The sequence below is a fragment of the Capricornis sumatraensis genome, chromosome 3 (genome assembly GCF_032405125.1).
Source record: "Capricornis sumatraensis isolate serow.1 chromosome 3, serow.2, whole genome shotgun sequence".
Classification (NCBI taxonomy): domain Eukaryota; kingdom Metazoa; phylum Chordata; class Mammalia; order Artiodactyla; family Bovidae; genus Capricornis; species Capricornis sumatraensis.
Genome location: NC_091071.1, coordinates 39,259,866 through 39,329,352, shown reverse-complemented (window position 1 = coordinate 39,329,352; position 69,487 = coordinate 39,259,866). Strand labels below are relative to the sequence as shown.

Sequence of the window (69,487 nt, the reverse complement as noted above, 5' to 3'; positions counted from 1 at the left end):
TGTCTTAGGTAGGAACAAAGACAGCTTGGTAAAAGCGCTCACGGGGATCAGGAGCCCTTGCATCACAAGAGGCCAGGCGGAGGCCAGAAAGGAGCGACCGGACCTTGGACCAAGAGAAGGGACCTGGTCTCATCTGGGCCATGGTTGTAGGGAGTGTGGATGCCATCTTGGGGGGGTGGGTGGGGTGGTGGTAGTGCATTCTTTCAGTCGCCACAGGGACCTCGGGGCAGATAAGAGAGGGGAGAGAATAGTTCTGCTGCTGCTGCTAAGTCGCTTCAGTCGTGTCCGACTCTGTGCGACCCCATAGACGGCAGCCCACCAGGCTCCCCCGTCCCTGGGATTCTCCAGGCAAGAACACTGGAGTGGGTTGCCATTTCCTTCTCCAATGCATGAAAGTGAAAAGTGAAAGTGAAGTCGCTCAGTTGTGTCCGACCCTCAGCGACCCCATGGACTGCAGCCTTCCAGGCTCCTCCATCCATGCGATTTTCCAGGCAAGAGTACTGGAGTGTGTTGCCATTGCCTTCTCCGGAGAACAGTCCTTGGAGGGGCCAATTCGGCTGTCGAACTCCTCCACGCACCCCCTTCGCTTCCCTGAATCCTTTAAGACCTTAGGCGATAACTCCTCTTCCGGGCTCAGCTTCGGAAAGGCAGACTCCCGGCCTGGTCGGGCCCCACCTAGGGCTCCGAGACCAAAAATCTCAGAAAGCCTGCAAAAGCAACAAAAAGCAACGCGCAGCTGAAACTGGAGACCGGGAGCCGAGGCACAACTAAGCTCCCGCGCTCCCTTACGCTAGACCTGCCGAGAATTCCGCGAGACGCGGTCTATCCTCGTGCCTTTCCGCAGCTCTGCCCTTTGATTGGCTAGCGTGATCTCAGAGGGGCTAGTCCCTTTTGAATATCGACCAATCGGACGCCTTAACAGAAGATCTGAGGCTCACCGGGCATTCTGGGAGATATAGTTTTCCCTCGGTTTTCCCAAGCATTTCCGGTTCCGCTACCTGGGTCTCCTCTGTGAGCTCCCTACCCGCCGACCTGAGGAAGTGGAATGTTAGCTTGACCACGGAGGGAGGGGCGTAATGTTTCAAGGAAGAAGGAGAGCAAACAGATGAGGAGAATCAGCTCTGAAATGTGGGTTCGGCAGGCATTGTCCCATGGGTCCTAAACTTCGGTCGAGCCGGGGTGAGGTCTCCGAGTGGCCAGGAGTACGGGTTCTAGTCTTGACGTGTGTCTTGGGTGGACTGCGAGGCGGTGGAATGAAAATAGGGTATCATCTGCGTGGGCAGAGTTCAGGTCGGCATAGGCGGGATTGCTGATATCTCCAAAGTATTCTAGGGGCATTGTGCCCGGGGAATGCAGCCCAACCGTCCCAGATTGAGCTCAGAGCCACAACGGGCCTCAAGCGGCAGTAGAGCCATCCGATTGCTTCAGTGGACATTGTAGGCCACCTAATAATTTCATAGTCGATATGCCCCATTACCGCATATATCCTCTTTACTGGCACTGGGTGCCGTAGTGTAGGGGTGTGGTATTAGAAATTTGAGCTCCTTCCGCAGCTCTGCACTAATTGCTTGTGACCTTTTGGCCTGTATATCAATACAGCTTTGCCTTCCCCAGGTGAAAAAATATCAGAATATCTCAGAATATCTCTCTTCAGAGGGCAGTTTCAAAGAAGTTTTCAGTTTACAAATGTGTTTGCAAAAACACGGGTGATATTATCTTCATAGAAAATTTTGAGTACGTCTCAATATATTTTCTTGGGAGGATGCACCTACCTCTTCTGTTCACATTCCAGTCTCTAGATCTTAGTCAAGAGGCCACATAACCACACCTAGCTCAAAGGAGGCAAGTAAGCTGGTAGTACACAGAGCAGCCCACACCCAGCTAAAAAGCACAAGTGCTATTACAGTGACAGAGAGGGAGGAAGCAGATATTGGAGACAGCTGGCAGTAAGTGCCATGGAGATATGTTGAAAATGGAAAAAGATGAATGGAAATGGATGGGAAGACATGAAGAATTACAGTAGAGAAAAATTGGAAATGACCTAATTTCTAAGTATTTTTCCTCTTTTGCAGGAGGAAACATTGCAGCCAATTAAGATGCTATATAGAAGTTTTTGATAACATGGGGAAATGTTTCCAATGTAAGTTTAAAAATGTGATACCAAGTTGTACATAAAATGCCAACATAATTAAAAATGTATTGAGGGACTTCCCTGGTGGTCCAGTGGTTAAGACTCCACACTCCCAAAGCCAGGGCCCCAGGTTAAATTTTTTTTTTTTAAAAGACTGTTTCCCTTCCTCTTATAACCTGCTTACCAAGTTTCTGGTTATCGATTTAGTTTCCCAGGAACACTAAGAGAAGAGGTGTCTGGAGCAGGAATAGGAGCAGTCCAGTGACTCTTAACTATCAGAAAGTAAGCCAGAATTTGGTTTAAACCTCACTCTTCTGTGATTCTGGTGGGTAAGCCCAGTCTCAGGGTACACTGACAGAAAAATGGAGAATCAGATCCTCCCAATATACTGTCCTGACCCTCTTAGTCCAGGCTAAGTGACTCTGTCTCAATTTTAATTGCAGAAATCAGTATCATCCTTTGTCATCCAACTATACACTTGCATCATTTTTCAGCCAAAGGAATTTTTTTTTGGAAGCAACTTACTTGATTCCTGGTTGAACTATCTTTGATCCATGCAAATTTTCCCCTTTCACTTATTTTCCAATACAAATGTGATAAAGTCTTTGCTTCTTTAGACTTACGTGTATCCAGAGAGTTGTGGGGGCTTCTTTGTTGCTTTTTTGTTGTGGTGGTGATAGTTGTTTTTTGGCCATGCCACCCAGCTTGTGGAATCCTAGTTCCCAGACCAAGGATTGAACCCAGAGAAATCACCAAGTCCCAGTCACTAGATCACCAGAAATTCCCTAGAGAGATTGTTTGCCCATGTAGATCTATTTTATGGATTTTTCTCTTTTCATTGTGGTTTATTACAGAATATTGAATATATTTCCCAGTGGTATACAGTAGGACCTTATTGTTTATTTATTTTATATATAGTAGTTTGTATTTGCTAATCCCAGACTCTTAAATTATTCCTCCATCACTCCCTTTTATCCTTTGGTAATATATGCCCAAGACTAGGATTGCTGGATCATATGACAACTCTATTTTTAGTTTTCTAAGGAGCCTCCATATTGTTCTCCATAGTGGCTGCATAATTTACATTCCTATCAACATTGTAGGAGGTTCTGCTTTTCTACACACCCTCTCCAATTTGTTATTTGGCTGCTTGAGGTGAACAGCCGGCTCACTTGAGAAGACCCTGATGCTTGGAAAGATTGAAGGCAAAAGGAGAAGGGGGAAGCAGAGGATGATGTGGTTAGATAGCATCACTGACTCAGTGGACATGAATCTGAGCAAATTCCGGGGTGAAGGACAGGGAAGCCTGGTGTGCTGCAGTCCAAAGAGTTGGACATGAATTAGCGACTGAACAATGACAATTAACAAGACTTCAAATTGTGTAGTTCATTTACAATGTTGTGTTAATTTCAGGTATACATCACAGTGATTGAGTTATACATACATTGAATCTTTTTCAGGTTCTTTACCCATATAGGTTATTACAAAATACTGAGTAGAGTTTCCTGTGCTATACAGTAGGTCCTTGCTGGTCTGTCGATGGACATTTAGGTTGCTTCCATGTCTTGGCTATTGTAAACAGTGCTGCAGTGAACATTGAGCTGCATGTATCTTTTCTTTTTAAATTATTATTAGAGTATGGTTGCTTTACAATGTTGTTAGTTTCTACTGCACAGCAAAGTGAATCAGCTTTACATATATACATATATCCCCTCTTTTTTTGGCTTTCTTTTCCATTTAGGTCACCCACAGAGCACTGAGTAGAATTCCCTGAGCTATACAGTGTTCTCATTAGTTACTTATTTTATACACAGTATCAATAGTGTATATATGGGCAATCCCAATCTCCCAATTCATCCCACCTCCCATCCCCCTTGGTGTCCATACATTTATTTTCTACATCTATGCCTCTATTTCTGCTTTGCAAATAAGATCATCAGTACCATTTTTCTAGATTATATATATATGCATTAATATATGCTATTTGTTTGTCTCTTTCTGACTTACTTCACTCTGTATGACAATCTCTAGGTCCAGTCACATCTCTACAGATGACCCAATTTCATTCCTTTTTATGGCTGGATAATATTCCAATGTATATATGGTACACATCTTCTTTATCCATTCCTCTGGTTTTTAAATTTTTTAATTTTTATTTACTTTTGGTTGTGCTGGGTCTTCATTGCCCATGCACAGGCTTTCTCTGGTTGCAGTGATCAGGGTCTCCTCTTTGTCACAGAGCATGGGATTCTCATTGCAGTGGCTTCTCTTGTTGCAGAGCACAGCCTCCAGTTGCGTGGGCTTCAGTAGTTGGAGCACACAGGCACACGAGTTGCAGCTCACAGGCTCAGTTGTGGCACATGGGCTTAGTTGCTCCATGGAATGTGGGATCTTCCCGGACCAGGGATCAAACCCATGTCCCCTGCATTGGCAGGCCAGTTCTTAACCAGTGGACAACTAGGGAAGTTCTATCCATTCCTTTGTTGATGAACATTTAGGTTGCTTTCATGTCCTGGCAATTGTAAATAGTGCTGCAATGAACATTTGGGGGCATGTATCTTGTCGAAGTATGGTTTTCTCTAGATATATGCCTGGAAGTGCAATTGCTGGCTTTTTATTTGTAGATTTTTTAATGAGGGTCATTCTGACCTGTGTGAGATTGTACCTCGTAGGTTTGATTTGCATTTCTCTAATAATTAGCAGAGCTGAGCATATTTTCATGTGCCTATTGGCCATCTGTATGTCTTCTTTGGAGAAATGTCTGTTTAGATCTCCTCCCCATTTGATTGGGTTGTTTTTGTTTTGAGTTGTATGAGCTGTTTGTATATTAAAAAAAAATTATTTAGGCTGTGCTGGGACTTAGTTGTGGCTTGAGTTGTATGAGCTGTTTGTATGTTTAAATTTTTTTTTTTTTAATTTAGGCTGTGCTTGGACTTAGTTGTGGCCTGTGGGGTCTTCAGTTGTGGCATGCCAGATCTAGTTCCCTGACCAGGGATGGAACCTGTGCCCCCTGCATTGGGAACATGGAGTCTTGGTCACTGGACCACCAGGGAAGTCCCTGTTTGTAAATTTTTTGAAATTAAGCCCTTGTCAGTCACATAGTTTAAAAATATTTTCTCCTAGTTGTCTTTTCATTTTGTTTATGGTTTCCTTTGCTGTGCAAAAACATGTAAGCTTGAGTAGGTCCCATTTGTTTTTTATTTTTGCTTCTATTTCTATTGCCTTGGGAGACTGACCTAAAAAAATATTGCTACCATGTATGTCAGGGAATGTTTTGCCTATGATCTCGTCTAGGAGTTTTGTGTCTTATATTTAAGTCTTTAAGCCATTTTGAGTTTATCTTTGTGTATAGTGTAAAGTTGTGTTCTAAATTCATTGATATACATGCCGCTGGTCCAACTTTCCCAACACCACTTGCTAAAGAGACTGTTTTTTCTCCGTTGTATATTCTTGCCCCTGTGTTGAAGATTAATTGACCATAGTTATGTAGTTTATTTCTGAGCTTTCTGTTCTGTTCCATTGATCCATATGTCTGTTTTTGTGCAAATACTACACTGTTTTGATTACTGTTGCTGGGAGGATTATGCCTCCAGCTTTGTTCTTTTCCCCCAGGGTTGCTTTGGTAATTTGGGGTATTTTATGATTTCATATAAATTTTAGGATTACTTTTTCTAATTTTGTGAAAGATAGCACAGTTAATTAAATAACAGGGATTGCATTAAATCCATAGATTGCTTTGAGTAGCCCAAGCATTTTAACATTAATTCTTCTAATCCAAGAGCATGGGATCTCTTTCCATTTATTTGAATAGTCTTCAATTTCCTTTATCATTATTTTATAGTTCTCAACATCTAAGCCTTTTACCTCCTTAGTCAGATTTATTCCTAAATATTTTTGGGGGGGCAGTTTCAAAAGGGATTTTTTTATTTTGCTCTCCCTTTCATTGTTAGTGTGAAGAAATGCAGTGGATTTCTGTTTGATCCATGCAAATGTTAATAAACCCATCAGAACCATGAGTCAGAACAATCCACCTCAAGCCAGTCTCCTGGAGCCTTTCTCCTCTCCTGGGAGTGCTCCAAGGATAGTCCTGTGTCCTCTCAGGCAAAGCAGATGCTGGTCAACAAGCTGTGTGTAGAACTTGCCATGAAGTGGCTTCTTCATGCTCTGTTTCTGGGATCCTGAAAAAATGTTTTTGAGGTCTACCTGGAAAGTCTGGTTTTGGAAACCCAGTTGTTTTCCTGGGTGTCAGGAAGGTTGTGATCCAAGAGAATGCATCATAGTTTAATTTGTTTATTCATTTATTTATTTTGGCTTGCTCATGGGCATTGAGCAGGGACTTCTCTAGTTGGGGTGCGAAGGAGCTTCTCTTGCTGTGGAGCTTGGGCTCTAGAGTGTGTGGACTCAGTAGTTGCAGCTCTCGCGCTTAGTTACCCCACAGCATGTGGCATCTTAGTTCCCCAATCAGGGATTGAAGCCTCATCCCCTGCATTGGAAGGCAGATTCTTCTCTTTTTTTTTGCCTTTATTTTCAAAGGCAGAGTCTTAACCACTGGACCACTAGGGAAGTCCCAGTGCATCATGGCTTTAAATGAATCTGGAACTGAAAAGCACGTTTTGTTTTTAAATTTACATTCAGTAACTAAATTGAAGGAGAGAATGATCATCTTAAAGGCAGTGATCTCTTAGATCACTTGGAAGAAATATCTCAAAACACACCAGTAACAGAGAAAAAGAAACCAGGAAGGCAGAGACTTAAGAGGACCAATCCATATTGAGCTCAGTGCCAATCAGATTTCCCTGAGCCAGTTCCTGTGGTCAGGAGATGCCCCTTCCTGCCTGTGGTCTCTAAGGTCTGAGCCTGCATTTTAAGTACACCCAGGTGATGCTAATACTGCTGGACCACAAGACAGCACTTTGAGCAGCAAGAACCTTGGCATGGTTTGCCTCCTGTGTAACTGAAAGGGCTTACCACTGTCTCCACATTCTGTTGATACGAACTGATGGAAGGCAAGAGAAAGGATGAGGAAAATAAGCAACTTTCCTTTTTTTAAAAAAATATTTATTTATAGCTGTGCTGTGTCTTCGTTGCTGCACACAGGCTTTCTCCAGTTGTGGTGAGTGGGGCTTCTCTCGTGGGGAGGACAGGCTCGAGGGTGCTCAGGCTTCAGCAGTTGCAGCACGTGGCCTTAGTTACCCTGCGGTATGTGGGATCTTCCCTGAGCAGGGATCAAACTCATGTCCCCTGCATTGGCAGGCAGATTCTTAACCACTGGACCACCAAGAAAGCCCTAAACGAGCAATTTTCCTTTTTTAAAATCTCATCTTTTTAATTTAAAAATTTCAAACCTCTGAATATTTGAAAGAATAATGCAGTAAACACCTATGTACTTTTCACCTAGCATCACCAGTTATTAATATTTAAACAATTTTCTCTTAAGGACATGCTTGAGAACCTAAGTTGCTCACATCACTTCCACTGTTGTTCACTGGTAAAAACTTTGGCATATGGTTTCATCTTGGTGCAAAGGAGGCTAAGAAGTACAAGCTTAACTTGTTAGCTCTTTGCCTGCTAAAGGGGGTACTGTTCTACTACTACATGAGGATGTGATTAATCAGTTGTTTTTAAAAAAGAAAGGAGGGGACGGACTTCCCTGGCAATGCAGTAGTTAAACTTTGCCTTCCAAGGCAGAAGGTAAGGGTTTAGCCCCTGGTTGAGGAGCTAAGATCCCATAGGCTTCCCAGCCAAAAACCCAAATCATAAAATAAAATAAAAAGCAATATTGTAACAAGTTCAATAAAGACTTTAAAAAAATGGTCTACATTAGGGGAAAAAAAAAAGAGGAGGAGGAAGACAGTGGATACTAGGGGAGAATTACTCTGACACACTGACTTGCTGGATCTTGTAACCAGTTCTCACTTCAAAGTGAATTTTGGAAAGACTGCAGCTATATTTGCAGCCCATCTCTAGAAAATGTATAGGACTTCAAGTATGCATTTTATACCCTCCTCACTCTTGATTGTTCTATCCTAAAAGATTTTTTTTTACAAGTTTGATTATATTCGTTTATAGTTATTTTAAACTTATTAAAGTTTTTTTAACAAGTTTGATTATAAGTTAATAACGACACACTAAATATATAGAATGCTTGAAATGCCCTGAATGGACCAAAACACATTAACCACAGCATTTTTGCTTACAACAGCATGTTTGCTGTACTTAAAACTGTAACTCTACAGAGTTGTAAATTGTATTATATTTTGTCCATAATTTTTCAGCTTTTAAAATAGGAACTTAGAGAAACTGTTACTAAAAGAAAATATAAATATTATATAAGCTGCTTTACACAAATCAAGGTTCCACCAGCCACTAACATCTTATTGTGTAGACAACAGACTTTCTGGGTTGTTACATATCCCCTTGTTACACTACTCTTGATCTGTTTACTTACCTTTCAGACTTCTAATCTCTTTAGGTACCTTTTCATTGTCAAAATGTTAAAGAATATGCATTTAACGTTTATAAGATAGTGTGATTTTAGACTGTTTTAATCTGTCATAATGTCTGTTTGGGTGTGAATTAGGTCCTTTGAGGGTTGATCATTTTAGCCTGCTTACTCCATCCTTTGGCCATATTACCAGTGAAAGGTATTTGAAGGCAAAGGATAAATATATCCTTTAAAGTTAACATCAGATTTTGCTCAACACAAGTCCCTTAGTAACAAAGTTTGAGTTAGTTTTTGTGATGTAGACCAGGGGTCACCAGTCCGCAGGATCTAATGCTGGATGATGTGAGGTAGAGCTGATGTAATAATAATAGCAATAAAGTGTATAATAAATATGCTTGAATCACCCCAAAACCATCCCATCCCTGGTGCGTGGAACAACTGTCTAACATAAAAACCGGTTCCTGGTGCCAAATGGGGTGGGGACCGCTGAGTAGAGCCTCCTCCAACTTGAGGGCAACTGACACTCCTCCCCCTGCCCCCCTCTCCCACTTTACACGGGAGAAACTGGACTCTGGCTGCCGCGGACGTCCCGCGCTGAGCCGGGTGGTGCTGCCCTCCAGCCGCCGTTGGCCACCGGATCACGCTTCCCTAGCTGGAAGCCCCGTCAGACGCTGCGGATGGAAAAGCTCCAGCCCCAAACCAAACGAGAGGACCGCTGGCCAGGAAGTGGACGGCTGCGAGCCTCAGCGCTCAGCCCAAGAACCCGAGCCCGCCGGCTACCAACCGGACCGCGCCTCCGGCGTCCCCGCCCGCCGGGTTCGGGCCGCGAGGGTCGGCCCGATCTGTCCAGCCCCTCAGCCGGCTCTCAGAGCCTCGCGAGCCTCTAGCAGACGCGCCCCCTAGAGGTGCCTCCGCTGCTCCACCGCTGACGTCCCAGCTTCTCCAGTGTCCACTCTCTCCGATGCCCGGCTTCGCGCCAGGCCCGCCCGCTCTTAAGATGGCGGCGTCGGCGTCGCGAGTTGCCGCCCCACGTGGACGCCGCTGGCCAATGGGCTTCCGCTTGTGCCGCCGGCCCGGCGCGGGAGGCGGAAGTGCCTCGGGCCGCGGCTTCCGTCCCGGCTGCGGCCCCTGCCGGTTACATAACTGGTTGCGGGCGCCGCGAGGCCCCACTTCCTGGCTCCCTGCGAACCAAGGATGCACTGAGCCCTAGAACGCCGTCCGCTGCCGCCGGCTCCCGCCCAAGGTGAGGCATCCCGGGGCTCGGGCCTGCGGCGGAGCGCCTGGGCCGGCCAAGGGCGGGCGTCAAGGGAGGCAGGGGAGCAGTTCCGGCCCGGGGCGGCAGCGCCGTCTCGGGCTCCTACCGGGGTGCAGGGGGCCAGAGGCGGCCCTGGCGGGGCGTGGGACATCCCGTCGGTTCGAGGGAGGGTGGGGAGCGGCCCCCTCCAGCCAGCGCCCAGACATCTCCGCGGAGTTTCAGGGCGATCACAGAGCTCGCGTTTCCCGGGGCGAGGAGGGGGCCGAGGCCCCAGTCTCGGGGCGCCTCAGGGGCGCGATCCCGATCCTTTTGCTTGGGCTGCCTCCGTGCCAGGCCTCGGGACGAGCTGGCGGGGAGATTTGGAAGCAGAGGGCAGCCTACCCCTTGCTGCCCGCCGGGCCTCGCGGGAGGTGCCGGGCCCGTCCTTTTCACAGTCCAGCGATTTGCCGCCTCGCCGGGTCCCACCGCTGCTTTGGTACTTGTTGCATGGGTTGTAGTTACTTGGCGACTTTTTTGCCCTCCCGTGAACTCTGGAAACTCTGGAACTCTTTCTCAGTCGTCTCCGCTTGTTACTCCTTAAGCTGTATATGTTGGTTAAGACAGCTCAATTCCTTACATTTTGGGGTAAAGGTTGGCCGTGCAGACCCTTGCACCACCGCTGACCTCTGCCCCGTTGATTGGGCGCTTCCCATGTAACAGAGGGAATCTGTAGTCTCTGGTTTGTTCCCCTGAGAAGATTTTCAGGGAGGCTGAGCGCTTTCCCTGGACCACTAACAGCATTTATCTGTGTGTTCAGGAAATGATGGACCTCGGGGTCTGGGGATGAGAGGAGGAGTCACTCTGCCATAAACGTGGCTATTGGCTGCTTTCTTGGTCAGTTTTCACTCTGCCCAGTCCTTAAGCCATACCATTTTGTTAGTTTCTCTTGAAGGAAAGGGATAACAGCCCTACAGCCCTTTGGTACCTGGACTGGTTGTAATCAGAGAGTCAGAACTGAAGAGAACTTTGCTGGGTGCAGATATTTTACTGGAGCACAGAAGGCAGAAAATTTAATGTTAGCGCTTAACTGCCTGAACCGGGAAAGTCAGTATGACTGCAGGTCAGTGGTAGAAATACCACATTCTGTGAAGCACTTTGTATGTACAGATAAGTGTTAGAAGTCCTTTGGCCAACAGTACTGGCTTGTGAGGCAGGGAGAAAGGGTAGTCTTGGACAGCACTGAATTAAAAGCAGCTGGAGCAAAACAAATCCTCTCTTCTTGCAAAAATCCCTGAATTGCTTTAAGCTCAGTTTGAGAAGAAAGGATTCAAGGCCAGAAGAAACTCAAGGGTGGCTGAAATAGAAGTCCCTGTCATTTAACAAGTGGTCATGGCTGAGCATGACATAGGTCTTCATCTCCCCTGTTGCACACTTTGGCCCTTTGGATTTCCCTGGTGGCTTAGACGGTAAAGTATCTGTCCCTGGGTTCGATCCCTGGGTCGGGAAGTTCCCTGGAGAAAGAAATGGCAACCCACTCCAGTACTCTTGCCTAGAAAATCCCACGGACGGAGGAGCCTGGTGTCCATGGGGTCACAAAGAGTCGGACACGACTGAGTGACTTCACTTTCACTTCACTTGGCCCTTTGAGAAGCAGTGTGCCTGGGCTCCTCCTTTGGGCCACAGTTTGCTGAAGTTCCATCTCAGTGTATTTCCAGAAGAGCTGGATTTCTATGAAGATGGTTAAAACCTGTAAGTAACAGAGTCAGTGCATGGTGTGATGTTCACAGGCCAAAATAAAAAATACACACACTCTTTTAAAAGGTCTGTGTGTGTGTCTTACCTTTAGCCTCTTCCCACTGTCACTTACAGTGACTTTATCACCATGTTTATTTTAACCGCACCCACTCTCAGACTTCAGATGTGACCTGTTGATGTTGTTTGGCAACTTGGCCTCTGCCTGTGTTGGAAGAAAATTCCTGGATGTTAGGAGATTTGAGAAATGAAGACACTAGAACTAAGAAGGGTGGGGCCATCATTGCTCACCTGGTGCTCTGCCCCGCAGACTGTCCCAGCCTCAGTGGACTGGCTCGTAGCAGTTTGTCTTCTAGCAGCTGAGATATGTTTAGACCAGGTGGACCCAGAATCCTTACCTGGCATCAGCCACAGGTATTGAGTTCTGAGTATGAGGCAGTGCAGATCTCTGCCAAAATGCCTCGAGTTCTCTGCTCGCTGCTGATGGCTCTCCTACCTGAACAGAAAGCTGGCTGCTTGTCAGCTGCCAGGCCTTCTCTTAAATGGAGGTTCCTCCCTCTCCACAGCTTCGCCTCCACCACCTCCTCCCCTGACTTCTTTTTCTGGAAGAAACCCATGGAGTCCTCCTAGCTCTCCCACCTCAGTTCCTCGTTTGCTGAAATGAAGATTAGGATCTAGATCTTGCATCCTGCTTCCGTCCACATGCAGTGCTTTCGAGTAAAACACTGATCTGCAAAGTGATGCTGGAACTCCTGGGTCTCTTTCTGGCCAAGTTGTAAGGTTGAATTTCATTCAACAAATGTTTCTAAGTGTCTTTGATAATTCTGGGATCAGACCTCCTTCCCGAAATATGATGATTTTAGCGTGACTTCTGATCAAGGCTGGCTGGCAGGCCAGGTCAGGGTTCCCTGAAGCCTGGTGCTGATTAAAGAGAGGCTAAAGAGAGACCTGTGTGTTTAAAAACCCTTGACACTGCTCTGAACCTGAAATGTTTGCTCAGTGCCTCTGGAGTGATGGGAGGACATCTGAACAGGGAGCCAGGGCTTTCTGCACGTAGTGGTTTGGGGTCTGTGTCAGCAGTTGAACCAGTGGTCCATTGAGTGCCGCTCTGCAGAGGCTGGCCAACATGTGACGGTCACCTCGAGGCGCCCACAGCAGAGTCTGGATGGTCAGGGTGTCACCTCACATGAGGGCCCATCAGTCCCTAGTCCTGTCCTGAGGGCCTCTCATACTCCCCATCTCCTCACCTGAGGCTGACTTCCAGCTCAGGCAGGGCCAACACTTGGAATACTGATGATGAGAGGCACCTATGAGTGTGACCACATAGAGATCTTAAAATGCCTCTTCCAGTGAATAGACTCTCTTAGTGTCAACGTTTAAGGTCTATACCTGTGAAATAACCCAGCTCTTGCACACTGATGCCAGACATAAACATTCTAATAATATTCACAGGTCCAGGGGTTAAGATTCCAAGCTTCCAATGCAGGAGGCGTGGGTTCGATCCCTGGTCAGGGAACTAAGATCCCATATGCCACATAGCCAAATTAAAAAAGATTTGCATTTGTAAAGAAGTAAAGAGGAACTGATTGGGGAAAAGGACTCAGAACAAATGTTTGTCCGCTTGCTTCCACAGGAAGACCAAAGAAAACAGACCACATTGAAAAAAGAAATTCTTCCAGTTCTATTTCTTGTTGTTATTAAACAGTAAATTGTGTTCCTCTATTTCCTGCATTCTTGAAATAGGACAGCAAACTATTTGGGCAGAAAAGTAGTGAAATTTGAGCCCATCTTAAAAATAACTGAAAAGAAAGCAATTTCTTTTTCTAAAATAGTCTCTGGGTAGTTGTCCCTTAGCTGCTGAAAGGATTTTTATCTGGACAGTGTTACTACAACAGTGTTTCCAGAGTTCCGGTAGCACTGAGTTGTTTGCTCCTTTCTAACAACTTGTTTCTTTTTACATGCTTCCTTGTGATTCTAGTTGTAAACTATTGAGAAGGTCTTGCTGGCCAGATATTTGCTGCTCTTTCTACTCTTAGCTTCAAATTACAGTATTGTTTCTCTTCTGGCCTCCTGTGTTTAACTTCTTTGTGGAAATATTCAGAAACATACAGAAAAGTACTCTGCTTGACATTTGGTCCTGCTGTTATGTACCAGTGAAACCTCCACCTCAGAAGCCCCCTCGGGCCCCGTACCCACTAAGCCCTCTCCTATTTAAAAAGTTTGCTTTTAAAGAATCTGTTAACCTTCATTTTACTGAGGATGAAGTGAGGAGGGGGCTTTTGAGTTTTTGCTTCATGTTGTGTGTTGATTCTTATTTTACCATGAACAAAGTTTTAAACAGCATTTAACAAATGGGGGATGTTCCTTTTTAAACCTTTTTCGGTTTTTTTTAGATGGTTGTCCTGAAGCCTTTAAATATTTTTTAAATTGATTTTTATATGGCCACTGAATTTTCTTTGTAATAATTGCACAGGAACTCTTTAAAATATTTTTCTTACCAACAACTGCCTCCTCTTTGCTTCATTACAAGTATGGGTCTGTGTTTATAATGTTTATTTCTGGCATCAGTGCATAAATGCCGTGCTATTCCAAGGGTATGGGGCTTAAACATTGGCACTGAGAGTCTATTTTGGGGCAAAATGGATAACCATTCTACTTATAATTTGAAGAGACATTATAAAATCCCAAGTTGTTACAATTAAAAACAGATTATTGTAATGTAAAAAATGTGTTCTGAATTTTCACATATCACCTGGAAGTCTTTATTTTTTTCTGATAATAAAAACAAGCTCATTGTTTAGGGAAAAAAAAACTCAAATGAGGCAGAAGTGAGTGATGTAAAACAGACGTCTGCCTTAATTTCACAGGCAAATGCTGAGAGGAGGTTGAATTTCTTTTTAAAAATAATTTTTGTTATGAAAGTTAACCACATGGTCTAGTATTAATTTATACCTAATTTGACCCACTTTCACATTTAATATCTGTTGGATTTTGAAGGATCTTAAATACAAACCCAGGGACGCAGAGATTAAAAAGTCAAATGTAAAAACAACAAAGCCCAGCAGAGTGAGGTGGAAAAAGCACAAGTGCTGGAAAGGGCTGGGGTGGGGGCTGATTTGCTGAAGGGGCAGCGGTGAGAGACAGGCAGGGTTTCTGAACCCGAGACTGCCATGGCTGTGCTTTTCCCTTTCAAACTGAACTGCCAGCAGCATCCATTTCAGCCCCAGACCCGGGCAGTGCTGAGGGGGCCCGTCTCTGTAAGAAGTCATTCTCCTTCTCATCCTCGAGAATCTGGTGACGGCCCGAGTTTCAAGTGCAGATCCCGCACGTTCACTAGTCCCTGGAAGAGAATTTGGCACTTGGCAGTCACGGCCACCGTTTGCAGAGGGCTTACTTCTACCCGCCTGGCAGGCGCTCTGCACGTGTCCTGTGAGGACTTCGGTCCCCGCTTCACAGCCCTGCCAGGACCCAGGGCCTGCATGTGGCAGGGGGAGCCAGACAGTGCGTGTGCACCGGACGTGTGTGGCCTTGAAGCCTTGCCTTTCCCTTGGACTCCGCTGCTGTAAGAAATACTGTGAGCCACTGATCCCTCTTGGTTTTGGCAGGGAGGGCATGAGCTGACGCACGTGGGATGGTTCGGGACTCTGTTTCTCCTCCTGGAACTCCTGATTCAAGGAGGCGGATCAAATAGTCAAGGAAAACACCTTGAGTGATGCTTGGGGATCTCCTGCCTTCTCCTGAGGCCTTGGGAGGGGAGCATCCCCTCCGACAGGTGTGTTAACCCCTCCCTGCTCAGCCTGCTGGATGGCATTCTTTGTGTTCACTGATGTGCTGTTTGCCTCGGAATTCCTCAAGCAAAGGAAGCGTTTCTGAGAGTATTTAGGTAAAAGAGCAAGAAAACACACACCTTCCCCACCCGCTCCAGCCCCGCCAGTGATCAGAGATGTCCATCTTTGCTCTTTACTACAACCACAGTGTCTAGTGCGGGGCCTGGGTTTTCAGTACAACTTTGATAAAAAAATGAATGGATTCTCTTTGCGATGGGGGCGGTGGTCATAAAACCTCTGGCCCAGAGGGAAGCACGGGCTGACCCTGGGACTGCTCCGGACCACTGGTTGTTGTCTTGTTTTTAAGTCGAGAGATGGTTCACGTGCTGCCCAGACGGCAGATCTGAAGTGTGCAGGTGAACGTGGTTGACGACCCCGATGGACATGGGAACATTGTCACCGGTCCCGCGAGTCAACCTATGCCCCCCCATCGAGGTCCTCTGTCCCCCACCGCATTCTCATTGCTCTTACCGTCAGTTTCTTTAGCCAGTTTTAGAATATCACACAAATGGCATCCCCCACTGTTAACAGTTCGCGGGTGAAGTGATGTGTCTTAAATTGTGTGTGAGGGGCCTGTGGGCTCCCCTTGGGGCATCATGTGGCGGGCTGTAAGAGGGAGGTGCTTTGAACCCACAGTGCTGGGTGTTTGTGTCTTGTCTCCTGTAAATTATTCATATTTCTCCTCCTACTCTCAGGCTTTGAAAGGCTCCCAGGCTGCTGCAGAGACAGCTCCCACCACCCCCGCCCCCAGATGGCTGCTCACTTGAACAAATGAGCTGAGCTGAGCGTTCACGGTTTCCCTCACTCCCTGCTCTGAGCCCTTCAGCCCATTTTACTGATGAGCAGGGTGGTGCCATGTGTCCATCACTGGCTTATTTTTGCTTTTTTGCGCCATCCATCCTGAAGGCAAGAGCTTGGAATCTGTTGGGTTTGTCGAGCCAATAAGCCTGGTGCCTGCAGAATTGCACATTGGAGGGCCCTGGTGGTCTTTAACTCTGTACCGTGGACGAGTATGCACTGATCTTTCCCGTGCTTTGTTTGAGAAGGGGCCCAGAGTGCAGGGACAGGCCAGGGTGGTGCTCTGCCCCATGGGCGTTGTGATGGTGCCAGGAAACCCCTCCCAAAACTAGAGCAGTCCCATCCCGAGTCCCCAGGTCCTGAATCCCCAGCACTTGGCAGCTGGGGGGTGGGGTGGAAGATACGCCTGAGATGTTGGAGTTCACTCTGTCTTCTGGTTGGGCACGTGCAGTCCCTTGGGAAGTGGGGTCTGGGAGCGCACGCCCAGGTGATCAGGCATCATCCCCAGCCACCGCATGGCGTCAACACAGGGACCCGAGAGGTCATTTCAGCTCAGAAGGAAGATGACTCTTGCAGACAGCCCATGGGGACGAGGTTTAGGGAAGGAGAAAGGACAGATGGAGAGGTGAGAGGGCTGGTCCTTCATCATCTTGGAGAATCCAATTTCTGTCCCTTCTAGAAATGTTCCTCTCGCCCACCCCCGAAGGCCAAGGGCAGGAGGCAGACCTAGCAAGCCCGGGAGAACTCTTGCTGCAGGCCTGAACTGTGTCTTCTGCGCAGTGTGTCCCTGCTATCGTAGGATTTGTGTGTCTGTGTCTTCGTAGGGAAATGCATGGAAAGGTGGCCTGTGTGCCTGTGCCTCCAGCCCCCTGGGGCTCGGGACAAAGGGCTGACTCAGGGGCTTTGCTCCGGTTCACCTGCCGCCTCTGTCCTCCAGTGAGTCTTCTGAGTCCTTGTCCCTTAAGCCCATAGGGCAGCACATAGCAACAGGAGGTCAGTACTTGGCTGAAGGTTCCAGGTGGACAAGCGGGGTCCCCACAGGTGTCAGACGTCAGTCTCCCGGCCTCTCCTCCAGTGGTGGACCAGCACTGCCCACCGTACCCCTTCCATCTTGACCACCCCCCACCCCCCGAACATCCCTTTCTCTCTGGCACGTGGGTGCCGGATTCTCCCTCCTCCACTCCAGTCGGTTGGGGTCGGGCAGATCAGGCACAATAATATACTACATTTCCCCTTAGTTAGATGTGACATGTCTCTATTTTTAAATCAAGGCATCTAAAGAATGGCCTTTGAAAACATCCAAGTACTTTTAATAGGGATGTGAGAATCCACAAATAGCTGTGTGTCTTTGAGGCCAGTGTTCTTCGTGAACGCTGAGCAGGGGAATCCTGCCCCTTTGGTCAAGAGCATTGTCACAAGGACACTAGGGTGAAAATGTGTAAATCCCAGGACTGGCAAGTTGCTCACTTATTATCAGTCTCTCCCTTTGCCGTCACTCCTCAACCTTTAAAATGTTTTAAAACCAACTCTATTGATGTTTAATATACATACAACAATATACCCAATGAGTTCAATATATGAATATATACGTTTGTGTACGTAACCACTGCCGTCAAGATGCAAAACATTTCCGTCCCCTCAGGAAGCGCCCACCCCAGCCTCTTTGTAGTCAGCCCCCTGGTGCAGGTACCACAGGTCAAAGCCTTGCTTCCTGGTGCTCCTTGTGGCACCAGCTCCCCAGGTACCCAGCATCTGCCTGCGGCCGCGCTCTGCAACTGAGATTGTTGGTCGCTGGCACTTGTCCTGCCAACTCTGGGGAGAGACTGCGGAGGGTGAGCCGGCACCTCCGGTCCTGCAGCTCCTCCTGCGGAGCTCAGAGGACCCCAGCTCTTGGTCGAGAGCCTGGTGGGCACAGCCAGTGAGACACCTGGAGCTCTGTCAAGGGTGATGCGGGCAGGCAGTCTTGTCACCCCGTTTCTCAGGCTGGCCTGTGCTCGTCAAACCCCAGACCAGCCTCCTGGAGCTGGTCTTCCAGGGAAGAGGAGGGTGTGGCACTTCCGGCAGCAGGAGGGCTCTGGCCTTGGGCACCCTTTGGCCTCTGGCATTGCCTGGGCCCTCATGGTGTCCCCTGCACAGAACTGTCATTTCCCCCGCCCCAACTGCAACTTTTGTTAAGGAAAATTTCAAATGCATAGAAAAATGGAATGTGTAAACAGTCAGTTCTTGTTTTATATAAACCTGCCACTTTAGATGCAACCGCTAACAGCATTCTGTCACATTTGCTTCCTAAGCAGTTGAAAAGATTTTGAGTTATTTAGTTTTAAACCCGATGATGCCTCACTCTGAAGTATTTCAGCAGAGCATCTCGAAGACCATCTACAGGAGCACTCCACCTTCCACATCTGAGACAGTAACAGGTTCATAATCATTTCATAATAAATTCATCTTCTGGCGTCTAGCCCATATTTAAGTTTCTCCCAAATGTTGTTTGACTTTTTGTGTTTTCCAGAAGGAGTTTGCACATCATGTTTGGTTGTAGGTCTCCCTGTCTCTTTCATTCTACTTCTGTTTTTTTTTAATGACATTGAGTGTTTGAAGAGAGCAGGCAGCTGTCATGTAGAATGCCACCCATTCGGTGTGTGTCAGATGTCATGGTGCCCATGTACCGGGTGGCCTGGAGGCTTGATCTGCTTCAGACCCAGCACTTTAGGCAGGGGCCCTAAGGGCTTTGTGTATTTTACTAGAGGCACTGGCAAGCTGGCCTCCATCCCTGGGGGTCCTGTGGCTGTAGGACCTCAGGGGGCGCAGGGTTCGGCTTTTCCTTGGCAATTGCTTGGTCCTGGGTGTGTAGGTGCTTCGTCGGAGCCCATGCTTGACCCTCCTGTCTGGGTTGAGCGTAGCTTCCTGATTTAGTCGTTGCAACTCGTAGCCCCTGATTTGAACCTCCGGCATCTCTCGAAGTCTTTCTCTGTACATGAATCTTAAATCTCCTGGATGAGGGAGGAGAAACAGCCCACCCCGTAAGTGCCACTCTAAATCAAGCAGGTCCCTGGGGCCCCCCAGCCCAGGCCTGGGGCCGTTGAGCTCTGGGTCATAGGATGCCACTGACCCAGGCAGAGAGGCGGGGCCGTGTGCCCTCCCAGTGGGGGAACAGCGGGTGAGGGGAAGCGGGGTGGGTGTGGGCACTCAGTGTGCAGCTCAGTGGGGCTGAAGCAGGAGAGAAGAGAGGCCAGCTGCCCTCCACGGGGCTCAGGAGCGTCCCCGGTGAGCAGGGAGGGGCCCTTGGGTATCCCCATCCTCCCAGGCCTTCTCTGCAGGGTGGGCTGTCTGTGATGCCTGGTGCGGGAACACTCATGAAGGGAGAGGCCTCCACCCGTGGGGCCGCTGTGAGCCTTCCCATCCCGCCAGCCTTGCAGATTGCCTCAGGAGGAGGTTCCGAGGGGTGTGCTGCCCTCCTGACGCCCCTCCCCCACAGGTGTGAATGACAGAGGCGGTGCCGTCAAGCGCGCTCAGCGAGGTCAGCCTGCGCCTCCTCTGCCACGATGACATAGACACCGTGAAGCACCTGTGTGGCGACTGGTTCCCCATCGAGTAAGTCCAGCGGGTCTGCAGGTGGGGATTGGAGTGGGGATTGGGGTGGGGGTGGCCGGGGTCCTGTGCACAGAGTGCTGAAGCTGGGGGGCTCGCTATGTTGGTGCCTTGGTGACCGAGAGCCCCCTCACCCGTCGGGGCCCCAGGCCCTGCTCCCTGGCGCCCCTGGTCTCTCTGCCCCTCACCGTGTTCTTATGTCAGTTACGAGACAGCTTCATGCAGTGCTGCTTATGACATTCAGAAAACCAAGAAGCAACCTAAGTGTCCCAACAGAAAGGAATTGGTTCCCTACATCAGGGGATGTACACGCAGAAGTACAGTATTATCCAGCCAGGGGCAAAGAAATCTGTCTTCGAGGTTTATATGTTTGTGTGTATGTGTGAGATAGTAGGTGAAAAAAGAAGACCAGAAGCCAGAATATACCACAATCCCTCTTTTATTTGAAAGCATGTATAAGATAAAAGCTTAGGAGGAGATGTGCCATGTAGCAAATGTTTTTGGTAATTCTTTGGCTGGATGATTAGCAACTATAAGTTTTGTCTGGTTTTGCTTGTCTCTGTTTCCTGCATTTTCCTATAATAGGCTCGTAGAGCATTTATAGTGAGGAAAAATAGTACAAACTCTTAAAAACTGAAAATAAACACAATCCTGCCAGCATCACATCTCCATGAGTCTCAGCCTCAAACCTGTTGAAGCCGGCTGCCCACCCCTTACTTCCCTGATGGGAGTGTGCTGTGGGCTAGCAGTGGCTTCATAGAAAGTGACCATCAGCCCAGCAGTCCCACCGCTGGACAGGAATCCAGCAAGTCTGTGGAGTAGATCCTGCTGAGGGTAACCTGGGGCAGATGGAGCCTCACCGGCCGGAGTCTCTGGGCTTCTGAGGAGCCCGGCCTTCCTGCCTCCTTGGAGATGGCTGGGCTGGAGGCCTCAGGTTCTAAAGACGGTGGACAGAACTGTAGTCCCCTCGGGTCGTGTGATGGCTCACTCCTGGCCGCTGTGCCAGCTTGACACTGCTGGTCAGAAGGTGGGACTCACAGGGACCAGGAGAGGAGGCAGGGTGATGCTCAGCTTCTGTGGAACTTTCTGGCGGGGGCAGGGGGCAGTGGCCTCTACAGAGCAGACCCGAGCAGAGCACCTCCCTGGGTCTCCAGGGGTGGTCCGAGACCCTCCTCTGCTCTTGGTCCCAAGAAAGGAATCCCAGGCTAACCTAGCCCGTCAGGAAACCACCCCTCACTCCCACCTGTCCGAGTCTCCTGGCTTGCAGCTGACTCTGCCTTTTCAGCACTGCCTCGCTGCTCTGTTCCCTGCTGCCCTCGGGGCTCTTGCTGAGCAGCCCCAGCAGCTCTGGACACACCTTACCCTCGTGTGCCCCAAACTCAAAGGCCACTCAGCAGTGAACGGTCCCATCTGGACAGATAACGGCTATCAGAAGTTGCAACTCTGAGGGTGATGCACTTTGGTGGAGACTGGGTGGTGGGCAGACCCTGAGTGGTGGACGGAGCAGCCAAGGGTCCCCCGTGGTTCTACTCTCTGAAGCACAGCGGTGGTTGGACCTGACCTTCGGCCTGTCCACCTGCGTTTGTCTCCTCCTCAGGTACCCAGACTCATGGTATCGTGATATCACCTCCAACAAGAAGTTCTTTTCCCTCGCTGCAACCTACAGGGGTGACATCGTGGGGATGATTGTAGCTGAAATTAAGAATCGGACCAAGATACACAAGGAGGTGAGTGTCTGCAGTGATGGCTTAGGGGCTGACACCTCTGGACGCTACCTGTTCTGGGCCCCATCCTCGGGAGCCTAGATAGCGTGTGAGAGTCCTAAGTGGTTGGTTTCATTCTGTGTGTTTGTGACACAGTCATACATGCATTAAGTTGCACGACCTGACCGTGGGCTTCACAGTGACCACTGTGAAATAGGGAGGAGGGTGATCGGTACACTGGCTTCCTGTGGCTTCGAGTCACAAGAGCTGGAAGGAGGCTTCCTCCCTGAGGCCGGAGGTGTGTCCGCCTGGATCCAGGTTAACTGTGGGGCGGAGGCTGGGGTGAGAACGGGCCTGGCCGCCCCTGATCCAGCACCTGGAGCCACTTAGCGAGCACGGGATGGAACACAGGCCGAGTCAGAAGTGTCCTTTCCAGTGAGGGAGTGAAAACCACACACACAGCAGAGCCTTCCGGTTCTTTGTGAGGCAGAAGAACATGAGAACCTGGTCTGGGTCAGCGGCGTGACTCTCAGTCCGGTGGTCCATCTTTGGAACCAAGAGGCCACGTGGGCTGTCATGTCTCTCGGCCGCCCCCACCTGCCTCCCCCTGTACTCCAGGACCCCGTGGGACTGTGTGGGGTCCTTCAGTTACAGCGCCCGCGCCCCGTGGGGCCGCCTCGTCTCCTGGCACGAGGACTGACACGGACCGAGGGCCCCCTGAGCGGCGCTTCTTCCCGCCGTGACGGCTCTGGTCCAGCTTTGCTAACCCTCCCACGTGGTCTGCCACCCGCCCCAAGAGAAGCAGCTTTGCACGTGTTCTGTTCGCAGCGGTTTCTCACGGAAGGGCCCACAGCCTCTCGCCTCCATGGGGGTGGGGTGGCTCTCCATTGTCCCCTGTCCTGGGGTCTCCTGCCCTGGTGTCCCCCCAGGTGTGTGTCCCGGAAGTCGGCCTGGGAGCTGTGCGTGTCCTGCAGTGGGACCAGGGCCTCCACTGCTGACCCGACCGTCTCTGACTTTCTCTCTAGGACGGAGATATTCTGGCCTCCAGCTTCTCCGTGGACACACAGGTCGCGTACATCCTCAGCCTGGGAGTGGTGAAGGAGTTCAGGAAGCACGGGATAGGTAAGGGGTGGCCTGTAAGTAGGCCCAGCTCACCCTTGCTCCCTGCCGACTCTCTCATAAGACCTTTTCGGTCTCTTGCTCTATACCTTGGCCTTCTGTCAGGGCCAGACTCGTACCCTTCCTTCATTCCCTGCCCCTGACAAGTCTGCCGGCCCCACCCTCTCTCAGCCTTCAGCCTGTCTTCTTTTCACGTTTCACCGGGTCTTTCTGCTGTGGCCTCCTTCCCAGATCTGGTGAGATCAGATGAATAACCCCTCCCAGGCATCCTCATTAGAGAATGGGCCCCTCTTACCGTGCCTCTCACCACACCCCCAGCTCACGTCCGGCCCCAGGGTTTTCTTGACTAAGAGTAGAAGTGTAATTGAAGGAACAGTCCCAACCGTGGTTTATCGGATGCCTGCCACCCTTGAGGGCCCTGCCGCCAGCACAGCTCCAAACTCCTGTCCCACGCTGCCAGTGAGCGTCAGGGTCTTCCCTCGTAACCCAGGCCCATCCATTCCATGCTTTCCTGGGCTAAGAGGGCAGTGAGTTGGGAGGGACCATGGCCGGCTCACATCCTTGTCCGGGACATTCGAGTCTCACCTGACAAGCCCCATCAGGGGGTCGGATGTTAGGGACTCCGGCGATGGGTGGTTCTGGAAGGTCAGCCTTTGCCTCATGCTCCCTTCCCCTGACCACCCCTTTCCTCTCACCCCTCAGGGTCCCTGTTACTTGAGAGTCTAAAGGATCACATATCAACCACTGCCCAGGACCACTGCAAAGCCATCTACCTGCACGTCCTCACCACCAACAGCACAGCCATAAGCTTCTACGAGAACAGAGACTTCAAGCAGCATCACTATCTCCCTTACTACTACTCCATCCGCGGGGTCCTCAAAGATGGCTTTACCTATGTCCTCTACATCAACGGCGGCCACCCGCCCTGGACCATCCTATATCCTTTCTCTCGTGGGGGTGAGGGGTGGTGGCTTCCTAGTGGGGTTTGTGCACCAACTGAAGCCATGGTTGCCTTCACGTGGCATCCCTGAGGCCAAGTTCATGGGACCCAAGTGTTGTGGGCAACTCTGACCAGCACCTCTTGACAGGATATAATGGTCTGGGTGTGGATGCTGGGAAAGTAGGTGCTTCCTGGATGTCAGCCTGGCCCAAGATCCATCCGTCAAGTATCTCCTGAGAGCCTCCTATTTGAGGTCGAGGGGGATACAGCAGTGACTAAGGCCGACAGAAACCCCCGCTCTAGTGCTGACAGGGAAGAAAACAAGCACGGGAGGCGAAAAGAGTTGTTTGTTGATTTTGAACTCTGGATTCAAACCTTCCTTATCAGGTGCGTGACCCAGCTGGGTTTCCCTGCCCTCCACCCTCCTCTTCAACCTTCCTCTTCAAGGGCCAGTTCTCTCTGGCCCTTGACAGATTTGATGGAGGCCAGGAGACTTCCTAACAGTCACAGGGAGCGGCCCCCAAAATAATGTGTGTGTGTGAGAGACAGAAGTTAAATGAATGAGTCCAGGCTTTATCCATCTCATAGGGAAATAAACGGGAAAGACGGGTGACCCAAAAGCTTGCAGGCCTGGCTCACGTGAAGCGGGGAGCTCTCTGTAGGCATCCACAGGGTCAGGACTGCAGACCCCTCCTCGTCACAGGGACAGGGCCCTGCTTAGGGGCAGCAGGAGCTCTTGCTCCACCAGACCCCACCCACGGCACCCAGTCACGTCCAGCCTCAGTCGGGTCTGGGTGTGTGGGGCTGCACTCAGAAGGTGCTATGTTTGCACAGCAGAGCCCCCTCCATCTGGTGGGGCTCCCAGCCCTGCAGAGGCCGCGCAGGCTCGTGGCCGCCCACAGGAGCGGTGTGTTGTGTGCAGGCAGGCCCTGCAGGTCACCGTGCTGACCGAGTGGTCCAGGGCGTTGTGGCAGGTGAGGTGGAATCTTCCTTAACGGAGCCGCACGGACTACATCCAGCACCTGGGCTCCGCGCTAGCGAACCTGAGCCCCTGCTCCATCCCACACAGGATCTACCGCCAGGCCCAGAGCCTGCTCTGCAGCTTCCTGCCATGGTCGAGCATCTCCGCCAAGGGTGGCATCGAGTACAGCCGGACCATGTGACGCCAACCAGGCAGCCTCCGCCGGGCCCCACCCCCCGGCATCTGGCGGACGCCGCCTTCCTGGCCATCTGACTGCGGCTGTCCTCTGCAGAGGAACTGGTGGCCACCTGCCGGGCCCGTCGGCCCGCTCCAGCTGCAGGCCGGTGCTACGTGGGTTCGGGAGCAGAGCAACGTGGGGCATGCCCTGTCTCCCCAGGTACCCCAAGCAGGGGGTGCGGGAAGCGGAGCAAAACCTAGGGGGTGATGGTCAGGGAAATGGTGGGGGGGGGCACGCCGTCAGCAGTGAGGACAGGCAGCCCCAGGTGGGCATCTGCCACACAGGTCATGGGTGACAGAGCCCAGGGCCAGGGGGGGTCCCTGACCGCTTCTCGGAAACTTGTGGAGGAAAAGCAGAGTCCTTAAGCCCTGGCCAGAGCGTTGTCTTTTCACGTCCTAAACTCCTTTTTTAAAAAAACATACTTACACGGTTCAAAAGTTGAAAAGTTACCGAAAGATCAAGTTTCTTTCCCCTGGGCCCCGGGTGCTCAGCTTCTTCCCAGGGCCGTGGTGCCACCGTGTCCCCGGCCGTGCTTCCCTGGGTGTACACGTGACCTTGACAGCGCCGGTGGCACCCGCTCACTCTCTGAGCTCTGGCTGAGTGCTCAGCCCGGACACAGCCACTTCTGAGAGCCATGGGAACACCAGGGTGCACTCGTGCGTGGACACGACCTGGAGCAGGTTGTGATGGGGGCCGAGCCCACAGAGCAGGGCTCCGTGGCCTCCTGGGCTGGCACCCCTGTTGGTGCCATGGTTTGTGCTGGGGCCGAGGGGAGCTGGTGGTCCCTGGAAGGGACTCTGGGCCTGGAGGAGTGCCAGTGCCTGGCTTGGAGCTCCTAGGCCAGTTCCCCGGGGTAGGGGCAGAGCATTCCCGCCCCGGCCTTCACCCTGCTCCCTTCTTGTCTACCCCACAGGCTCTCCCAGGCCTCCTACCCGCTCTGAAAACCTTCAGTTCCGCTGAGCCCCGGCCCGGCCCTGCGTGTGCACACCGGCCTCACGGGCGGCTCTGGTGGCAGCATTCACTGGGGTCTGTTTTTTCCGCTGCCCCGGGGCGCAAGGCCTTGGGAAGGGGCTTCTTCTCTGTGCCCCTCACCGGCCTCCCCCACTACTCAGCCCGTTCCTTCCAGCTCCTTCCTCCAAAGCCAGAACTAACTTCTCGGAGGGAGGAACCCAAGTGTTACAGACACACTTGACCCTAAAGACACAGGAGCCTGAGAACAACAAGGGGTCGAATAGCAGGAACGCCAGCCCCTCGTCCAGAACCAGCCCCCAGAGGCCCGGGGGCTGGGAGCAGTCTGATCCCTCCACCTGGGGCTGGGGCTCCTGGGGGACAGCCAGGGAGGCCCCTCACCCACAGCCTGAGCTCCGACTCTCAGGCTCTGCTCCCCACATGGGCCTCAGGATAACAGGCTGGATGCTCACACCCCTGCCTGGAGGATGAGTCCTCCCACGGGCTGGCTCCATTCTGTCCCGGGTGACCGGAGCTGCCCGGCCGACGGTGGACGTGCCATTCACCTGAGCTGCCGTGGGGAGCCAGGCTGAGGATGTGTGCTGACAAGGATCCCCAGGGTCCTTGCCCCCCCCAGGTCCCCAGCCCTGTGAGCTGCAGCTCCAAGACCTGGCTGGATACAAAAGGGACGGGACGACGCTGCACACCGCGTTGACCAAGTGAGACCCGGCCTTTGAGGCTGGGGGCAGTCACGTGCCTTGTGATCCCTCCGCCTCTGGGGCAGAAACTCTGGGAGGAGTGTGCACAGATCCCCCAGAGCTACTCGCTGCCCGCCCTGCCTTCTGGAGCAGACGGGGTGGTGCAGAGTTGTGCATGGCCCAAGAGCTGGAGAGGGAACACGGCAGGTGGGGCTGTGTGACCGCGTCCTTCCCTCCCTTGGAACTTCCAAGCCTGGGGTCTCCTGGGATGAAGGGCATCTGGGCAGAAGGGCCTTGGCCTCCCCTCCTCTGAGCTGACATCAGCTTCACGCTGAGGCCCAGCTAGGTGTCCTCCCTAATCTGAATCAACGATGACCATGTGATTTTTTTTTTCCCCCCGGCTCTTGGGGTAAGGGAAGAGTTTTCCAGAAGGTTCTGCCTTGGACATTGGTAATGAGCTCAGAGGCCTTGCCCTGCCCCTCCATCCCCACCCCCTAATCATTGCAGTGTCCAGCCCAGTGTTGAACAGATTGTAGTGTTTTTTCTCATTACAAACAAATAAATAGACTTCAGTTGGTCACATTCGGTCTTTGACGGCTCTTTGCACTCCTGGCCCTGCTCCTTGGGCCCACCCTGAGGCTGAGGGCTGCCCAGGAGCTGCCTGTCCCGTGGCAAGTCCCGAGGCCAGCTTCCAGCTCAATGGGCAATTGTTTTTACAATTCTAGTTGTAACTTCCCCTGCTAAGGAATGTAGCCTTGGAAAAGGCTTTAGAACTGATGACAAGGCAGTGTTCAGGCGGGGGCTCTGCCTCTGGCGTCCCTGGGGACAGGGGTCATGCTTGTCCCTCCATCAGACAAATGAGGAAAACTGGTTGAGAGGCTGGGAGTTGCCCAGGAGCCACACAGCTGTGAGCAGTGGGCCTGAGAGCCCAGCCTGGGGAGGTCGGGCCCCTCCACAGCCTGGGTGCATTGGTCCCCAAGAGCTGGTCCTCCTCCAGATGGCCCTCCTGTGGGACAGGGCCTGGGGCTGGTGGCCCCAACTTGGACACACACACCCCCCCCCCCCAACAACTAGGGACCAGCGTCTCCAGAATCTGCCATCCGAGGATACAGGTCTAGGGCAAGGCCTAAGGGAGCCTTCCCCTGTGTCTGGAAGGACGCCTGCTCTCCGACGTCCAGAATGTGCTTGACACCATCACGTGTGGTCTGACAGAGGCCCGTGAGAGGGGCAGGTAGGTGCTGGCCCGGCTCGGGCTGCCAGGACAGGAAGCCAGAGATGGCGAGGATCATGGAGGCAAACCCGGATCCTCCCATCCAATCTCCACAGGCCAAAGCCCAGTGATGTGGAGCAGGGCGTCTTGGCCAGAGTGATTCTGCCCCCCAGGGGACATGAGACCACCCAGAGGCTGTGGTTGCCACACTGGGAGGAGGGCACTCTTGGAATCCAGTGAATTGAGGCCAGGGACACCACTAAACATCCTACAGCACACAGGACAGCCCCCAAGACAGAGAGTGGCCCAGCCCAGATGGCAGCAGGGCCAGGGTGAGGACCTCCCAGTACAGCAACCCCATGCCTGGGTGCCTGGAGTCTCGCCCTGCTGGGAAAAGGGCTGTGCCCATTCTGCCTGGAGAATCAGGGCGGCCAGGGGTCCCCAGGGAGCGTGAGCTCCACTGTGGCCTCAGTGGTGGGCAGCGTGGGGCCAGGGCCAACATTTCTGTCCGGGTTGGGAACTTGCTTTCCTTCCCGACATCCTCCCTGAGCCCGACCTAACTTTCTCTGTCCTCTGCCCTCTTCACCCAGAACACCACGCCCTGTTGGTAGGCCTGCCGAGACCCTGCCCGCCCAGAGGAGGACGGCACCCTCTTCAGGGTGGGAGCACCTCGGATTCTCCTGGGAGCGACACCGAACTTAGCTCTCAGAGCACACGTGCCAAGGGGCCGTTTCTCTGACCCAGTTGGCCGGATGACAGACAAACCCAGGGACTGAAGTGCAGGCCTTGGCTTTTATTGACATTAGATATGTAGGCTCCCTGGCCCCTCAGGAGCCCAGCTCTCCACTCCACCCAGCCTCCGCAGTACCCGTGGCTGACGTGAGTTAAAGCAGGCTGCAGGGGCATGCCCTGGCTGCTTTCTTTTTCTCTGTCCCTCTCGTGGGACCTCGTCCTCCCTCCCTCCACCCTCAAGCTTTCCCAAGGCTGGCCCAGGCTCTGGTGCTGGCAGCTGCCCGGGTGTCTCTGTGTGGGGGTGCTACTGGTGGGGGCTGTGCCCTTCCCCCCCGCCCCGGACCTGTCTGCTCCTGTTCCTGGTGCCACCCTCTCCCCTCCTGTCCTGAGCTGGGAGAACCAGCCCTGGCACTCGGATCCCTACGGCCTCTCCAAGCCCCCAGAGCGGGTTCTCTTGCACAAGGGACATGTGGTCTCCTCTGGGGCCCCCCAGGATCTCTTAGGCCTGAGCCCTAAGCCTTCAGGGGAACCAGACTGGGAGTGGGCACCCTTGGCTGGGTCTATGCTGGAACTGGAAGCTGAGGAAAGAGGGAGAGAGGAGTCGATCAGAGAGACCCAGGGGAGGCTGTCAGCCCACCCTGTGACCCCTGAACCTGGCATCCTTCCAAGCCAGAGGGGAGGGGGGCAGTTCTCCTTAAAGAAAACCCCACAGGGGAGGAGAAAGAGGGAGACATGGTTCAAGCAGGAAAGACCCTTCTGTAACTTACACCCCTCACTTTACAAATGAGGATTCTGAGGCATGGCCAGTGGGGGAAAGCAGCCTAAGGTCCCTCATTGAGTGGAGAGCTAGGACAGGTACCCAGGCAGCTCAGGAGTGGAGAGGGACTACCTGGGTCCGTCTTGAGTGCCTAGCCCACCCCTGCCCTGGGTCTGGCCCTCCTGTCCCTAGCTCTGTGTCACCTGGACAGGCTCACCTGTATTTCCCCGGCTGTCCCTGGGCAGTTGAGCTTCCAGAAGGGCTGAGTGGTGGCTGTTACTTTGGCCCACAGTCCCCTGTGCTAAGTCTAGGGGCCAGACTAGGCCCTCGGGCTGTGGCAGGCAGCCCCCAGCCAGGAGCCGACCCAGCCAGTGGCTCTCACATTGGCCAGCAGGCTGCAAGTGGCCTGGCAGGTAGAGAGCCAGGCCCCGTAGGTGGCGCAGCCGGAAGTTCTTGGGCTTGCTTCCCTGGGCACTGGGGCACTGCTGCTGCTGGGCCCCCAGGCCCACCTCGTAGATATTGGGTGGTGTGTCGGGGTGACTGGTGTGTCCTTGGGCCCAGCTCACTGCGTCTGTGGAGGGGAGAGCAGAAGGGTGTGGCCGGTGGGCTCCAGTGCCCGTGAGGGGAGAACAGTCCCATGCTAGTGGGATGAGCCCCACCCTGGCCTGCAGAGCCTCAGCTTACCTGTCTGTCATGTGGACTCCGCCCCCTGCCTCCCATCCCCCTCATCCAACTTAGCACTCCTCCCTCCCAGCCCATAGGGAGGGCTGAGAAACCTGGTCTCGGCACCAAGATCTTTTCAGGACTTCAGGCTCTTTCTGCCACCCACTTTTGTCCCCTGCCCTAAAAAGAGCATTCTAGTGTCCAGGGTCAAGTGGCCTGGACCCATGGCCATTCCCTTCTCCCAAGCATGCATGTCCCTGGGGCCACCCTGGTGGCTTTGGGCCCAGGTCAGGACAGGAGGGCATCTCTCCTCCTGCCTCTCCTCCCCGCAGCCCGGCACCTTCTCTTATGCGCAGCTCAGAGAACGCACAGACCAAGGCTTCCATGGAGGGCCAGCTGGTGGGGAGGAGCGGCTAGGCCTCATGTGCAACAGGGCTCTGCTCTCCGCCACCTAGTGGGCGGGTCTGCAGGGCTCCCTTGGCAACCAGCTCTGTGATGTCACAGGGAAGACTCCCTCATCTCTTGGACCTCCAGGTTTGGCAGGGATGATGTACAGAGCAGGGGCAAGATGGAAGGTGGGCAAGGGGATGGGGCACAACCTTGGGGAGGTCCCTGGTCCCTCCGGCTTGGGACAGGCACGCAAAACAGATTTGGCTCTTGCAGTCTGGGGAGTCACTCCCTGGGGTGACCTGACCTCTTGGGGTGTCCTTTTCCTCATCTGTGGGTGGAAAATGAATGTTTAGGGACACAGACATGGTGAGACCTGTATCAGTGGTTTGAGCATGCCAAGAAGGTGGTTCTGGGTGACTGGGCAGGTCCCTTAACTCTTCCATCCATTTTCCCATAAGTAGGCCAAGGGGTATCCTGTGGATTGTACTGTGTGAGGAAGCGTTTGGAGAAACCAAAACTCTCATACACTGCTGGGGATGGGGGGATGTAAATGATACCACTAGTTTGGGAAACAATTTCTTTAAAAGTTAAACTTTTCAATTCTCTCTGTTCACAAATGACATGGTCCTATATAGAGAAGAAATTAATTCACACTCAAAGGAAAAAAAAAAAAGAACCTATTTGAGCTAGTAAAACTATCAGAGCTAATAAGTTAGTTGAGCAGTCTCAGGACACATGATCAACACACAATGAACTCTATTTGTATACACTAGGAAAGAACAAAAAGAATAAAATCAATCATGAAAGGGCAAGACAGCCCTAAAAACTAGAAAACAACAAAAAGGAAAATTTAAATGGAAAAAGACCATGTTTGTGGATTGAAGTCTTAATATTAAGACAGCAGTCCTCTCCAAGGTCATCTACAGATTCAATGCAATTCCTGTAAAAATCCCAACAGCCTCAAAGGCAGAAACAGGAAAACTGATCCTAAAATTAATATGGAATTACAAAGGAACCCAAAAGCCAAAAACAACCTTAAAAAGTTTGAAGACTAAGATTTTCTGTTTAAAAACTTCTTACATACAATTCAACACTACAGTAACCAAAACAGTGTGGAACTGGCACAAGACTAGAGATCTAGACCAATGGAATAGAATAGAGAGCCCAGAATAAATTCATACATCACTGGACAATTTATTTTCAACAGTATTATCAAGATTATTCCATGGAGGAAATAATAGTCACTTCAACAAAGAGTGCTGGAATAACTGGATATAAAAAGATAGGAATGAAGAGCAACCTAGATGTCCACCAACAGATGAATGGATAAGGAAGTTGTGGTACATATACATAATGGAATATTCTATTCAGTTCAGTCGCTCACTCATGTCCTACTCTTTGCAACCCCATGAACTGCAGCACGCCAGGCCTCCCTGTCCATCACCAACTCCCGGAGTTCACTCAAACTCATGTCCATCGAGTCGGTGATGCCATCCAACCATCTCATCCTCTGTCATCCCCTTCTCCTCCTGCCCCCAATCTCTCCCAGCATCAGAGTCTTTTCCAATGAATGACTCTTCGCATGAGGTGGCCAAAGTACTGGAGCTTCAGCTTTAGCATCATTCCTTTCAAAGAACACCCAGGACTGATCTCCTTTAGAATGGACTGGTTGGATCTCCTTGCAGTCCAAGGGACTCTCAAGAGTCCTCTCCAACACCACAGTTCAAAAGCATCAATTCTTTGGTGCTCAGCTTTCTTCACAGTCCAACTCTCACATTCATACATGACTACTGGAAAAACCATAGCCTTGACTAGATGGACCTTTGTTAGCAAAGTAATGTCTCTGCTTTTTAGTATTACTCAGCCATAAAAAGGAATGCATTTGAGTCGGTTCTAATGAAGTGGATGAACCTAGAGCCTATTATACAGAGCAAAGTAAGTCAGAACAAGAAAGATAAATGTCTTAGATTAGATATATTCTAATGCATATATACGGAATCTAGAAAAATGGTACTGAATTTATTTACAGGGCAGCAGTGGAGAAAGAGACACAGAGAATAGACTTATGGACATGGGAAGAGGGGAGGAGAGGGTGAGATGTATGTTGTGAGTAACATGGAAACTTACATTACCGTATGTAAAATAGATAGCCAATGGGAATTTGCTGTATGGCTCAGGAAACTCAAACAGGGGCTCTGTATGAACCTAGAGGGGTGGGATGGGGAGGGAGATGGGAGGGAGTATCAAATGGGAGGGGATATGTGTATACCTATGGCTGCAGAAGAACCAGAGATCAAATTGCCAACATCCACTAGGTCACTGAAAAAGCAAGAGAGTTCCAGAAAAACATCTACTTCTGCTTTATTGACTACACCAAAGCCTTTGACTGTGTGGATCACAACAAACTGTGTGACCTGCCTCCTGAGAAATCTGTATTCAGGTCAAGAAGCAACAGTTAGAACTGGACATGGAACAACAGACTGGTTCCAAATTGGGAAAGGAGTACATCTAGGCTGTATATTGTCACCCTGCTTATTTAACTTATATGCAGAGTACATCATGAGAAATGCTGGACTGGATGAAGCACAAGCTGGAATCAAGATTGCTGGGAGAAATATCAATAACCTCAGATATGCAAAGGACACCACCCTTATGTCAGAAAGCAAAGAAGAGCTAAAGAACCTCTTGATGAAAGTAAAAGAGGAGAGTGAAAAAGTTGGCTTAAAACTCAACATTCAGAGAACTAAGATAATGGCATCTGGTCCCATCACTTCATGGTAAATAGATGGGGAAACTGGAAACAGTGGCAGACTTTATTTTGGGGGGCTCCAAAATAATTGCGTTGTTGGAGAAGGAGTCCCTTGGACTGCAAGGAGATCCAACCAATCCATTCTAAAGGAGATCAGCCCTGGGATTTCTTTGGAAGGAATGATGCTAAAGTTGAAACTCCAGTACTTTGGCCACCTCATGAGAAGAGTTGACTCATTGGAAAAGACTGATGCTGGGAGAGATTGGGGGCAGGAGGAGAAGGGGATGACAGAGGATGAGATGGCTGGATGGCATCACTGACTCGATGGATGTGAGTCTGAGTGAACTCTGGGAGTTGGTGATGGACAGGGAGGCCTGGCATGCTGCGATTCATGGGGTCACAAAGAGTCGGACACGACTGAGCAACTGAACTGAACTGAACTGAAAATCACTGCAGATGATGACTGCAGCCATGAAATTAAAAGACGCTTGCTCCTTGGAAAAAAAGTTATGACCAACCTAGACAGCTTATTAAAAAGCAGAGACATTACTTTGCCAACAGAGGTCTGTCTAGTCAAAGCTTATGGTTTTTCCAGTAGTTGTGTATGGATGTGAGTTGGACTATAAAGAAAGCTGAGCACTGAAGAATTGATGCTTTTGAACTGTGGTGTTGGAAAAGACTCTTAAGAGTCCCTTGGACTGCAAGGAGATCCAACCAGTCCATCCTGAAGGAGATCAGTCCTGAATATTCATTGGAAGGACTGATGTTGAAGCTGAAATTCCAATACTTTGGCCATGTGATGCGAAGAACTGACTCATTTGAAAAGACCCTGATGCTGGAAAGATTGAAGGCAGGAGGAGAAGGGGATGACAGAGGATGAGATGGTTGGATGGCATCACCAACTCAATGGACATGAGTTTGAGCAAGCTCCAGGAGTTGGTGATGGACAGGGAGGCCTGGCGTGCTGCAGTCCATGGGGTCGCAAAGAGTCGGACACGACTGAGCGACTAAACTGAACTGAATGGCTGATTCATGTTGTTTTCATGTCAGAAAACAACAAAATTCTGTAAAGCAATTTTCCTTTAATTAAAAAATTAATAAATTGAAAATATTAAAAAATATATGAATGAAAAATGAAATTGGACCCCTACCTCACACCGCATACAAAAATTAAAACTCTTTGAAGAAATCTTCATCACCATGGATTTGGTAATGGATTCCTAGATATAACAACAAAAGCACAAGCAAAAAAAGAAAAAATAAATTGGTCTTTATAAAATTTGAAAATTTTTGTGCTTCAAAAAAGCACAAACTCTAAAGAAGTGAAAAGACAGCCTACAGAATGAGAGAATATACTTGCAAACCATGTATCTGATTAGAGCGTAGTATCTAGAATACAAAAAGAGCTCTTACAACTCAACAACAAGAAGACAAATCAGCTTTAAAAATGGGTGAAGAACTTGCACAGATATTTCCCCAAACAAGATACACAAATGGTCAATAAGCACGTGAGAAGATGTTCAGTGTCCTGAATCATTGGGGAAATGCAAACTTAAGCCACTACTTCACACACTTGACGATGCCTATAATTAAAAACCATATGGGATCTTTCCAGATGAGGGATCAAACCGTCATCTCCCATGTCTCTTGTATTGGCAGGCAGATTCTTTACCACTGAGCCACCAGGGAGGCCCCAGATCTATGAGTTTTGACAAACAGATACTGTCACGTAATTACCACCACAAGATATAGAACAGTTTCATTACTCCCTCCCCCCACACATTATTATGTATCCAGCTCCTCCTGGGAACCACTAATTTGTTTTCTATCTCTATATTTTCATCTTATTCAGGATGTCATATAAATGGAGTTAAATAGTATGAAGAATTTTGAGTCTCTGTCTTCTTCCACTTAGCATAAGGCATTGGAGAGCCATCGTTGTTCTTTGTGTATTTCAGTAATTTGCTTCTTTTTTAAATTGCTGAATGGTAATCCATCGTACCACATGTGTTTATCCATTTTAAGTTGAGGGGCACCCAAGTGGTTTCCAGTTTGGGGCAATTATAAATAAAGGTGCTCTTAATATTTGTGTATAGGTTTCTGTGTGAACATAAGTAGTTTTCATTTCTCTTTGGTGAATACCTGGGAGAGGAATTGCTGAACTGTATGTTAAGTGTATGTTTAACTTTAGTAAGAAGTACCAGCTGTTTCCAAAGTGGATGTACACTTTCATATTCTCAACAATAAGGTATGAAAGTCCAGGGTGCTCTCCATCCTTACAAGCCCTTAGCACTGTCAGGGTTTTTTGTGGTGGTTTGTTGTTTTAGCTATTCTAATAACTGCCTAGTGATATCTTGTAGTTTAATATGCATTTCTCTAATGACTAATAATCTTAAGCATCCTTTCCTTTGCTTATTACTTGTAAGAAAATAAGACTCATTATTTTAAGGCAAGAGAATTTAAACATGTTTTTTCCCCGTTTGTGCTTCCTCTTCTCTTCTCAAGTGTGCGTTATGTGTCTGCATTATGCATTAACCAGACCTCTGCAGCAGCAGAAAAACTGCTCAACTATAAAGATTCATTTTTCTCCTTCTAATACCAGCCACATAACTCCTTAGAAGATAACGTTCCTTTCTCAGTCCTGTCAGGGGTCACTATGCAGGTATGTTTGGTGAACTTTATGTGCAAGGCCAATATAAACAGTTCCTTTAAAGACAGCGATTTGTGCAGACAGACTGGGTCAGACAACCTAGGGAGATACTGGGCCACACCTAATGGAAGTTCTTAGTTTGAATACTTACTTGTGCATGCTAAGTTGCTTCAGTCATGTCCAACTCTTTGCAACCCTATGGACTGTAGCCCGCCAAGCTCCTCTGTCCATAGGGTTCTCCAGGCAAGAATACTGGACTGGGTTGCCATTTCCTTCTCTCGGGATCTTCATGACCCAGGGATCAAACCCAAGTCTTAATGTCTCCTGCATTGGCAGGTGGATTGTTTACCACTGAGCCACCAGGGAATTCCCTCCTCTGTTCCCAGCCACTGGAACACCAGGGAATTCCCAAAGTTGATGACTTTAATAGTGTAACTCTAGATATGGGAAGAAGCAATAAAAGAAAACCATTTCCTAAACCATAACAGACTAGAGAGATAGGCAAGATGGTCCAGATGCTTTTGGCTACTGTTAACAGTCCAATAATAGCACATTGAGTGGTCTGTCAGCGAAATCCTTGCTTGACCTGGGTGTGAACATTCCTATTGCTGTGTGACAAACTGGTCATGAAATGTCTCCAAGCCTTGGTCGAAATTAAAACTGAAAGAGAGGAGATTGTAAAACCAAGAATGTTACCCACCATCCAGTTCTACAACAGTTGAGTCATTTGCCACTACAGTCACTGACCTACATACAACACACAGCAAAGGAACTTCAGGGCCAAGATCAGGATGAGGCATTTTGTGCTCTCGGAAGACTGGCAGAACTGCCCTCAGATAGTTAGGTATTTTCAGGAGGAAATTGTGTGAATTCAGTTTCTTATATCTTGCCTACTTAGAAAAGAACTAAAACCATTAACTAAAATATCTGTTCCTTGTTAATAGCAATAAACCTCTACAATGTTGTACCCTTGATTGCACCTACCCCTTACTTAAGATCACATAGATACTAGCTTCACCGCTTTCCTCTTTGGACCATCCTTAGAGCTTTCTGAAAGACTCCTTGCCTGATTATAATCCTCAGGTTGGCTCGAATAAATTTATGCATTTCTTAGCTGGACTAATTTTTGGTTGACATTTGCCATATCTTTTGTGAACTAAGTTTTCGTGCCGGGAGCCAGCGTGAGGAATTCCACCTGTGACAAGGTCATGCGGCAAGAGCTCTGATGGCAAGGCTAATCAGACCTCAGGTTTTCCCCCTGGAATTTCCTGAGCATCCACCCCCCAAAAAATAAGAATCTGCCTGCTTTTTCACTCTTCTGATATTCTCTGGAAAAAGTCAAATCAGGGCTTTAGTCTTCTGCATTTGAAAGGGATATTTTAGTTAAAACCCCTCTGATAGCTCTCTAGCTTGCCTAACAGGTTCCCCAGACTTCTTACAGCTTGTAAATTGCTTACAGCCCCCCAACCACGAGAGGCACAAAGCTTGAAAGCATCTTAAAGATACAGAGCCTTTTCTAAAGAGTTAAAAATCATATTGGTGACGGGTTTTCACTGTTGACTCAAGGATTGCTGCCAGACCTCCATATTCTTTATCTTTTAGGCACCTGGAAGGATGTTACTCAATGTAAGCAGGATGTAGAAAAAGATACATAGTAGTTTTGATGTGAGCAACACTAGACTTTTGAGTTAATTGCTTCTCTTTTGCTGTAAATCACTGTACTCCCTCTACTTGTTATAAGTTGCTGTATCTTTGCTGTGTAAGAATGTAACTTTATTTAGTGCTTTCTGAGAGTGGCACCAGACCTTGGGAAGATCAACACAATTAAGTCTTCTGGTTGACAAACCCTTATCAGAAAAAAGGCTGTAAAATGTTAATTGGCCCTTTTGGCTGGAAGATGATGTAAATTACCTAAGACTTGTGTATATAATTAGGTATGCAGAGAGAAAAGCCTGGTTTTGATAAGAGTCTGGACTGCTAACGTTGCATAACTTTGTGTTGCCCATTGATCTCCATGTTTTATCAAAAGTATAAAAGGCCTTCTGAACAATAGAGAACTGAGCTAGTTGCTGGACTGGTTTCCCCCGTGTCTCTCTCTCTTTCCTCTCCTCTTCACTCTAATTTCAGGCTGAATTCCCATCTAGGGCGCGGAGGCTCGCCAAGTCTACTTACTTGCCCTGGCTGTTAAGACCCGCGGGAAAGGGAGCCTAAGGTGAGGCACCCTTAGATATTCAAGCAAGCGCCGGTGGCCCAACGTAGATGGTGCAAATTCCTTGTCTGGAATTTTATTGGTCTTCTGCGTAATCCAAGTTATTCAGCCCTCTTCTCCCACTTAATTTTCCTACTACACTATTGTTTCTTAATCTAATCTTATATCAATCAATAAATAAGTTTTTCTCACGCCAACGCCGTCTACCCTTCAAATTCCCTGGATCCACCGGGGCTGGACCCCAGCATTTTTGGAATTGCTTTCTCATTGTTTTCTTCAGTGAGTTTTGAAAGTTTGTTATGTATTTCAGAAGTCTTTAATCAGCTGTGTTTTGTGAATATTTTCTTTTAGACTGTGGGTTTACCTTTTCATTTTCTTAAAAAGTGTCTTGAAGAGCAGTTCTAAATTTTGATGAAGTCCGATTCATCAAAAAACATTTTTTAAAGGATGATACTTTTAGTGTATTGTATCTAAGGACTCTTGTTTAACCCAGTCACAAAGCTTTCCAAGTTTTCTTCTAGAAAGGTCACAGGTTTTAGGTTTTACCCTTTACATGTAAGGATGCCAGTTCATTTGTGTGCATTTCCAATTGTTCCAAGATAATTTGCTAAAACGATTATTCTTTCTCTACTAAAGGGCTTTATTTATCCTAATGACCATGTATGCGCGGGTCTATTTTGAGAATCTTTAAGGTCAGCGTATTCATGTGTCTGTTACTTCACTAAAACCAATACAGGGGCGGAGGGCATCTTAGCTTTGGTAGTCTCTCTTCTTCGTCCACATTCTGGTCTCAGCGCACTTCACCTCCCCAGCCCTTCCGGTTGCCTGTCCCCAGCCGTGGCAGCCAGGTAGAGAGTGCTCCCAACCGAGACCACAGCTGATCTGGCCAAGGGCTGGGAGCGGTGCACCCCCGATCGGCCCCCTCCCTCCACCGCGCGCAAAAACCAGCTCCAAACTTCTGCGCTCACAGTTGCCAGGACAACCCCACGGCGCGCCGGTTTCCGGCCTGTCGTAAAGTCCGAGCCCGCTGCGCACGCGCGGGTTATGGCTCGGCCTACTCGCCGCCCCTCGGTCCGCTCTGGCCTTCGCCTTGCAGTCCGTGGCCTCAACTGCTTCACGCTGCAGGCGCTTGGGACGCGGGTGCGGCCAGCCATTTTACACATGCCAGAGAAAAGCGTAGGACTCAAAAGGGAGGCCTGGCTTCGTGACATCTTGTACATCCTTTCTGGAGGAGTTTAGGCGGGAATGAAAAGTAGTATAGACTGCCTTGCACAGGCACTTAGGTGCTCAGAACGTGCCAGCAAGTGCAAATATCTGCAAAGTGTCTGAAGGCAACTTGGACGCCACACCCGCCTCCTCAGCGTCGCGTTTTACGCCGCCTGCCGGCCGCCCTCGCTCCGGCACATACAGAGCATGCGCACACGGCCCGGTCTGCTTTTCTTCCAGTCCTTTTGGCCTTGGCTGCGCGCCGTCGGGGAGTCCGTGCGTTGCCATAGAAACCCAGAAGGGCTAAGGAGCTTGCGGTGGAGACTTCGGGATCCTGGGCATTTGAGCGCCATGTCTTTCCGTGATCTTCGCAGTAAGGCATCCCTGCCCTCTGTGACCTGCGGTCCTCCCGAGACTCGGGGCTTCGGCCCGCCGGCTCCCTGTCTAAGCCCTGCCGAGGCTCTCGCGCTGAAGTCCCCCTCCGGGGCCTCTGCAACTCAGGGGCGCCCCTGACCCGAGCCGCCCCCCGCCAGGCTGAGCGCCCCAGTCTGTCTCATAGCGCTTTCTGCTATGATGAGAGGTTGTGGATGTGTATGCGGCTAGTGCGGCTGAGAAACAGAAGTTTTAATTTTATCTAATTTTAATTGACTTGCGTCTCTTCGCTACTGTATTGCAAAACACCGTTTTCCAAAGCGACCATTTTTGAGCTGGGTTAGCTTAGAGTTCCGAGAAGCGAACAAGAGAATCGAAGAGGGGGCTGGTCAATAATGATCGAGGCTAAAATTTTTCGAGTTTTTGTGATCTGTCAGGTAGTTAATTACTATCCTATGTGTGGTCATCATTTCATTTACTCCTCTGAACAGCAATTCTCTTATTTTAGGTGAGGAAATAGGCACAGAGAGGTCAGGGAACATAGGTGGTAAGAGCTGGCGCTGGAGTATGAAATCCTGTTGTCTAACCTCCAAAGCCTGCAGCCTTTCTAAAAGAGTCTGGTGAGAAGGGAACCCAAGTACCTTTGCAAGGAGCGTGGGGAAGTGGAAAAATGTGGATTAGAGAACTAGTTATCACCGCTCTGGGGATCATCTGTTACAAAGCAAATATTTTACATTTAATATTTTATTTTAGTCCTCACTGTTAAACAGTGAGGTGAGTCATTCCTGGATGGAATACTTTGAGGCAGGGAGGTGAAATAGCTGCTTTAGATCATACAGCTAGAACTGGGTGGAAATCAGGATCAAATCGTGAGACTGTGTGAATCAATTTCTTGCCTTTTATATGCTATCATTTTCTGAATCTGAAGCAGTTCAGGGAACTGGCTCCACCTGCACAGGTGTAGCAGGTGTTGCCAATTTAGTGTGATTTGCGGGGCCTCTTTAAGGCCAATTTTGTAATAGTTGCCAGTGCCTGAAATTTCCCCATTAAAGATTACTCCTTTCAGTTGTGAAGGGCTCTTTCTATAATGTAAATATATAGGAAGAGGCATCACAGTTTATTGATGCCTATTAGCACTGTTGGAGAAGGAAATGGCAACCCACTCCAGTATTCTTGCCTGGAGAATCCCAGGGACGGGGGAGCCTGGTGGGCTGCCGTCTGTGGGGTTGCACAGTTGGACACGACTGAAGCGACTTAGCAGCAGCAGCAGTAGCAGCAGCACTGTTGTGTGAATCTCTGCCCTCTGGGACTGGGACATTCTTGGAGATCTTATGTTGTAGAGACACATTTCTCCTCCCTCACAGTTGAGGGAGGCCAGCCTTCTGCTAAGGGACACTGAATGGAGTTGTTTTGGGAAAAGCATACAAAAGGATTTCTGAACGTTTTTGACCTTAAATGAATGCCTACTTTAGGCAGTTCATGATAAGAATCTTACTTGTCTCCTTTTGATGATGATACTGCAGAATTAACAGAATTTGGCTACTACTTAGTGAGAGGAAGTGTTTAGGCCTCACCATGTGGTGGGAAGGCTGCTGCTTTAGTTTCCATTGCTCTATTTAAATATACCCCCAAACAATGGCAGAGGCTCTCTGCTGCTCTTTCCGCTGCTTACACCTTCTCTTCTGTTGTCTGGTGAAATTCAGCCTACTCTCCAGTGACCAGGTAGCTTGTTGTGAATGTCACTGGGACATTTTGAATATCCACCTTCAAGAAGAGTGAGGACCCAGACATTATTTAGTCAGAAGTGTTCTTGGCACATCATGGGAACTAAAAGGATGTTACTTGCAAGTCTAGCTTAAAACTTAGTGATTGCAGTATTAAGAACAAGTGTTAGTATTACTGTTCCTTAGTCTGTTTCATAGTACAGCTGACTATTGCTCTGTAGTTCAATCATTCTCTTGAACATCTCTCTAAGTAACACAGACACATCAATTTTACCCTACCACTCACCTCCGCAAAAAAAAAAAAAAAAGATTAACATTTTAAAATGTTTTTCTTTACGGCATTTTGTAAGACCAGATATTTCACATTTTGAGTAGTGAAGAGAAAGATATCCAGGAGATAGTTGAGATACCCAAGAGAGAAATTAAATTCACAGCCAATCCCTAAACCCTATTTCAATGTAGTTTCCAGTTCTCCCATTGAACTCAAATAAATGTTTTTCAGGAAGCAGGTTAGCAATTTTATCTCCTTTTTGTTTTTCTCTTAGAGAGTTGATAAATAGTCCATAAACGTGTCAGTAGGTTGGGAGTAAGAAGAGAAAAACAAAGGAAGTATCTATGTTGATAAATAGCTGATGTTTGAGGAGGAGCTGACCACACTGTGTTTTTTTTACCCTGGACAGATTTTACAGAGATGATGAGAGCCTTGGGATACCCTCGACACATTTCCATGGAAAACTTCCGCACACCCAATTTTGAGCTTGTATCTGAAGTGCTTCTCTGGCTTGTGAAAAGGTTAGAACTGGGCACTTTACTGTGGTGTAAGAATAGATTTGAGATGTTATTCATTAGCCACCTAGAAACAGGGTACTTCTGTGAAGCAAAAGGAAAAGTTCAACAAAATTGGACAGAATAGGCTGTGACCTGTTAGAAGTCAGAGGAGTGTTAAGGAATGCCGTGGGAAAAGGGAGTGTGCACCAGGAGGTGGTGAAAGACTGTTTCTCAGCGGGAAGCTGACAGGGGTGCTGGTCCACACTGATCCCCTCCCCTTCCTCAGGGACTGACAGGACCTCCTCACACATCCTGCTGAAGCATCTGGCTCAGGATTGGCAAACTTTTTACTAAGGGAATGATCAAGATTTTAGGCGTTGCAGGCTACATAAGATCTCTGTTAGGCTTCCTTGTGTTTTATTGTTTATTGCCCTTTAAAAATGTAAAAACCTTTCTTAGCTTGCGAGCTGTACAGGAGAAGGCCGAGGGCTGCAGGTTGCTGACCCCGGCATGTCATCAGTAACTCGAAGAAAGGAACTCTGGCCCCTCTGCTGAGTCAAGGGCTGTCAGCCAGAGTAATAGTTCTGGATATTTTAATTAAACTTTGCTGTCTGATATAGATTTAATTTTGTAAGCCCCAGATTTGGTTTTGAAATTTGAAAAGACCCTGATGCTGGGAAAGATTAAAGGCAGAGGAGAAGGGGATGACAGAGGATGACATGGTTGGATGGCATCACTGACTCGATGGGCATGAGTTTGAGTAAGTTCCGAGAGTTGGTGATGGACAGGGAGGCCTGACATGCTGCAGTCCGTGGGGTCGCAAAGAGTCGGACACAACTGAGCGAAGAAACCTATTTTTTGGTGAGGATTTGTTCTCTTGGTTGTTTGGTATTTTGTGTTGCTTTTGAGGTCTTTCTTACTCTTACTACCTTAGCTGGGGACTCAGAGAGCTTCCTGTTACAGACCCACTGTCCTCCCAGTTTACTTTCTGTTTTGTAAACTTTCAGCTTAATTAACTTGTGTCTTTCTCTCTCTGTCTCTATGATAGGTACGAACCTCAGAATGACATCCCTTCTGATGTTGAGACTGAACAAGACCGAGTTTTCTTCATTAAGGCAATTGCCCAGTTCATGGTTAGTTCAGTTTTTTGATGGAGTTGTAAAATTAAATACATCAGAAGGAGATGGAGCCTAATTAGAGCTACCTTCAGCTTTCTTAACTCTCTCCATTACCAGATTTCTGTGGAGCCATTTTTACAATTTTAAACAATTTTTACTACACAAAGGTTATCACATAATTGGATAGTTCTCTACTCTGTATTCAATTATTTTTACTCTCTACAGAAAGGCTGCTTCTTAACTTCTCATCTGGTGATGGCAAGCACTATCTGTGGAGTCATTTTACCAACAAAGGTTTCTGAGTTTTTTGTTTTTAACTCATGATTTGTTAAGAATTTTAGAGTCCCATGAGACACCAGTGGTGGCAGTATACAGGGTAGTTGTCTCAGAGGGGCAGTGAGAGAAAAGGATTAGCCATGTCACCCTTGACCAGAAGGGCGATCAGCGCTGCGAAAGCCCCAAGGCCATTCGTCCTACAGTCAGGCTGTGTTATGACAGGACGCGTTTCAGGACCGCTGGATCTAGATGTGTGCCCTGCAGGTGGACAGCGTCTGCCAGAGAGGGGTGGCAGAAGAGGCTGGGCATGCTCTGACAAACAGGTAAAATCCTGGGAGCAGCAGCCTGTGATTTCTCAAATGTAAAAACAGCTGTTTGGCCGACTGACATAAGTGACTTCCGTACTGTCAGTGACACCTACAAATAATTTTTCCAGGGTAGCTTTTCTGTAAGAGAAGGTTCGCAGGTTGTTGCTTTGCCCAAAGGAAGCTGTTTTGAGATTGAAGCAGTAGCTGTCCAAGGGCCTCTCGTGACGTGATGTCCAAGGGCATCTCGTGACACCGTCACTCCCAATGATGGGCCCAGTGTTATTTAGTCTGTAATTTTAATAATGTTTTTAAATTAACGTCATAATTTTTTATAATCTTTGTTGGAAAGCATAAGGTTGACTGAAATAGATGAAGTTATTACAGAAATACCATATGATAAGAGGAATTGAACATGAAGACTAATGATAAATCTAGTTATTGATGTTATAAATTACACTTACATAACATTTGTATTACTGGGTATGGGAAAAGAGATACGTTACATAGTTACTTAGATACATAAAAGGAAAATAACCTAGGAAAGATGAGTTACTGTTTCTGAGAAATAATAAAGAACACACCTAATTCAGTTAAGCTCTATTAATTTAGTGACGTGGAGTATTTATTTCTCATGTCAGATACTATATGCTTCTGCTTTTACTTAATAAAATTATGTAAGTTTGAATGGTAGATCTAAAGGAGAAAAAACTGGACCAAAATTTTATACAGATATTTTTCTTTTTGAGAGGTTAAGAAAGTAAAGTGATAGTTGATTTAAGCAAGGATACACTCCCAGAGGGAGAGCAGACAGATGAAGAACTGCTGCCAGATAATATTTTTCTAATGTAATTAAAATAGCATGCAGATTTTAAAAAGAATTTTATTTACTTATTTTATACAGTCAATATATTTTATGGCTCAAAAAATTTTTTTAAATCATGAAACAATATAGAGTAAAATGACTTTCTATTCTGTCTGCCATCAGCCCAGTTCCATTCCCATTAATCACTGTTTTTAATATCTCTCAGTTTCTTTAGGCATATTTAAGCAAATGGGATATATCTTCTTTTTCCTTCCTTTTACACCAGTGGTGGCATACTCTACACCTCTGTTTAGAATCTTGTCTTTAATAGTACATTTTGGAGAACTTTTCAAATAAAGATAGAATTTCTTCATTCTCTCTTACACCTGAGTAGTGTTGCTTGCCTGTTTATACCATAAGTTGTATAATTTATACAGGTTGGCATTTAGGTTGTTGGTAACTTTTGTACTTAGAAACAGTTCTGTAACAGATAACCTGTACACATAGTTTTGTGTGTGACAACATGTATTCCTATCATAAGTTCTCAGGATTGGAATTTCTTAGTCAAAAGATATGTGCATTTATAATCTTGTCATTTACCAAATTGCTTTCCATTAGGATTGTACCAGTCTTATGTACCCACTCACAATATGAGTGACTTGAAAGTTTGACTCTTAATATGCTTTGGTTATATACCAATTGTTGGCAGAGACGTTTTCAATTGACCTACATGGGGTTCGGTTTAATTTTACATGGAAAGGATCTTCAGCATTTTTTTTTCTGTCTGAAAATAGGCCACCAAGGCACATATAAAACTCAATACCAAGAAGCTTTATCAGGCAGACGGGTATGCAGTGAAAGAACTGCTGAAGATCACCTCTGTCCTTTACAACGCTATGAAGACCAAAGGCATGGAGGGCTCTCAACTAGCAGAGGAAGACGTCAGCAAGTTCAAGTTTGATCTTGGCTCAAAGGTGAGGACAGTGCAGGGCTTGTAGTGAGAGATGGAATGCTTATTTCTCAGACTCGGAAGTGGAATATAGCAATACAGGAGCACTTCTTTCCTCACTCCCTGACCGAGGGCCATTTGTCAGTTTTGTGCTCATTAGTCAGCATTGCTTTTCGATTATTTAAAAGCTTAAGTTGTTGGGCCCTGTTGGGTCTCAGTTGTGGCACAGGGATCATCGCTGTGGCGAGCAGGATCTTTGATTGTGGTGCATGGACTCTCTAGTTGTGACACTTGGGCTCCAGAGCTCGTGGGCTCAGTAGTTGCAGGGTGCGGGTTTAGTTGCTCCACAGCCTGTGGGATCTTAGTTCGCCAACCAGGGATCAAACCCACGTTGCTTGCATTGCAAGGCAGATTCTCTTAACCACTGAACCACCAGGGAAGACCCAGTTTTGTGCTTGTCAGCATTTGGATCAAAGCAGAAGGGACAATAAATTTAGCTATTTATTGAAAGCCTGCTGTCTGCCAGGCACTGTTCACGTACTGGGAGTACAGGCGTGAGCAAGCACAGGCTCCCCTATTCCTCCGGCTCCGTTGGGGGAGCAGCGGAAGGAGCAGCACGTCAGATGGGCTGAGTGAGTGATGGATGGTGAAGAGGGAGGGGCTGAGGTGCTGGGGGAGGGCCTGAAATGGGGAGATAGGACAGCCTCAGGGACTGCGTGATGTCTCAGCAAAGATCTGAGGGAGGGAAGGAGCAAGCTGTTCAGTGGAGGGTGTGTTCTGGGGTTGTGAGGAAATGCGAGGAGGGCCACGTGATGAGAGCTGGGAGGGGAGGCGGCCACAGGCCCTGGGGTCCCTGGAAAGCCACTGCCAAGACTTCGAGGTGGAACGTGGTTGAGTTTTGAGCAGAGAAGTCCATCATTTGAAGCCTCATATTAAAAGGATCACTGTGGTTGCTGGATTGAGTCAGACTGAGTGGGGAGGCAAAGGTGGGAGCAGAGAGACCTATGAGAAAGCCCGAGGTGATGGTGCCTGTGACTCTGAGCAGCCAGTGAGCGCTCAGCTGAGCTTGGGGGGAGTGGGAGCTGTGAGGTGTCAGAGGACCCGGTTAAAGCAACGAGCCAAACGTGAAAGCTGCGTCTTTAATCACTAGCTGCTGTGGTGTAAGCAAGGGGCTAGAGCCAGAGGGAGTGTCGACTCCCTGTTTCACAGAACTGCTCTGGCAGTTTTAACGGCCCCCCTGCCACACCAAGGGGTGGGAGGCTCAGAATGGGAACATGGTGGGGACTGAATGGGGAGAGAGGGTCATCAGGTGTTTGCCCCGCCTTCCCAAGTCAGGAGGCTTCGGCAGAGGCACTGAAGAGGACCCGGGCCCAAGGCCTTGGATAAGGAGACCTAGGGTGCAGATCTTCTTAATAAGAACATGACTGGCCAGAGGGCCTGGGTCCTTGACTGCAACTCTGTTCAGAGGCTGGTGTTGGGGGCAGCTTGCTCCAGGAGGCAAAAGGTGAGCGAAAGTGGACGCTGTAAGGAAGGTCTGAAACGGCTCTGTCAAGTCGCCCTTCCTGTGCTGGTGGATGTGGTCTGTGCTACGCGGCACGGTAGCCACTAGCCACGTATCACCAGTACAACTCAGGAACTGAGTTTAAGCTTTACTTAATTTTCAGTGGTTTAACATTGAAACTGGCACGTGACTGGTGGGCATGTATTAGATGTCACAGCTCTAGAGTGTGGGTATGAGTTCCCACCAGGACGGGGTTGCCATCCGCTGAAACGGACGAGAGTTCGGAAGGAGCAGGTCTGGCAGGAAAGATGAGGGGTTTGGTTTGGGACGTTGCTTGTGCAGCACCTCTGAGGTGTCCTAGTGGAGACATGGAGCCTCAGCTTGTAGCTGTGATCTCAGCATCCGAGCCAGGAGCTTGTGGGGAGTGTGAGGGGAAGAGGTTAGGGGCTGAACTCTGCTGATTCTAGTGCTGAGAAGTGGAGGGGGGTGGTGAGAAGGCTCCCGCAGGGGAAGCCGGAAGCTTGCTGCTGGTGGAAGCAGAGTCCTGAGGACTCAGGAAACGGACAAGTCGCCCGCTGTGAGTGAAGAAGGAGCGTTGTTGCAGGTGGCTTGAAAGGCAGTGGGAGTTCGTTGACTCGGGGAGAAGGGAAGAGAGCAGCACTGGGAAATACTTGGCTCTTTGGAAGTGTAGCACATTCACGGAGGCAGCTGTGGCATGCGTACCCTAAGAGAGAAGCTTTCCCCGGGCTGAGCGCTCAGTTGTCCTCACCATCCTCACAGCAGAGCCTTGTGGCAGCGGCTCTGCTGTGAGCGCTTTGTGCCAGTGAGCTCCTCTGAGGCTCTCGGCAGCCCGTGGAGTGCACCCTGAGTGCGGGGCGGGAGGGTGAACACAGGGCCTCGGGGCTGCATGGGGCTGTGTCCTCAGGGTGTCCCTCCTCTGCACCCCGCCGCTGCCAGAGCCCCTCATTGTAGGAGGCATGCCAGCCTCACGCCCCCACACACCTCCTGCTTGCAGAGTACATTTGACTTGACATTGGGGTTTTCAGAGAGACCCAGAGGGCCTGGAATTGATCTAATTTGTACTTAGATCAGTGTCTCCTAAACTGGTATCTTGGGAGCGCTCTTCTGTGGGGTGTAAATATGTCTCTTGGGGAACACGTTCTGTAGTTAGATCAGTACTCTGACTGGAGGAGGGAATGATAGCAGAAGATTGGCTCTTTCTGCATGCTGAAAACCTGTTAGTGAAGTTTCTGTTTTTGATATCTTCCTTCTAGATTGCAGATTTAAAAGCAGCAAGGCAGCTTGCTTCTGAAATCACTTCCAAAGGAGCGTCTCTGTATGACTTGCTGGGCAAGGAGGTGGAGCTGAGGGTGAGTGGTGTTCAGATACCTCCGTTACCTCCCTAATTACCTCCTCAGCTGAGCAGACTTCCAGGGTTTCTTTACCAACTGAGTTTTTTCCTGTTCTCTTGGTTTTATTAAACAATACCTGATAAAGTGAGATACTGTGCGGGAAAGTACAGTCCATAAGCTGCAGTTCCTCTGCCTGGTGGCCTTGGGTGTGTCTCTGATGCCTTTGGCATGTGATTCAGGAATGGCACACGTGTGCCATGTTGCCTCAGCTCTCCCTCTTGTTCCTGTGGCAGACTTTATTGATCATGATGCTTTCCCACCCCCGGTGCCTTCAGCCTCGGCATGCTTCCCAACAAAATGCTCCCCCCCAGCCTGTGGCTCCCGAATCCTGTTGCCACCCAGTGGAATCACCTGGGGATCTTAACAAACTGCTGATAACTGGCTTCCATGCTGATGTCATTGATACGGAACGTGACTTGGGCATCATGAGTTTTAAGTCTCCTGGGTGATTCTAATACTTATCGGTTTGGGAACCAGTCACTAATCTAGGCAGTCAGTTGAAGTTGATGTTACAGTTGAAATTTATTTGCAGTCCTTATTTTAGCTCCTGTCAGTCAAGGTGGATGCTGTGTCCTCTGTGTTTAAGGAGCTGTTGAAGAGTGGGTTCCTAAAACGCCCTTGAAGCTCCTATAGAGCTTTTAAATCACCCGGCATCCAGGTCGTCCCCTGGACCAGTGGATTGAAATGTCTGCAAGTGAGAGCCAGATTTTTAAAGCTCTGCAGGTGATCCCGGTGTGCAGCAGAGTTTGGGACCTAGCTACTGACTGAAGAAGAAACGGGAGTGTTGATTGGTTCTTACCTGTGAGGATTTATGGCATGTGCAGCCTATAGGCTCACACCTAATATTTCTGAATTAAATGCATTTAGTTGACTGCATTCCCGTCAGGTGTGTCATCTGTGGCTGCTCTCTCACTGCCTCGCCCGTGTCCTGGCATTGCTGTCTCAGTGTGATGGTATTGTCCCTTTCTGCCCTAGAGGCAGACTGGATGCGGGGACTTGGTGCCAGCTCACCATCCCGGCTCTGGATGCATTGCCACCTGGTGCCATGTGGTTGGCAGAACAAACCTGCCAGTGGTGTCTGACAGCTGGTTTAGATAAGCAGCGAGGCAGTGCCAGGTGTTCCATGTTTTCTGTTGATAGTGCAGTGACCGTGTGTCTGATCATGTTCTTGCAGACCCAGAGACGAGAGCTGGTCACTCGCTGTTCGCCAGCAGAGTTTCCTGGCTTCATTATGAGGCTTCACCAGAATTCTGAGGGGCTCTTTCCACTCCAACCTGTAGTGAATTGATGAAGCAGTCAGAGGCTGAGCTGTTGCCGTGGGAGCCATGAGGCCCTGGGTGTCGGACTTGTCTAATTCCGTGTAGTTGTGATCTGCAGAAGCTCCCATCCAGTACACTCAGCAGACGTTCACCGAGGGCCGGCTCCAGCCTCAGACCAGGAAGGCTCTGTGCTCTGTGTCCTTCAGGAGGTCGCATCCCTGTGCTCAGTGGTACTCCCCGGTGGGGAGACAAGGTGCACCATGGATTAAAAGAAGTACAGGACAGGGTTTGAGGAGGTGCTCCCGGACCCCCATAACCGCATGCACGTTAAAGCTCCAGCTTTCGGAACTGTCCAGTACTGACATGATAGGCACAGATGCCCCCCTTGACAGTTAGTGGCCAGTGCTGGGGCAGGGCCGCGTAGACTCTTCTCAGTGGGTACAGTTGTCAGTGATAAGCAACTTAGAGGGCCATGAGCATAGGGAAAATAGTACAGGCTGGCAGAGGACTCAGACAGGAAGTTCACTTTCACTTGGTTTGGGGTCTCTGAATGGAATGCAGGTAAAGAAGCAGGTTTGGAGAGAAAAGATTCTGAGTGGTGAGTTCTGCTTCCCATGGTGTTGGGGTCCTGGGGGCCCACAGCTGAAGAGTGGGGCCTTGAGCTCTGGAGAGAGGCCAGATTGGCAGAGAGTCATAGACGATACTTGGAGGAGGTGATGGCAAGAGTGTTTCTGCATAGGAGACCCACGTCATAATGAAGCTTTGAGAACTAGTCCATAAGCCATATCTAGAGCTGGGAATTGGTTTTGAGAATTCCTCTTCTAAAAAAAAAATTTTTTTTCGTTTCATTGTTTCCTGTAGGAACTGAGAACAGAAGCAGTTGCCAGACCTCTGGAAATAAATGAGACTGAAAAAGTGATGAGAATTGCAATAAAAGATATTTTGGTAAGATTACTTTTATTTAAAGGTTTTGTGCCTAGAACTGGAAAATAGTTCCTGGTTTTACAGGACAGAGCAAGCTGGGCCTCGTAACAAAGATAGAACGTGTCAGTGGGGAAGTGAAAAGTTTAGAGCACGTTCTGGAATAGCTAGGTGACTTACTGTTATCTTCCCCTTGTTGTTTTCGTGTTACCAAAATTTTGTCAGTTTTATTAATTTAATAATTCTCTTAAATTTTTCAGTAAATACTTTTTTATGGACTCTTTACAACTTATTTAACCAGTTCCTCACTGTTGGGCATCTAGATTATTTCTAGGTTATCTTAATTCTAAACACTGAATAAATAGAATGATCGTCATCCTTTACTGATCATCCATGGTTAGTTGTTATAAGCTCATTGCATCTGAATCATTCATTTGGAAGACAGATAGAGACAGAAACTCAGACTACTTGGGCTTGAACCCCCCACCGTGTGACGTTAGGCCAGTTTCTTAACCTTTCTGTGCCTTTCCTTATCCGTAAAACAAGAGGAATGGCAGTCCCTGCCACGTGGGGTCCTCATGGGCATTCATTATGACAGTCTGTCATACAGAGACTCTGGTTCAGTCCAGTTCAGTTCAATCGCTCAGTCGTGTCCGACTCTTTGCGACCCCATGAATCGCAGCACGCCAGGCCTCCCTGTCCATCACCATCTCCCGGAGCTCACTCAGACTCACATCCATCGAGTCTGTGATGCCATCCAGCCATCTCATCCTCGGTCGTCCCCTTCTCCTGCCCCCAATCCCTCTCAGCATCAGAGTTTTTTCCAATGAGTCAACTCTTCTCATGAGGTGGCCAAAGTACTGGAGTTTCAGCTTTAGCATCAGTCCTTCCAAAGAAATCCCAGGGCTGATCTCCTTCAGAATGGACTGGTTGGATCTCCTTGCAGTCCAAGGGACTCTCAAGAGTCTTCTCCAACACCACAGTTCAAAAGCATCAATTCTTCGGCACTCAACCTTCTTCACAGTCCAACTCTCACATCCATACATGACCACAAGAAAAACCATAGCCTTGACTGGACGGACCTTAGTTGGCAAAGTAATGTCTCTGCTTTTGAATGTGCTATCTAGGTTGGTCATAACTTTTCTTCCAAGGAATAAGCGTCTTTTCATTTCATGGCTGCAGTCACCATCAGCAGTGATTCTGGAGCCCAAAAAAATAAAGTCTGACACTGTTTCCCCATCTATTTCCCATGAAGTGATGGGACCAGATGCCATGATCTTCATTTTCTGAATGTTGAGCTTTAGGCCAACTTTTTCGCTCTCCTCTTTCACTTTCATAAAGAGGCTTTTTAGCTCCTCTTCACTTTCTGCCATAAGGGTGGTGTCATCTGCATATCTGAGGTTATTGATATTTCTCCCAGCAATCTTGATTCCAGCTTGTGTTTCTTCCATAGTAGGTATTCAGTCATTATTAGAGATTCATTTTATTCAGTATACAGAGATGAGGGGCATTACGTAAATTAGGAGTAGTTATAAAACAAAATTTGCTGAGAGTTGTACAGAACTCCAAGATGGATCAGTTTTTATAGTCTGCTTGTCATATAACAGTGATGCTCCCTGGTCAGCCCAGCACAGAGAGGCAGAGCCTCAGCAGGGGGAGAGGTGCAGGGCAGCCGAGACGGGAGACGGTTCCTTATCGGCAGCTTGACCAAATGAGGGAATATATTAAAGATGCAGAAGCCAAGGTTCTCACCATTGGAGACGGGGTTACAGATATGGAAAGGGAAAAAATGAGAGCGAACCCTGAGATAGGTGTTGATTGATGGTTAAATGCATTTCAATATAGATAGATAGTTATGGGAATAAATCTTATGTACATATACCTTATGTATGACATATTTATATACATACACATGCATACCCACACATGGATTCATATGTTTCTTAGCTCCAAGCACACCTAGCCCCCCCAGATCTTGGTTTCTAAATGCCATTTTCCACTAAAGGGAAGCAGGGCTCTTGGGAGAAATGACCGATTACATAGCTGGGAGAAGAAAATACAAGGTCGTCTTGTGCCAGAAAGCATGGAAGTACTCAAAGAATGTGAAAGGGATACACAAGCCAGCCTGAATGAGCTTCCCCCAGCCACATCAGAAACAGTTTAAGTGTCAAAATAAATACAGTAATGGATTATAGACCGTTGAATGAATGCTCACAGATACAAAAGATAAATGAATACATTGCAAACTGATGAAAAGCAGATTTTTCACATGGTTTCAAAGTAGCTCCCTACAAGATACTCATTAATTACAAAGAAGAGAGTGATATACGAGAAGCTTGACAGACATTCCCTTAATCCAGCGATCAGGGAGAACATCTTCCGTGATGGAGCAGGTCAGAATAATGTGTGCCTGTTGAAAGGCAGGGGCCAGTGATAATCTGTGCTGTTCTGCTAAGGGTGCATCATCTGAAGCTAATTAGATGAAGGCAGGTTGAGGAGCATTCTGAAGTTCCCCAGCCCCTACTCTTCAGCAATGGAAAGGCCCTGAACATCCAGGAGAGGCTGAGCAGCTGTCCAGACCAAAGGCGACCAGGTAGACCTGGTAACTGAATGAATGCCCAGGGTCACTCCTGTCTGCTGTTGAGGCCTTCACAGTGGGTTGTGGGTTGGATGAGGTTTTGCGTCAGGGTTTGTCTTCTGTCTGGATGTATAGGAGGAAGTCCTTATTTGCAAGAAATATACGTTAAAGTATTTTGAAGTGATGGAGCATCAAGTCAGCGGCTCACTCTCATCTAGATCAGGGAAAAATGCTTTTTATTATACTTCAGCTCTTTGTAAGTTTGTAATTGTTAATTTAAAACAAAATTTTAATGATAATACTCTTGTGCTTGTCAGTGTTCTGGCTAAATCAAGTTAGCATGGCATAAATGTGCCTTTTCTACTAAGTGTATTAACAATGAGGGCAGCCTACTGAGGCTGCTGAATGAGGGCACAGTTCATTTCTTGGTGAAAATCTCTTAAGGTGTCTTTTCATTGTTGGAAAATATCCATGATATTTGATAATTCAAAAAAATGAAACAACCTGGACACTTAAAAGAGATTTTAAAATATAGGCCATTTATTTAAAAAAGAGCCTTTAAAAAATATATATATATATTTATTTGGCTGACCTGGGTCTTAGTTGCAGCATGTGGGATCTAGTCCCCTGACCAGGAATCGAACCTGGGCCCCCTGCATTGGGAGCAAAGAGTCTTAGCCACTGGACCACCAGGGACGTCCCAGAACCTTTTACAAAACTTTACTTTTGAGGTCAGATAGATGATTTACTAGGTTTTAATCTGACTGATTCAGAAAAGTGTTGCCATTAGCTTGAGTAGTTTGTTCAAAACGGAGACCCACCTTATCTTCCTCTGAGAGTAAACTCGGATCCCTGCTTGGGCTTTGTGAGTACCTTCAACAAGTTAGTGGTTAGGTATGAGATTTAGTCTTCATGAAGTTACCTTGGAAATGGTTAGTGAACTTAGACAAAAAAAATTAAGCCATAATAATTGATAATTATCAATGAAAGTGACTGCTTCCAAGTGTGCTGACTCTTGAGAGTCGTGAAATGTGTCTAGTCTCCTTAGGCAATTGCTCTGTGGACCACATAGCATTTCAGAGGCCTGCAGGTAAACAGACTGCACATGTATAAATTCCAAGGAGATCAAACCAGTAGTCAATTCTAAAGGAAATCAGCCCTGAATTGAAAGTAGTGATGCTGAAGCTGAAGCTCTAGTACTTTGGCCACCTGATGGGAAGAGTCAACTGATTGGAAAAGACCCTGATGCTGGGAAAGATGGAAGGCAAAAGATGAAGGGGGTGGCAGAGGATGGTATGGTTGGATGGCATCATTGACTCAATGGACGTGAATTTGAGCAAACTCCAGGGAAGTGAAGCTAAGATAAAGCTTGTTTGTGCATCTGTTCTGTAAGTCAGTTCTTTGTAGCTTGGGAAAAGCCTGAACCAGGTAGATGAAGGCAGACCATCACCTGCAGGTGAGGTATAACAGGTGAGCCGACAGGTCTCAGGCTCTGCATAGGATACTTTCCTACGCAGGATTCTTTCCACCTGTGTTTGTTTCCCTGGGCAGAAACACCTTCTCATGGAAGAAAAATGGATACTTTTTTTTCTGGGCCTCTGTGATGTTCCTCCTGGAAATGGTGGGTTAAGTGAGCGATGGCTTGAGGGAGGGTTTGATCTGTTTGCTTTCCTTTGTTTCTGTTTCCCGAGGTCTTGCTGGGCCTGAGGAGTTGAGAAGCCCTTCTCTTTCAGAGTCGGGTCGAGATCGTTACTGGACCTTGTCTCCTTCATGTCCTGTTAAATATAGGCACAGGTTCAGAGGACAAAAGACCTGCTCAATAACGTGGCCTCTGACGAAGCTAACTTAGAAGCCAAAATTGAAAAGAGGAAATTAGAGCTGGAAAGAAACCGGAAGCGACTGCAGACTCTGCAGAGCGTCAGGTAGGTGTGAACACCGGGCACGAGTGGGGGGCTGCCCCTGGGAGTCAGAGCAGACCGAGGGAGCGTGCGGTCAGTGGCGTTAGCCTTTCAGGCCGCGGGACGCCTCTGCTGAAGAATGTACGTGTGTCTCTTGTTCCAACAAGCACACTGTTGGGCTCCGTCTGTTGGCTGCTTTCGATATGTCTGGAAAACTGCTTTATTCTTGAACCCCCACTTGTAGCCTTCTGGCTTCTTGGAATGCAAGGCAAAGTAAGTAAATCCAGATGGTGGAAGTTGTTATACAAGGCCTGGCTCCCCAGACCCGTGTCCTGCCATAAATTAGGTGGGAACAGAAACACTCTTGCTTCTTGGTTAGAGCTGGTTTTAGAGCTTTGTAATTCCTCACTGGTAGTTCATCTTCTTCCCTTTCCAGTGTGTGCCTCACATTTTCTTGGGGTTCACTCTCTCTTCCTCCCACCTCTTTCTTTTTCTCTGCCTCCCTCCCCGCTTCCATCTCCCCTCCTCCCTCCCCCGCCAACCCCCTCCAGCTCTGTATCTGCTTTTCTTTGCTCTGCCCTGTTGCTCTTCGTCCCTTTTCATTCTTCCATTATTTTTCTCTCTTCTTCCTCCTCTGTCCAGCTGCTGTGTCTGCTCTAAACATGCCTTGCTTGTTTGGGACCCTGGTACCTGGTCTGCACTCTGGCTGCTGTCCTGAGACTTGCGGGAACGAAGCACCTGGGGACAGCAGACAGTAGCCCGGAGAGCATCAAGCTTCTTCCTCCCCAAGGGCACACCCGGCCCCTTCTGCCTCTGGAATCAGGGTCACTGGATAGATTTGTCTCATTAAAAAGTTCTGCCTTTCAAGTTTAAATTCAATTTTGTTAAGCCTCAGATCTTTTTAATAGAAAATTTTCTGTTTTCCTCTACTCCAAGAGATTTTGAATTATTTTTCTAGTTTATCTGTTTATAGGTTTAAAAGAAGAGAGGTTTCTCTTTAAGATGAACAATAGAAAATAGAAAATTCAGCAAACCAGTTTAAACATTTTTTTTTTAAGTTTTTAAAAAATTATTTTTATTATTTGTTTGGGTGCACTGGGTGTTAGTTACAGCATGTGGGATCTTGAGTTGTGGCTTGTGGGATCTGGTTCCCTGACCAAGGATAGAACACCGGTCTCCTGCATTGGGAGCAGGGAGTCTTAGTAACTGGGAAGTCACTGTTTTTAAGTTTTTTTATTTTGGTTTAATTAACACTTAGCTTTAATTTGTAGCAACCTTTGTTTCTTTTTATAGGGGACTGATTAAATTTTGGAACATGCAGGCAACAGAGTATTGTGCCCAGCTAAGTTAATGCATGGGGCTTCCCAGGTGGCGCTAGTGGTAAAGAGCCCTCCTGTCAGTGCAGGAGACTAAGAGACAGGGGTTCGATCCCTGGGTCAGGAAGATCCCCTGGAGGAGGGAATGGCAACCCACTCCAGTATTCTTGCCTGGAGAATCCCATGGACAGAGGAGCCTGGCAAGCTACAGTCTATGGGGTTGCAACGAGTCAGACATGCCTGAAGTAATTTAGCATGCACGCACAAGATAATGCATACCTTTAATTTATTGATTTTTAGAGATGTATACAGTTTGTGATTATTTTTTAACTCTGTATTGAAATCTGTGCCATACCGAGTGAGAAAAAAAGACCCCAGAGCTTCATTTAAGATAATATACTTTAAAAAAAAGATGATATACTTAATGTTTGTTAAAGAGAAATGCATTTCTGTACATACCTATGCACCAGAAAGTCTGGAAGGATGAATGTCAAATATTAAGTGGTAACACCTAGTGATGAAATTAGGCATCATTTTAATTTTATTCTTAGTATTTTCAGGATTTTTTTCTAGCTTTTACAAAGAGCCCATCTTAATTTTCGATTAAATGTATCTTCCTTTTGTGGGGAGGGAAGAGAAAAGGAGAAATTAGCTTTTGTTACAAGAATGAAGAACCTCCCCTAGTTAAAGGCTTGCCAGAGAAAGCCAGGATGGAATCTGGAGCTCTGAATACCAATTTCAGACTACTGTATGTTTGTGTAATGGTTAATCTTTCCGCTTTTGTTTTTTTTTTCATTCTGTTGTTTTAGGCCAGCGTTTATGGATGAATATGAGAAGATCGAGGAGGAATTGCAGAAGCAGTATGAAATTTATCTCGAGAAGTTTCGGAATCTGGCTTATCTGGAGCAGCAGCTGGAGGATCATCACAGGATGGAGCAGGAGAGGTTTGAGGTGAGTGCCAAGTCCCTTCTGTGCAGACCGTTGGTTCGGTTCTGGTGTGTTGCTCTGTACTTGTTGACTTGCCGATTTATAAAGAGCTTCATGAAAAAAAAAATATGGGATGAGTGTTTTTTCTCCCTGATCAGGCTCATGTGTTTCTACTGTTTTCCTGGTTGTATAGCCTGGACTCAAAAGTTGTCAGGTTTTTAATGGCAGGTTTGGTCAATCAGGGCTACAGACAGGGCCACCACGTGTGCAGGCTTAGAAATTCCTGGGCTGGCTTTAATGTTGTGCTGTCTTGAAATTCTTAATAATTTTAAACTGCATTTTATTTTGCACTGAGTCCCACAAATTATGTAACATATCCTGAGGAAAGATCTAAAAACTTGCTTGGTTAATTCACTGGAAGATTTTCAAGCCCTGGTTAATCGAATCATCCAAGATTGGCTTTTCAGAAACTGCTTTAAAAAGAATTGTAGTTTATTGAGTATTGTGGGAAATAGGTATGACCTTGAACCTGACCAGTTGTTTTATAGGTTCCTCTCATCCCAGTGTGTAAAGTCATTTATGAAAGAGTATTTCAGGTCTCAGCCTCAGTTGATAAATATGGAATCAGAACTAAGGAAGTTGGATCGCTGTCATTTTGAATTGTCCTTATCCCCTAAGAATATTTCTCCTTAACTCAGGAATCATCATTTGAAATCTGTGTTCACAGTGAAACTGGTCTGCAACCTCCCTTGCCCCTGCTGTCCTTGACAACTTTTGGTATAAAGGTCATCCTTGCCTTCTTACAAACCTGGACATTTGAATTAGGTGACGGTACTTAGTTGTCCAAGAGAGCTGGCTGTGAGTGGCTTATCACGTTTATCTGGACAGGGAACCTGTTACCACTCTTGCTTCCGGCAGAGGCAGGAGCGGGGGACCCAGGACAGGCACATTTTGAGGGCAGTGAAAAGCCCCTGGGGTTCTGGAAATCTTAAACACTGAGTGTCTTGGAAAGAGCAGTAAAGAGACAGTGAAAATAAGCTGACCATTTTGTACTGTTTCTGGGCCACCCCGGGCTCGGAGAACGTAAGGAAGAACACGCCTTGGGATGCGAGTGGGCAGCCGGGGGAACTTCTGAGGGGCCCCTCCCTGCCCACCGTCCTTTTGGCAGCACCTGCCGGCTCACACCTGCTCCTGGGCTTCTGGTACCTTGTCCCTCGGAATATCTCATCGTGGAACACTGCTTCCTTTGTAATGTTTAGAACAACAGCACCTTATTAAAAGCCGATTTCCTCTCCTATTTTCTCTTGAGAATAATCAGGCTCACATTTTATAACCTAACTCAAGTATTGGCTTTTTAAAAAAAATATCCTAGGAATTAAGATGAGTATTTCTTTCTTTCTTTTCGTATTTGATCACTTCCACCATTTAGCACCTCTCAGGGCTAGAAATGTGCAGGGGAGGAAAATGGTAAAATTCCTGCTTTATTTTATTAGCAAAAGGCCCAGAGTTGATGCGTGTGTTTCTGTGTCCACATCCCACACCAGCACTGGTGGCAGACATTTCGTTGTGTCATCACTTTTCTTTAGAGGCAGTTGGGTGTGATGGAAGGAGCATGGGTTTGGAGGCTGGACAGCCCATCTTGGCCAAATGTGTCCTTGCTGGGAGCCCCCCACTTCCATCCGGCTCCGGGGGTGATGACGGAGAAGGGGTATCAGGTTTCCTCTGCAGTCAGTTTTCCTCCCCTTCCTGTAGCTCAGTCTTTTCTGCTTTTGCATCACAAGTCTCGCAGTCCTTACATGGTAAAGCAGAATAAAACAGTACAAAAGGGTCCTTTCCCCTGGCTCTTGTTTCTCCTGCTCCACAGGAAACTGAGAACACTCTCCGTCTGATGCAGAACAAGCTCAAGGAGGAAGGAAAACGTCTGCTCAAGAGCGGAAGTAAGTCCACACGTTTAAACAGATGTGCTTTTTCTGGACTAGTGTTTTCAGCCTTGGAAAACTTAACATGCACATTTTATTTTTTCAAAAGGTGATTTCCTCACAACTTTTATATCAGTACCATTTTAATTCAGGAGCTTAAGAGAGTGTGTTAAAAATTATATACCATTTAAAGCACACTTGGTTTTCACGCCAACTAAAATCTTATATTCCCCTATTTAAATGATAGTTATTAGTTGGAGTTATATATAACTATGGAAGAAATCTTGTCTTCAGCAGTCTGTAGGGTTCCTTATTTTAGGGCAAACTGAGGGGCAGCAAGTATTGTGATGAGGTACAAGTGCATCTGCTTGAAGGTAGCCCCCACCACACCCCCAGCACATGTCCCCCTAAAGTCCAGAGTCCTTTGTCTAGGCCCTCACCTACAGAGAAATGGGGGCGACCTACATGTAAGACCTAGATTCTGGGAAGGAGTTGTCCCCGAGGCTGGTCAGCCCACTTCATCCTCAAACTTCACCAGGGTGTCAGGCCAGCCCTGGGCACAGTAGCAGCACCCAGTCGTCATGTGGGGTTGGTGGCTGCGTCTCTGAGACTCTCTTCTCGCTTATTTCTCTCTTCTTGTGATGGCTTCTCTCGCATGCTCGCAGGAAGTGTCCCCGGGACAGCAGGCGTGCGTGCTCTCTCTCTGTGTCTTTTCCTTCTGTATCTCTTTGCTATTGTACTTGTTATGTGCCTCTCTCTCCTGAATCTTAGGAAACTCTGTCTGGAAGAAGCATAGGGACTGCTGGGGAATCCTATGGGGTGAGCTTAGAAAATTCCCTGGGCCTCTCTAGCCAAAGCAGCTGCTCACTTTTATGGTTCCAGGTCAGCCAGGAGTGCCTGACGCGGCCCTCGGTGATAAACCTGCATGGAGTGTGTCCCCCTCCGAGAGGCCCGGCACAGGTAAGAGCCTGGTTACCCTGCATCCCGCTCTGCCCTGGACCAGCACATAGAGACCTTTCTCACTGAGCCTGCTTTATTCTTCTGAACTCAGACCTTAAGTTTGTGATTCATAGGTTTGGCATCTTATGAAAGAGATTCTCATGCGTATGTGTGATTTAGTGTTTCTGGTAAAGTAATTTTCAGTTTAAACCAGCCTAATGAAGGGTAATGCTTAATTAGCTTGTGGTGAGCAAAGAAGTCAGGAAAATAACTTATGAAGCGCCATTCTCAGTTCCGCTCATCCTGAGCTACTTAAGCTTCCCTGTCTGCCTTTGCTTTTCTACACATGTGAAGAACATTGCCCATAGTGGAAGTAAAAGTGTTAGTCATTCAGTCGTATCCAACTCTTTGCAACCCCATGGACTGTAGGCCTCCAGGCTCCTCTGTCCATGGAATTCTCCAGGCAGGAATACTGGAGTGGGTAGTCATTTCCTTCTCCAGGGGATCTTTCTGACCCAGGGACTGAACCCAGGCCTCCTGCATTGGAGGTGGATTCTTTACCATCTGAGCCACCAGGGAAGCCCACCAGGGATATAAATGAGGAGAGCTAGAAAGGAAGACTTCCTGAACTTTTCTTTATCTGTGAAAAAGTCCTCCTGAACAGAACAATCCAATAGTACATAGACTTGAATCGGAGGTGAGGATGAGCAAAATCCAAGATCTGGAAGAGATCATTTTGTTCAGGCTACTCTGTGGGTAGCTGATTTAACCCAGCAAAGCATGACTGAGTATAGATTCTGGGTGCTGAGGACGTTTCAGTGGACAGTAAATGGGGATCCTTGCCTTAAATGAATTGACAGGCTGGCGACATGCTTGGGGACAAACAAGCAAGCTGTTTGTGGAAGGTGAAGAATGCCACTGGGGGGAAGTGGAGCAGGTCAGGATGTAGGGAGGGCGTCACAGAATTGCAGTTGTAAAGAGGAGTCAGGGGAGACCATGAGGAGACTCTGTTTAAGCAAAGATTAAATCAGAGGAGCTGGGAAGATGGGAGCTACCAGAGAGGGAAAGTCCAGAAAGGCTGGCAAGCAGGGCCTGGGTCAGGGGTGAGTTTCGCTGAGCCAGGTAGCATATGAACACACAGGGCTCAAGGTGGGTCGTGTGCTTGAGGGCTCACATCCAATGGAGACCGTTTTCTCTGTTAAGCAAGAAGTGAAGTCACCTCAGGTTTGGCTTTGGGGTTTGGAGTGAGGGGTTTGAGGGAGAGAAAGGCTGAGTAATTAGAGATGGAAAAGTGCCACAGGCCCCAGAGATTAAAAAGAGTAAGTACTTTGTTCAGATGCCCAGTAATAACAGTCAGGGGTGACTCTTCATCTCCCCACCAGCGTCTTAAACCTTGTTCCTGGTGGTTAAGTGTCTAGCTGAATCCTCTGTAGAATTCAAGCACTGTAGCATTAGGACTGAAGGCCTCCTCTGACTTTATAAAAGTGACCCAGGAATGTCTTGAACATAGCTGAGTAGCCCTGTCATGAAGTGGAGAGCAGATAGTCACACATGGTGCGCACACTTCCCGGGTGCCTGCCGAATCAGGTGTTGCCCCAGCGCCCAGCAATGGAGGAGTCGCCGAGGGAGCTCGCTGTCCTGAAGCCCTGGCTGTTCCTGGCCACGAGCTCGTGTTCTTGAGCACTTGAAACATGGCTAGGCCAAATTGAGATGCACTGTTTGTAGCAAATACACACCAGATTTTGAAGACTTGATATAAAAGGAAAGTAAAATTACTCATTAACGTTTGTTTATGTTGGTTACTTATTGAAATGACGTTTCAGGTATATTGAGTTGAATAGAACATTACTGAAATTAATTCACCTGTTTCTTTTGCTTTAATGTACTTCCTGGAAAACTTTAAGTTGCATCTGGGGCTGGCATATTTCTGTTGGGCAGTGCTTATCTAAAAGAAACCCATAATAAAAAACTGCCTATAGTTTAATCACTGGGGTTTCGATTTGAGTTTCTCTGAAATAGCTAATGAAATGGAGCATCTTTTTGTCTGCTTTTGGCTGTCTGTATATCTTCTTTGGGGAGATCTATTCTAGACCTTTGTGTATTTTTTAATTGGGTTATCTTTTTTTTAATGTTTATTTATTTATTTGGCTGCACTGGGTCTTGATTGTGGCATGTGGGATCTAGTTCCCTGACCAGGGATTAAACCCAGGCCTCTTACATTAGGAGCACTGAGTCTTAACTAGTGGACCACCAGGGAAGTCCCTGGGTTGTCTTTTTATTATTGAGTTATATGTTTTAGATAGTAGACCCTTATGTGATTTGTGAATATTTTCTGTCATTCACTTCCTAGATGCTGTCCTTTGTTGTTACAGAGCTTTAATCAAGTTCAGTTTATTAATTTTTTTTTCTTCTATTGCTGTGCTTTTAGTGACATGTTTGAGAAACTGCCGAATTCCAGGTCACCAAGATTTTCCCATGTGTTTTTTTTCTAGGTGTTTTATCATTTTAATTCTTACATTTAGACCTCTGACCCAGTTCAGGTTAATCCTTTGTGTGTGGTATGAGGTAGGGGTCCAGCTCCATTCTTTTGCACGTGGCTGCCTACTTGTTCCAGCAGCAAAGACTGTTCTTTCCCTGGTGAATCTTCCCAGCACGCTTGTTGGCTGTACTCATATTAATGTGTTGCTGACAACTCGACTTCAGTGATTTTTGTGTTAGCGCTGTTAACTTTACGTGCTTGATCCTCAGTCCGTTGCTGTGAGTTGTCAGAAGAAATCATATTGAGTCTGAGGTGCTTGTTTTAATGTTGGGTTAAAATCCATAGTATCATTTGCTTTGTATTGTATGGGGTGAAGACTTAATGTCAAATTTTTTCTGGAGGAAGTAAAAAGTGAAATAATCTGAGGAGTGATTTCACATTACGCTCATTAATTCATATTAATATCTAATCCCATTCTCTGTAATGGCTTTTATAAGGGGGTAGTTTTTGGATTGATGGTGCTGAGGTCTTCTCAGGATGCTCTTACTGACACTTTCTACAGCTGCTGGCCCTGGCCTCCGTGCTGTAGAGCACAGCGCTTTCCTCCAGGGTGGATGGAAGCAGAAAGCGTTTCCTCAGAGCCCACCCAGATGCAGCTGCCGTGTCATTACTGTCTACGGCAGGGCCTAATAAACAAAGCATTATCACAGATGAACAGTGACTCTACTTCCAAAATGTCTTAAGAGCCAGTGATCAGAACAGCAACTGCATTCTTCCAGTTCCATCCTTCTGAAACCTCTGCCACTCTCTGGGCACAAAAAAGTCTGGCTGGGCAGTGATGTCTTTTCCTCCCCACTGTGGAAACTCCTGTAGGTTTATAGGAAATGTTCGACCTGCACAAGACTCCAGAGGGGTGTTTAGGAGATTAATGTAAAAGGCTGTTTCGTTGAGAACCACCTCTCTTTGTAGTGAATTTTCTCCAGTTAAGAATATCACGGCCCCCAGTTTTCATTGCCAGTTACCAGGCAGTCGTTTGGCCCAGGCAGCCACTCAGGCCCTTCCTGGCTTGCCTCCAGGCTTGTTTTGCTGAACAGAGAATGGTGGCCCCCCCCAGCCTGCAAACAACAAAGAACTTCCAACTCCCTTGACAGCTGGCTGTCAGTGTTTTAGTTTTACATGCTGGAATAGTGTTTCTGATATAACTGACCCACTTTTTTCTTGTTTTGAAAAAACGGTTTTTTAAAAAAACTAGCCTATCCTTGTCTGCATGAACCCTTCCCTAAGGAGCTATAGGCAATTCCCAAGAGACTTGTAGAGTCAGATGCATCCCAGGAAAAGCTGAGCAGCACAGATGGCTCTTCACAAGAGCCTCACTGGACAGGGGCTGTTTTAGAGGGAACGATGGAGCTGCCCTTTTGTTTTGCCTCCTTGTGTCCCTGCCAGGTAACGATGACTCTGACATTGACATCCAGGAGGACGATGAATCCGACAGTGAACTGGAAGAGAGACGGCTGTCCAAGCTGCGGACGGCCATGGAGGTGCTCATGCAAGGTACCCCAGCCTCGCTCGCTCACCCCCTGCCCTGCCCCCGGGCCCAGGAAACCACAGCCGGACTGTGGTCAGGACTGCTGGGTCTCCAGGCCCGTAAGCACCTGCCCTGTTGTTTATCAGGATCTTGCTCTTAACCTGCCTAGTGGTCATCTTTGCTGCTGATACTCTTATCTTTGGCCCCAAGAAGACCCAGGCTTGTAGTCTGGTGCTTCTCACAGAGGCCACGGAACGTACTGCCTCCACCGAGGAGCTGAATTCTTTCCTTTTTGGGTCCAAACTGGTCTCAGTGCAATTACGTCCTTTATGCTCAGAGAATTGATGTACAGATAAGGGACCTACATGAGCATCTCTGCTGTTAAAACCTGTTTTTAGTTTCTGCCTTCTCACCGCAAAAGATTCAAGCAGTAAAATAACGTGGAGTGAATGTGGGTGCTTCCATGGGGCCTTCCTCATGTCCCACTCCCTACCGCACAGGGCTTGTGGCTTGGGGCTGGGTCCTTCTAAATTGCCTTTCTGCACATGCAAACACACATAAATATACACATCACACACATACACCCATCACCAGGGGCCTTTCTCAGCCTTCAGGGGAGTGCAGCTCTCTGCCTCTACGTGGGAAGGATGGCTCTTGAGTTTTTGCAGAAGTCACACGTAGATGACATTGACTTCCAGAGGAGGAGTGGAGAACCACTTTGGTAATGATGCTGTTTTGAAGGATAAGATAGAGTGATACTTTTGTTTTTACTTTTTGAAGCCCAGGTGTGGATCCCAGTAAAAGTGACCCTGGCCCACAAAGCGAGAACTTGTCTCTTCAGCAGAGAGCACACACCTCCATGTATTCTAGTGACAGGGTTCAGGGATTTTATCTTCCCCCCTGGGACATTTGTAGGATGCATGTTTATTTTTCCAATTCGTGACTCGTGCTCAGGTTTCATAGCCTTGTTCCTCTTGTCCGAAGTGGAAATGCAGCAGATCTGCTCCTGGTCCGCTTCTGAGTAGCTGGATGCTCCCTAAGTCAACTTTTTAGTGTGAATTCTTCCTTCCACTTTCTGAAAGGAAAGCAGATCTTGGTGCCCACTTCCTGCCTGTCTCATAGGTTCTCATGCTCTTCGCACTTCTCTTTCTCAGGACAACCCAGCAAGCACGTCGTGGGCACGATGCAGGGTGGAGACACGGACGATGATGTGAGTCCTGAGCAGCCCCTTGAGCAGCCCTGGTCTTGGTGGTCCTGGGCCAGCCTTGTAGACTAGGCTGACCAAGGAGCTGAGTGCATCTCACCAGTTTAGTATGAAGAGCTGCTTCTCAACCTGGCACGTTGCTGGGTCTGTGGCAGAGCTTGGCCTCCCACGGAGCTGACCTCCCATCTTTGCTTGTTGATGGCTCATTTCTTTTCTTTTCAAATGAACTTGCTTGCCCTACTTTGGTTTTTTCCTTCTCATTGTTCTCTCCATTCTTGCTTTCCAAAGATGGAAGTAGCACCAGCTTTCTTAGGTAAATGCAAGACTTCCAGCTCCAAGAAGCAGGTTGGTTTTCTTTTTTGCCTCATCCATTTGTGTGTGTGTGAGCTGCTCAGGGCCAGCAGAGAACCTCCCCCAAGAGTGACGCCTGGTGTCCAGGGTAGGAAGCCACTTATGTGGTTTCCACAGTGGGTGGTGGAGTTACCTAAAGGTCCCTGTGTTAATGAGGAGGAGGGGGTGGATGCTGAGCCATGAGACAGGAAAGGTCATCAGGCCTCTGAACCGTATCCTAGAAAAGAAGGGCTGCTGTTGAGGGCTGGGGTCAAGACCAGCTCCATTCTTGGGAGGGGACATAAAAGGCAGGCTCTCCCGAGACCAGGGCCCAGAGAGGCTGTGACATGAGGCTGCCGGTGCCCTCAGCGTTGTTGAATGAATAACTGACTGTGGGCCAACGGAATGGGGTCTGGTTGTTGGGGCTGCACCGTTCACTGCTCTGGACCTGCTGCTTTGTTGAGTCCCTGGCAGGGCTGTGAGGCCCAAGAGGTGAAGGGGGATTAGATTGATGGAGTCAGAGGCCTTCTATCCAGTTGAATGCTGCGTGTGTCTGGAGCCTGGCTCTAGCACAGAGCCTAGGCCGATATTCTTCAAAAGATGCCCTGCTTGGGTCCCAGCGGTGTGGCCTGGGGAGCACTGTCTGCCCCCCCTTCTTAGGATTTGCTTGATCATTGGTATAGCTTTCTACTTTTCTTTCTTTCTTTTTTTTTTTTTTAGCTTTCTTCTTTTCTGAGTGATCACCTTGTTTGTAGTTTAAAGTCTCCTCTGTGCCTATTGCTGCTTGTTAATTTCAAGGAGGCTGTTTCCATGCAACACCTTGGGTCTGTCCCACTCATTCACTCGCCAGGTCCTTGTTGAGTGCTGGTTGCATCCCAGGCACCGTTAGGGGTTGGGGAATACAGCAGTGAACAGAACCAATCCCCTGCCTCCATGAGGCTTATATTCTAATGGTCATCAAGCAGATACATCAGGGGTCATTGTGGTAAGAAAAATAAAGCAGGTTCAGGGAAAAGAGTGACAGGGATGAGGGTTCTGACTGAGTGGTAGGGGAGGGTTGCGCTTGGGAGGGGCTGTGAGGAGTTGGGTGGAGGGCATCTGCAGGGGTCTATTCAGAAGTGAGGGTGGCAGTAGCAGCAGACTTGAGAAGCGGTGTTTCTAAGGTTAGAGCTGTCAGGTTTTGTTAATTGGACATGAAGTGTTAGAAATGCCCTGGTTGTGGCTTCGTTGGCTGAAAGTGTAGTTCTCACATTCCTAAGGCGGGCAAACCTCAGGGCGGGGCCTGGAGAGCAGACAGGAGGTCTGGCTTGGTCATTCTGAGTCAGTCACCTGCTAGGCGTCCACATGCTAGAGCTGAGAAGCCAGTTGTATTCAGGTCTGGACTTAAGGTCTAAGCTGGAGACTGAATTTGGGACCCTCCTTAAGACCACCATGAGGGGGGACATGATTGCTTGGGGAGGGAGGTGGAGAGGAAGAGCAGAGGCCTGAGCCACCTCTGTATCGCAGTGGGCAGGGAGGGAGAGCGGGTCTGCACGCTTGACTAAGAAGATGCGAGAGTGAGGGGGGCGAGCACAGAAGAGGGTCTCGGGGGAGGGAGCAGTCTGGTGTTCGGGTCAGGAATGGAGAACTAATTACCTGTAGGATCTGAGTCCATTGACTGTTTCAGTCTTGGGGGCCTCTATGGGAGAGTGTGGCTGGAGGGTGCTGAGAGGGCAGAGAGCAGGGCCTGTGTGAGCTCAGAACTCGCTCAGGGGTTTGCTATGAGGCCACAGGAGAGCAGGGCTGAGTAGCTGCGGAGGAGGATGGGTTACGTGTTAGGGTATTTTATGTTTTTAAGCAGGGAAATTGTGCATTGGTGGGAATGGTCTGTATGGAGTGACCGACCATTCTGGTTTCCCCAGGGGTACAGGACCTGCACTTTGAAAAAGCTGGCTGAGTTGGTGACCCTTATCCAGATGATGAGAGAGAGAGAGAATGTTTCTTTTAGTTTGCTCCTTACACCCATTTCCTGAGTGGCTTTCCATCCAAAAGCCAAAGTAAGCCCCGCTGCCTGTCTCCAAGCCCCCATCCTCCTGGCTGGCTGCTGCGACGAGGGGCGCTGGGGAGGAGCTCTGGGCCTTCATGAGCAGATCCATGCTGCTCCTGAGACAGAAGCAGGAAAGCCACGTGCAGCAGCAGCCTCGGCTCACATGCTGGTGTCTCAGGACACCCTTACGTGTGTGTTACTGTCCCAGCCAGCGGTCTGTAGATCCTGGCCCTGTGCTTATGCCCCACAGTCTGACTGTTTCTCTTCCAGGCTCTCCCTTTGCATAGGTTTTGCTGGTTATTGAGCTGCTAGTGAAAAAGCAAGGTAGGGTCTCTGGTGACGTGACATCAGCAACTGGAGGGGTCCCTTAGCTGTACTCAACTCTCTCTCCTGCAGGAAGACTTGGAGGACAGTGAGATTGACGTGGAGGATGACGAAGAGGACGACGACCTGGAGGACGAGAGCGTGGCGCTCTCAGCAGCCAAGCCCAGTCGAAGAGGCCGGAAACCCGAGCCCCTGGAGGAGAGTGACAGTGACTTCTGACCATCGTGCCAAGGGACCTAGGCAGATTAAAAAACCCTCAGATTTGTAGGGAAAGGGGGAATTAAGGAGGCAGAAGAAAATAGGCATTTGTTGGACAACCCAGCTGGACTTGTTGTTAATGAAGCAAAGCCTGCTTCTGGTTTTGTTTCCTATGTGTTGCTCACACATTCCAAAGCTTAAACAAGAACCGGACCCAGCCCCACAGAGAATTTTTTTTTTTGCCTTTTCTGTCTCCTAAAACTTTGGGAATGCATGTGTTCCTAGTGATTCACATCCACAGGGCAAAAGCTTTTGAGAAATAACAGCCAACGCCATAGAAGTCTTGGCTGTTATGTTTGTCGCACTTTTTCTCTAAAAGTCAGTGAGACCTTCCCAGACCTGGGGCTGAAACTGGGCACAGGACTCATTTCAGGAACTGTAGGGCAGTCAGGACGTTTACGTTGTATCAGCTTTTGAGTCTAGGCTTTAATTCACTCTGTAGTCTTATTTTCCTCCTTCTGCACGTTCACAATTCCAAGCTTTAAATGTATTTTACTAACTAAAGTTTTCGGGAAGAAAGTAGTTAATTCAGATGAAAACCAGCTTTCCTTGAAAATCAGGCAACAGAGACATGCTCCAGGTCACACACACTTCATTTTCTTTCAGAAGGCTGATGTTCCTCCTTAGGAAGGAAGAAATTAAGGGAAGAGTGTTGGTACGTATTCAGGTTTCTGACTTAAAATAATAAACCATATTGAATTTAATAGAATAGCACTAGAAGAATTTCCCTTTTGTGGAGCGAGAAGTGACAGGTATGTGGATTTTGCTTTGCTTTGGTTTTGTTAATACAGAGAACAAGCACAGAGGAATTTTTGTTTACTTTTCAATTATAAAGTCAGAAGACTTGTGAAGTTCTTTATCTCAATAAATGTATATTTTAGACCATATTTTTATACTATTGTTTGATTTGAAAGTATAATTATTTGTACCTGTAACATAAATACTTCTTCAAGAAAAGTTCATGGATTATTACTGGACGAGTGACTTTTAGGAGACAGTGTGACAGTTATTTCTGTCTTTGCTTTTTTTTCTGTCTTGCCCTAAATTTTACATAAGAGATTACTTTTTTTTTAAACATTCAGTGTTCAATTAATTCACCAATAATTTGAGCTATCCCATCTTTGATAAGCTGACTGGGGAGTAAGTGTGTTGGGAGTCACGTGAACCTACTTGGAAGCCATGGCTTTTAAGCACAAGTTGCATCTTCTTGGATGTTACAGCTATGGTTTAGCTGAATCTGACCTGACTTCTATTTTAAAAAAACAAAAAATGTATTTGTTTCCCTCATGTGATTCTTTCTTCTGATGGGCTCTCACATGGGAACCCTGCCCAAGTCACAGATGACGTGTCCAGTGTTTCTAGGTAATTGTGTCCCAGAATGAAGCTCAAGACAAAATAGTATTTTA

The 69,487-nt window shown here is 48.0% G+C and overlaps 3 protein-coding genes across 4 annotated transcripts; 2 read left to right on the top strand and 1 right to left on the bottom strand.

Annotated features, from left to right (window-relative positions):
* Positions 1–9,706: 9,706 nt before the first annotated feature.
* On the top strand, positions 9,707–24,829 carry NAA60 (N-alpha-acetyltransferase 60, NatF catalytic subunit). Its single transcript, XM_068967613.1, has 6 exons — positions 9,707–9,819; positions 19,663–19,778; positions 21,373–21,502; positions 22,504–22,600; positions 23,300–23,534; positions 24,544–24,829. The coding sequence occupies exons 2-6, from the start codon at positions 19,669–19,671 to the stop codon at positions 24,698–24,700; spliced, it is 729 nt and encodes a 242-aa protein (XP_068823714.1). The 5' UTR covers positions 9,707–9,819; positions 19,663–19,668; the 3' UTR covers positions 24,701–24,829.
* A 3,915-nt stretch (positions 24,830–28,744) lies between these two features.
* Positions 28,745–30,130, bottom strand: C3H16orf90 (chromosome 3 C16orf90 homolog). The gene is made up of 3 exons (XM_068969434.1): positions 30,085–30,130; positions 29,299–29,652; positions 28,745–28,902 (listed from the first exon to the last, which is right to left on the bottom strand). The coding sequence occupies exons 1-3, from the start codon at positions 30,128–30,130 to the stop codon at positions 28,745–28,747; spliced, it is 558 nt and encodes a 185-aa protein (XP_068825535.1).
* Positions 30,131–39,229: 9,099 nt separating this feature from the next.
* Positions 39,230–68,873, top strand: CLUAP1 (clusterin associated protein 1). 2 transcript variants are annotated; one of them, XM_068968203.1, is made up of 13 exons: positions 39,230–39,321; positions 41,725–41,836; positions 42,861–42,945; positions 45,111–45,290; positions 48,041–48,136; positions 50,299–50,382; positions 54,725–54,858; positions 56,960–57,101; positions 58,942–59,014; positions 63,858–63,965; positions 65,094–65,149; positions 65,432–65,488; positions 67,896–68,873. In XM_068968203.1, exons 1-13 carry the CDS (start codon positions 39,300–39,302, stop codon positions 68,040–68,042), a joined length of 1,296 nt encoding a protein of 431 aa, XP_068824304.1. In that variant the 5' UTR covers positions 39,230–39,299; the 3' UTR covers positions 68,043–68,873. The 2 variants fall into 2 exon arrangements, with proteins under 2 accessions (XP_068824304.1, XP_068824305.1); XM_068968204.1 differs by lacking the exon at positions 65,432–65,488.
* Positions 68,874–69,487: the final 614 nt, after the last annotated feature.

Bases quoted from the DNA above. Each gene is read 5' to 3' on its own strand.
- NAA60 (XM_068967613.1), top strand. From the start codon at position 19,669: ATGACAGAGGCGGTGCCGTCAAGCGCGCTCAGCGAGGTCAGCCTGCGC. The intron at 21,503-22,503 runs GTGAGTGTCTGC...CTTTCTCTCTAG, and splicing joins GGACCAAGATACACAAGGAG to GACGGAGATATTCTGGCCTC. The intron at 22,601-23,299 runs GTAAGGGGTGGC...CTCACCCCTCAG, and splicing joins GTTCAGGAAGCACGGGATAG to GGTCCCTGTTACTTGAGAGT.
- C3H16orf90 (XM_068969434.1), bottom strand. From the start codon at position 30,130: ATGGAAGCCTTGGTCTGTGCGTTCTCTGAGCTGCGCATAAGAGAAG. The intron at 29,653-30,084 runs GTGCCGGGCTGC...TCCCCTCCACAG, and splicing joins TGAGCTGCGCATAAGAGAAG to ACGCAGTGAGCTGGGCCCAA. The intron at 28,903-29,298 runs GTGAGCCTGTCC...CTCTTTCCTCAG, and splicing joins GGACAGCCGGGGAAATACAG to CTTCCAGTTCCAGCATAGAC.
- CLUAP1 (XM_068968203.1), top strand. From the start codon at position 39,300: ATGTCTTTCCGTGATCTTCGCA. The intron at 45,291-48,040 runs GTGAGGACAGTG...TCTTCCTTCTAG, and splicing joins AGTTTGATCTTGGCTCAAAG to ATTGCAGATTTAAAAGCAGC. The intron at 59,015-63,857 runs GTAAGTCCACAC...TGTCCCTGCCAG, and splicing joins ACGTCTGCTCAAGAGCGGAA to GTAACGATGACTCTGACATT.